Below are 67,490 nucleotides of genomic sequence, written 5' to 3' on the forward strand. Positions count from 1 at the left end.
GCGACGCAAATACCCAGCCGGGGGAACGAGGGAGAGAGACTGAAACCACAGTCGGTGGGTACCACATCGGCAGTGCATGCACTTCCGGTGCAAAGACGGCTGGATCCCGACCGGAAGTAGAATCAACTTCCTCCCTAAGTCCCGCCCTCAGAGCCCGCGGGACTACACTTCCCAGAAAGCCCTGCGCGGGGGCGGAGGCGGCGGGATGATGGCGGAGTCGCTGCCCCTGGAGGTGAGAGGAAGCCGCCTTCAGGCCTGGCTCCGGACAGGCCCCGCCCTCGGGGTCCCGAGCTTTGGGGAAGGCCAGTCAGACAGCTCGCCCGGCGCCTCCCGCCTGGCGGAAACGACCCGCCCGGCGGATCCCGGTACCTGCAAGCTCTGGGTAACGGCTCTGCTTTGGGGCCACCCCGTTCCGTTAGCTTGGGACCATCCTCACCTTCCCCATCGGCCCCAGGAGATGGCTGTTCTGTCACCTCAGCCAGGACAGACCTTTTGCCCATCCCCTTCATTTGAGATGGCCATGGCTTCTCCTTCAGTTCTGGAAGATGTCTGCTCCATCCCATCGTCACTGAAGGTTAACCCATCTTATGCCCATTGGCCCCGTGGGTTGTTCACTCCATTTCCTTCACCACCTCTCCCTGGCAGTGGGAAACAAACCACTTGCTCTCCATCAATTCTGAGAATGATTGCTGAAGTCCTTGAGTGAAGACAGGCCCGTTCGTGATCCCCTAGGCCCTTAGTGATGTCTGCTACTACCTAGTTCACCTATTGGTGCCCTTGTGCCTTCTCCTTAGCGGGTGGCAACACTCCTCTGCTCTCCTGCGCCAGGAGATAAGAGGCTTTGTCTCCAGTGGCTTTGTGGCATGGCCTCTCATCCCTGTACCTTGAGGATCGGCAGCCTCCTCCCGCTGTCTACCAGGACGTTCTTCCTCCGTCCACCAATGCTCCCTCTCCTTAGCAAAACATAGGCCATCTCCCACTTCGATGAATATCTTGCATGACATTCTTTTCTCCTTTGTCCCTAGAGGCTATCCATCCATCCCCATGGGTCCCATGAATGACCAGTCATATTTCTAGTAGACCCTTGCGATGGGATTTGCTCCAGCCTTAGTCTTTCTCCTCTAGTCTTCTAGAGAGGGTACCGTTCTCAGCTTAATGAATCATGCCCCCCACCCCGTGATGACAGCCATGTTTCCCTCTACCTTTTCTCCTGGGGTTAGCTGCTCAACCTAGAAGACAAAATTGGCCACTGTCTTAAAAAAGGCTTTCCTGCCTTCATCTAGAATGGAACTTGGTCATTCTCAATCCCCATCAGTACTCTCTTCCCCAAGCCTCCTCTCCTTTGCCTAGCTTATACTTCCAGACATTCTCCTCTCAATAATTGTCCTCCTTATCTCCCCACCCCTTCCCTAAGCAAACTTCAGGGTGAAAATAGAGGTAGAGGACTGTGACTCTCTGTCCTTAATTCAATCCTCTGAGCACCTCAGAGGTGCTCAGTGTCTGAGAAAGTAAGAACAAACCAAAATGAGTTGCTGAAGTCAAGTTTAGGAAAAACTATGGTCTAGATTTTAAGAAATGTATCTATTTCAGCCAGGCGTGATGGCATACACTTGCAATCCCAGTTCTTGGGAGGCTGAGACAGGAGGATCACAAGTTTGCAGCCAGCCTCAGTTACTTAGTGAGACTCTCTGCAACATGAAGGAGAGAGAGAGAGAGAGAGAGAGAGAGAGAGAGAGAGAGAGAGAGAAGAGGGGGGGAGAGAGAGAGAGAGAGAGAGAGAGAGAGAGAGAGAGGGAGGAAAGGAAGAGAGGAGGGGGGGAGGGAGGGAAAGAGTGAGAAGGAAAGAAAGAGCCAGGCATGGTGGCGCACACTTTGTAATCCCAGCATTTGGGAGGCTGAGACAGGAGGATCATGTTTCGTGGACAGCCTCAGCTACTTAGTGAGGCCCTTTGCAACTCAGTGAGACCCTGTTTCAAAATAAAGAATAAAAAATAGGGATGAGGGTGTCACTCAGCAATAGAATATCCCTGGGTTCTATCCCCAGTACCGCAAAAAAGAAAAAGAAAAAAAAGAAAGAGATAAAGTAAAGAAAGACTATTTTATACATATAAAAACAGTCTTAGAAAAGTCATGTACCTTGCCTGGAGATACACCTAGGAAGTGGTGGAGCTGCGATTTGAATGTATCTGGGTTAATCTGGCCTGAAGTCTGTTTTGTACCTGTCATGTCCTCTGTAAGGACAGAGGAATGTTAGTTCACAGTGCTGCCAGGACCTTCAGGTGGAATGCACTATTGGCATTGAAGGGGAAATGCGCCACCACACCCGGCTCTTTATTCTCTATTTTGAGACAGGGTCTCACTAAGTTTCAGAAGGCCTCACTAAATAACTGAGACTGTCAGTGAACCTGCGATCCTCTTGCCTCAGCCTCCCAAGTACTGGGATTACAAGCCTGCGCTACCATGCCCGGCCTCTCATTTTATTTTTTATTTGGAAACAAGGTCTTGCTAAATTGCTGAGAGCCTCGCTAAGTTACTGAGGCTGTCCTCCAACCTGCAATCCTCCTGTCTCAGCCTCCCAAATACTGAATTACAGGTGTGCACCACCACGCCCGGCTCCCAGGCCCCTTTACATAAAGTCTCCAACCTCACCACTTGTAGCCTCACAGAGCTTAGGCGGAAGGGAGCTCAGAGCCTCCCAGGCTGGGTCTTGCTAGGATCATATCTTAACAGCCAGCTGAGAAAGTGAGTTGGCAGCGGAGAAAATGGGAAAAGAGTGGGGGGTCCCAGATCTGGACTGTGAGAATGGGGGCGGGTAGGGGGGTTCAGAGGATCAAGGAGGAATCTCTGACTTGCGGTGCTCCAGATCTATGCAAGAGGCTGTGCTGTGCTGCTTAATAAACCCATTTAAATTGCACTACAGAGCCGGGCGTGGTGGCGCACGCTTGTAATCCCCGCGCTTGGGAGGCTGGGACAGGAGGATCACAGGTTCTCGGCTAGCCTCAGCTACTTAGTGAGGCCCTCTGTAACTTATGAGACCCTGTTTCAAAATAAAGAATAAAAAATAGGACTGGGGGTATGGCTCGGAAGTAGAAAGTCTCTGGGTTCAATCCCCAGTACCGTGAAAAAAAAAAAAATCACTACAACTTCATTTTTACAGCTCAAACAAGGCTGAGAGGCCAGTCAGTGGAGAAGGGACTTGAACTAGGTTTATCTGGTCCCAATGCCCCAGGCTTGGCCTGCCAAACTGGGCGGGAAGTTTTGATTCTTACCCCAGTTGGTACAAGCCTGCCCTCAGCTGGGCCTCAGGAAAAGGTTTATTCACAGTAAAGATGCCTAGAGGCCTGGCATGGTGGCACACACTTATAATCCGAGCATTCGGGAGGCTGAGACCAGAGGATCAGGGTTCGCAACAGCCTCAGCTGCTTAGTGAGGCCCTTTGCAACTCAGTGAGACCTAGTTTCAAAAAATAAAAAGACCAAAAATTTAGGACTGGGGGTGTAGCTTGGAGGTACACTGCCCCTGGGTTCCATCCCCAGTACCGGAAAAAAAAAAAAATGCCTGGAGGCTGGAGAGGGGATGGGGTGCTCTGCCGCTCCAGACCCAAGGTGAACTAGAAGCCAGGCTCAGGCGCCCTGGGACCCACGTGCGATCCGCTGGAGGAGGCTCCAAAGGCCCCGGCGCTAACAGCCTCCCAACGCCCTGTCTTTTTCCCTCAGATGCTCACATATATTCTGAGCTTCCTGCCTCTGTCAGATCAGAAAGAGGCCTCCCTCGTCAGTCGGGCTTGGTACCATGCAGCCCAGAATGCCCTACGGGAGGTAAGGCGCCCACCTCACCTGGCCCATTCCAGATGCCTGTCACTTGGCTCCCTGCTGAGCTGCTCATGGATCATTAGCCATCATCCATTCCTATATGCTCATGCAATCATATCCACCAGGCTCTGGGAACAGGGTTGGGGTTGTACAGGTGAATAAGACAGAGTCCTCTTAGGAGCTCGTGGTCCAGTGAAGGAGCAAGACAAGTAATAGGCATGGCCATGGCACTGTGTGCTCAGTGCTGAGATGAGAGGGTGCCATAGGGACACCAAGGAGGACATCCAGCTGGGCGTGGTGGCACACACTATAACCCAGTGCTTGAGAAGCTGGGACAGGAGGATTACAAGTGCCCAGCCAGCCTCAGCAACTGAGACCCTCAGCATCCTAGTGAGACCCGGTTTCAAAACAAAAAAATCATAAAAAGGGGATGCTGAGGGTATAGCTCAGAGGTAGAATGTCCTTGTATTCAATCCCCAGTACCACATACACACACACACACACAAAAAAAAAAAAAACACCCACGAATGCCATATAGAGAACTGAGATACACGTGGGAGAAGTAGGAGATGAGATTAGAATGGGCCAGATACGGCTGGCAGAGGTGCCAGCTTGGGCTTTCTCAGTATTGCCATCTCGGCGCCTTTAAGGAATGTCAGGGTAGGCGAGTGATAGTGTGTGACTTGTGTCCTGGAGCTCCGCAGTGCAGAGTTGGCCAGGAGCTGAATGCAGACATCCTGCTAGTGCGAAAGGCAAGCAACGCTAGCTCTTGTTTGAATTACGATTTCTTTGATCATTGGTGAGGTTGGACACTTTTTCTCAGTAGCTGACCATTTGTATTTTCCTCTTCTTTTTTCTTTCATGTTCATTATCCATTTAGCTAGTAGGATCTTCATATTTTTCTTACCCCTTTGTATGAACTTTTTATATTTTAAATAGATTAATTCTTTATATACCTATTGAAATATATTCTAATACATTTGCCTTTTAATTTGGTAGATATTTTTTATTGATGAGCTACAGAAATTAAATTTTTGTGTTGTTGATTCTGAACATCCTTTTTAAAATTTCTTTCATTGTTGTCTAAATTTAAAGATCCCTTGTCCCTTCAGGGATTTGATAAATATATCCTATTTTTCTTGTTTGTTTGTTTGTTTGTTTGTTTCAAAATGATCTTAATTTTTAGAGCAGTTTTAGGTTCATAGCAAAGTCATTTTTTCTGTCTTTTTTAAGTTCTGTTTTAAGTTTGAATGTTTATTGGCGAGATTTCATTTTGTTATTAGATAAGCTAATCTTATTAGCTTTAAAATAGCTCCAACATCATTTATGCCTAATCTTCCACTCCCTTCTTGGGTTGGAACTCTCCTGTCATATATCAAATGTTTATGTGTAAGTAGGATCTTTTGTTGAATTATCTACCGTATTGTTGAACTATGTTTCTAAAAGGATTTGATTTTGAACTTGTTGAAATTTGAAGTGTGAGCTATCTAGATGGTAAGACCAAATTGGTAGTTGAATTTCTGGGTGAAGAATTCAAGAAAAAGGTCTGGGTAATAAATATAGATTTATGTATTATTAAAAAATGGATGGGTGGGAGGCCAAGACGGGAGAATTTCAGATTTATTTTTCTTTTTTGGTATGGCACTGGGGATTGAACCCAAGGACATTCTACCTCTGTGCTATACCCCCAACCCTATTTTTTATTTTTTTTTTTTTCGGGTCTGGGGATGGAACCCAGGGGCATTCGACCTCTGAGCTACACCCCCTGCCCTATTATTTTTATTCTTTATTTTGAAACTGGGTCTCACTGAGTTGCAGAGGGCCTCACTAAGTAGCTGAGGCTGTCCGCAAACCGCGATCCTCCAGTCTCAGCCTCCCAAATGCTGGGATTACAAGTGTGTGCCATCATGCCCAGCTTTATTCTTTATTTTGAAACAAGGCCTCACCAAGTTGCAGAGGGCCTAAGTAGCTGAGGCTGGCTACAAACCTGTGATCCAGTGGTGCCATGCACCACCACGCCTGGCCTGAGAATTTCAGATTCTTGAGCAGCCAGCAATAGCAAGACTCTCTGAAAACCTAGCGAGATCCTGTTTCAAAATATAAAATAAAGCTGGGCGTGGTGGTACATGCCTGTAATCCCAGTACTTGGGAGGCTGAGATAGGATTGCAGACTTGAGGACAACCTCAGCAAGTAGTGAGGCTCTCATCAACCTAGCAAGATCCTATTTCAAATTAAAAATAAAATAGGGCTAGGGGTATAGCTCAGAAGTAAAATACCCCTGGGTTCAAAACCTAGTGTCCTAAAAAAGTACACGCGCGCGCACGTGTGTGTGTGTGTGTGTGTTTGTGTGTGTGTGTGTGTGTGTGTGTGTGTGTGTGTGCAATAAAAATTACTGCGGATGTAGGTCAGAAGTAGGATGCCCCGGGTTCAATCCCCAGTACCACACACACACACACACACACAAAGGGTGGATGGAAGTGAAGCCATAGATCTGAGTGACCTCCCCCAGGGAGAGTAGGAACAGCTAACAGGCCACAGAGAATGTTCCAGGGGACGGCACCAATTTGGAGAGCAGAAAGAAGGCGACATCTACAGAGGGGACTGAGGAGATCCCAGAGAGAAGGGCCCAGAAGTCCAAGACAGGAGGGCATGTAGAGGAGCTGGTGGATGATTAATGGTAAAGCCCAGAAAAATAAAGAGCAGATAGTGTCCATGGTATCTGTTCTCCAAGGAAGCCACCAGGGGCTCTGTCACCATCTGGGGGAAAAGAAAGCCAGACAGTCTGAGGAGCGAATGAGAGAAGTGTAGAGTGACCTCATTTGCCAGAAATTTCCCCATAGAATAAAAGGAATAAATTGCAAGCCAGGCGTGGTGGCACATGCCTGTAATCCTAGGACTCAGGAGGCTAAGACTAGAGGGTTGCAGGTTCAAAGCCAGCCTCTGCAACGTAGGGAGGCTCTCAGCAATCTAGTGAGAGCCTGCTTCCACATAAGAAACAAAATCGAGGCCGGGCGTGGTGGCACACGCTTGTAATCCCCGCGCTTGGGAGGCAGAGACAGGAGGATCACGCAGGTTCGAAGCCAGCCGCGTGCGCTGGCTTAGGAGACCCTGTTTCCAAATAAAAAAAATGTAAAAATAGGTCTGGGAGTGTAGCCCGAAGGTAGAAGGGCTTCCGGGAACCCCAGTACCACCAAAAAAAAAAAAAAAAAAAAAAAAGAAAATCGATCTGGGGTATAGCATGGAGGTAGAATGCCTCTGGATTCAATCCCTAGTACCAAATAAGTAAATTAATTAAATTAAATAAAGAAATTGCACAGAATTGAGAGGTTGAAGTGGGCTTGACAAAAGAATGTCGATTAAGAGAAATCTGAAATGTGATCAATGCTTAAGGGAGAGAGTGCCTAGAGAGAGATGAGTGTTGGGAGGGAAGAAGCCAAGGATGGTGGGTGCCACCTGAGATGGTGGCAAAGGCAGGCTGTAGTGCACAAGGCCCGGTCTTGCACAGAATGGAGAATACACAGCTCTGCCCGAGGAAGCAGAGGAGCGGGGATAGAAGCATGGAGCTGGCTGTGGAGGAAGTTCCCCAGAGGCATCCCCTGCCTCGGTGGCCCCTTGGTGCTGTGAATTCTGAGGCCAAGTTGTCTCCGGAGAGTAGGAAGAAAGGCAGAAGCCAGGGCCGAGGGATTTTTTGTTTTGTTTTGTTGTGGGTCTGGGGATGGAACCCAGGGGCATTCAACCTCTGAGCTACACTCCTTGCCCTATTTTTCATTCTTTATTTTGAAACAGGGTCTCTCTAAGTTGCAGAGGGCCTCACTAAGTAGCCAAGGCTGTCAGCAAACCGTGATCCTCTGGTCTCAACCTCCCAAATGCTGGGATTGCCCGGCATTTTTTTTTCTTTTTTTTTTTTTTTTTGGTGGTACTGGGATTCCTGGAAGCCCTTCTACCTCCAGCCTACACTCCCAGACCTATTTTTACATTTTTATTTGGAAACGGTCTCCTAAGCCAGCACGTGCGGCTGGCTTAGAACCTGCGCGATCCTCCTGTCTCTGCCTCCCAAGCGCGGGAATTACAAGCGTGTGCCACCACGCCTGGCACCGGCATTATGTTTTTAGTCTGAAGACAAAAGGAAGATAAGAATAAGCTGGGCCAGCATGGTGGTGCACGCTTGTAATCCCAGCATTCAGGAGGCTGAGACAGGAGGATCGCTTCACGGCCAGCCTCAGCTACTTAGCGAGGCCCTCCACAACGCAGCGAGACCCCATTTTAAAGTAAAGAATAAAAAATAGGGCTGAAGGTGAAGCTAGGAGGTAGAATGCCCCTGGGTTCCATCTTCAGCACCACAAAAAAAAAAAAAAGGAGGAGGAGGAGGAGGAGGAAGGTAAGAAATAACTAGACAAATTCAAATGTTGTCTGTGCCAAGGACTGTGCTGGTCACTGGGGAGACAGAGGGAGGAAGACGCAGCACTCCAGGGCTCGTAGTGAGGAGGGGATGGGCGTCAGCAAGCAGGGACTGGTGAGCCGGGCGTGGTGGCGCACGCTTGGCATCCCAGTACTTGGGATCACGGGAGGATCACAGGTTCGTGGCCAGCCTCAGCTACTTGGTGAGGCCCTCTGCAACTTGGTGAGACCTTGTTTCAAAAACAAAGAATAAAAATCAGGGCTGGAGGTGTAGCTCATAGGTAGAATGCCCCTGGGTTCAGTCAGAGAAAAGATTCACAAAAGACTCCGTGGAGAAAGGGAGGGAGGGAGAGAGAGAGAGATTTGACAAGTGGACACATAGGAGTAGGTAAGGAGAAACCCCCAAAACAGAAAAAGTAGCTGAACAGAGGGATGGCAGAATGAGACAAAGATCACAAGTGGGAATTCCTGGAGCTGGGTGGAGAAGAGGGGAGGGCACACCTGGGAAATGGGCTGAGGTAGGCCGCCATCTGGCAGAGAAGGGCTGGACGCCACCAGGAAACAGCATCTTCCTACGACGGAGACCTGTCTGAGGGTCTGAAGAGCAGTCACTTTTGCCTTTAGGGAGGGATCACCCTGCAACTAGATCAAGGATGGAATGGAGCCAGGGAAATTGGTGGCCAGGACCTGATGCGGAATCTGCTGGGACATTCCTAGCAGGCGGCAGAGGACTTGACTGAGGAACTAAGGCAGAAATCGTGAGCTTGGACCAGAGGCGCACATTTCAATGTATCAAGGAAGGGATGGAAGAGACTTTGGTTATTATGGATGTTGGGGGTGAAAGTGACCAGTACAGGGTGCTGACAGTTTAAGAAGAGGAACAGGCCAGGGGTGGTGGTGCACACCTGTAATTCCAGTACTTGGAGGCTGAGACAGGGGGGTCACAGGTTTGAGACTAGCCTCAGCAACTTGGTGAGGCCTCAGCAACTTAGTGAGACCCTGTTTATTTTATTATTTATTTATTTATTTATTTATCTATTGGGTCTGGGGATGGAACCCAGGGGCATTTGACCTCCAAGTTACACCCCCTGCCCTATTTTTTATTCTTTATTTTGAAACCGGGTCTCACTGAGTTGCTGAGGGCCTCACTAAGTAACTGAGGTTGTCTGCGAACCACGATCCTCGGGTCTCAGCCTCCCAAATTCTGGGATTACAAGCATGCGCCACCACACCCGGCCAAGTGAGATCCTGTTTAAAAACAAAAAATAATGCCGGGCATGGTGGTGCATGCTTGTAATCCCAGTACTTGGGAGGCTGAGACAGGAGGACCTTAGGTTCAAAATCAGCCTCAGTAACTTAACAAGGCTCTCAGCAACCTAATGAGGCTCTGTTTCCATATAAGATGTAAAATTGGACTGGGCTGTAACGGGGAGGAAGAATGCCTCTGAGTTTATTCCCCCATACCAAAACAAAACAAAACAAGCCAGACGTGGTGGCAAATGCTTATAATCCCAGTACTTGGGAGGCTGAGACAGGAAGGATCACAGATTCACAGCCAGCCTCAGCTAGTTAGTGAGGCCCTCTGCAACTTAGTGAGACCCTGTTTCAAAATAAAAAACAAAAAATAGGTCTGGAGGTATAGCTTGGTGGTAGAATACCCCTGGGTTCAATCGCAAGTGCTGAAAAAAAATAATAAAACTTAGGAGGTGAGACAGGATCTCAAGCTCAAAGCCAGCATCAGCAACTTAGGTCTGGGGATGCAGCTCAGAGGTGGAAGTGTCTGTATTTCATCCCTAGTACCACAAAAATAAAATAATTAAATAAAATAGGGCTAGGGGTATAGGCCTAGGAGTGTCGCTCAGAAGCATAACATCCCTAGGTTCAATCACCAGTACCACAGAAAAAGAAAAAGAGGAGCAAAGTTAGGGGTGAGATGGCAGATTTGGATTTGGCCATGTTGTATTGAGTATTTTAGAGCAAAGCAGTTGGCTCCTAGGGTCTGGTGTTCAGGAAAATGGATTAGAAAGAACATAGAAAGCCGGGCGTGGTGGTGCACACTTGTAATCCCAGCATTGGGGAGGCTGAGACAGGAGGATTGCAGTCCGCGGCCAGCCTCAGCTACTTAGTGAAGCCCTTGCAACTCAGTGAGACCCTGTTTTAAAATAAAGAATAAGCCGGGCATGGTGGCACACGTTTGTAATCCCTGCGCTTGGGAGGCTGAGACAGATCGCACAGGTTCTAAGCCAGCCTCAGCTACTTAGTGAGGCTCTCAGCAATTTAGTAAGACCCCGTTTCCAAATAAAGTATAAAATAGGGCTGGGAGTATAGCCCGGAGGTAGAAAGCCTCAGAGTTCCACTCCCAATACCACCAAAAAATAAAAATAAAAAAATAAAAAATAGCTTGGCCTGGTGGTGCACGCCTGTAATCCCCGTACTTGGGAGGCAGAGACAGGAGGTTTGTGGAGGTTCGAAGTCAGCCTTACTGGCTTAAGAGACCCTGTTTCCAAATAAAAATATAAAAAATAGGTGTCTGGGAGTGTAGCCCGGAGGTAGAAGGGTTTCCAGGAACCCCAGTACCACCAAAATAAAATTAAATAAATAAAATAAGCCGGGCGTGGTGGTGCACGCTTGTAATCCCAGCGCTTGGGAGGCTGAGACAGGAGGATCGCACAGGTTTGAAGCCAGCCTCAGCTACGTAGTGAGGCTCTCAGCAACTTAGTAAGACCCTGTTTCCAAATAAAATATAAAATAGGTGGAGTATAGCCTGGAGGTTAAAAGCCCCTGGGTCCCCCCCCCAGTACCACCAAAATAAATAAATAAATAAAATAAAGAATAAAAGCTAGCACTAGGGCTGGGGGTGTAGCTCAGAGGTAGAATGTCCCTGGGTTCCATCCCTAGTACCACAAAAATAAAAAAATAAAAACTAGGGCTAAGGGTGTAGCTTGGAAGTAGAATGCCTGTGGGTTCCGTCCCCAGTACTGCAAAAAAAAAAAAAAAAGAAAAAAGAAAATAGTTAGATTATCCCATGGGATGAAGTACAGTGTGCCCAGGAGCACATGGAAGAGAAGAAGAGGAGAAAGAGAGAGAGGATGAAGGAGGAGGAGGAGGAGGAGGAGAGAGAGACGCACGTGTATGTAACAAGCCAGGGGAACTGAGTCGTCTAAAGACTGGGTCTCCCATCCAAGCGCTGCCCAAGCCTGACCTGCTTAACTTCCAAGATGAGGCACACTGAGGGCGGTATGGCCATACTGGACTGTGCCTTTCTTCCTTGGGGAGGCTGACGTGCAGGCAGGAGGGAAGACCCTGGCCTCTTTGCAGCGTTCTGTATCCCCAGCACAGACCCCGATCCCGAGGAGGGAGCAGTCTTGCCATCCCTGGCCAGGCAAGGAGAGTGGGCACAGCAGCCAGCCCTAAGGAGAGGCAGCGGAGGGAGAGGCCTCAGGGAGGCCAGCCTTGAAGGAGAGGGCAAAGGGCAGCGCCGGCCCCCTGGGTGTCAGTGAGGTGGAGGAGGAGGCTGGTCAGTGGCTGGGATCTTGGTGTTCACCACTGTTGCGCTGGGGCTGGTCTAGCTCAGTATAAGCTCCAGAGAGGGTGTTGACAAAGACCCATTTGGTGCCTCTGCAAAGCTCAGCCCCATGGGAACACTGGGACGCTAGGCCATGAGCACCTGGGCATCTAGGGTCCCGCCCATACCTCACCACCACCATATTGCAGAGAGCAATCTGCAGAATCCTGTCGGCAGGAGCCACCTTCCAGGGGCCATGCACAAGCAGGCTGGTGAGGCTTTGCTGTGAGACACTGGCCTATCAAGCCAGGCTGGGGCCTGTGTCTCACCAGCCCAGTTAGGATGCTGGACTTGGTGGCTCCTTATCCCCCTGACCTCTTCCCCCGTCCACTCCATCCCAGTTTATCTCAAAAGAGGATGCAGGCAAAAGGAGCACGTGCACCGGACTCTGCCCAGTGCCCTGTGGAGCCAGAGCAGACGACGGCTGGGCTTCTGCCTCCTGCTGCCCTCTCCTGTCAAGGTGCTTTAAGTCCCCCCGCAGAGACCAGTGCCCAGGGCACCAGCCCTGTATTCCTCTGGGCCTTTGGAAGGGAATAGGCACCTCAGCTTTGGATTCCAGCACCAAGCACAGGAAAGCATTCTCTCCGTCAGGAGGCTTTCCAAGCTGTATATTTTCTCAGCAGTCCTGGAGAGGAGCTTCACTAAGTACCACAAAACCCTGGAATCCCATAGTCAAGGAACAGGTATCACTTTAGAAGGTTCAGGGCATTTCCCACATGACTTTGCAATGGCTCATAAGATGCCAGAGTGGGGAAAGGAAGAGACTGGCTGGCCTCCCTGTGGGCGGCTGACTGGAGCTAGAGCGGGTGCACGTGCAGTCCTTCTTTGGACCTCTAGAGGCATCTTCACAGGCTCAGGAAGGTCCAAAGACCAGAACCCAGGAGCCTGGCTTCCTCCTGCTGCTGTACGCCCCACTGAGGTAAATATCCTGACATGCTGCTCCTGGGATCCCGCAGTTCACGCTGAGCTGTCCTCCAGGGCAGGGTAGGCCCCTGGGTCATGGTTTAGAGGATGCCCCCCTCTAACAAGAAAAATACTCGAGAGGGTAGGGTTGCAAGCCTCCTCCCTCCCCCAGTCGCTGAGTCCTTCTGACCAGGTCCTGCCTAGTGTGGGGTGGGCTTTGCTGGCCCAGGCCCTGGGGTGACTGCCAGCCCTCCCTTGGCTGTTTCGTCCACCTTTTCATAGCAGGGCAGGGGAGAGGGCCCAGCATTCCTGACTGCTCAGGCTTCAAGGCAGGGAAAGAGGCTGAGCCATGGCCAGAGCTGCGGCCTGCGGGGCTCTAGGCTCCTCAGCCACGTGTGAGTGGTGGGGCAGCTGCTGCCTGGGGACTAAGCTGTCCCTCCCCAGCCCTAGTTCATTCAGCTTTAGGCTGAGGTCTCCATGCAGTGCTTGGCAGTGGCTGGAGGCATGCTCTTCCTTTGCTTTCTACAGCCTTCCTTCTGCGATCTGTTCATCTCCCTCCCCAGCCTCACACTCTGGGATCTCCCCAGCTCTCCTTATATCTGAGCAAAGGACCTAGGCCCTTGCGAGTCCCGTTAACCCAGGACAAGGGAATCTGTGTTGAGTCTCTCCCCTGAAAGGACGGTGATCTGAAAGGGATCTGGAAGGAGAACCCAGAAGACAAGCCCTCCTTCTTGGGAGAGAGACCAGGAGCTAGTCCGGGTCTCTTATACATATTCCTTCCCCCATGACCTCCATGGTAGCTACTTCAGTGTGAGGAGGAGCCATATTTGGAAATGGGTTCCATGCTTCCTGCCAGAGTCCTATTGATAGGATTTCGCAAGAGCTCATTTTATGTGTTGCTTGGACCATTCTCTTTCCCTTTTGGTGCTGTTCTTAAGGCTTATTTTCACAGTTGCTGACAAGGTAGGTGTTTTGGGGAGCTTGCTTTCCTGTGTCAGGACCATGCTGATACTAGAACAAGATTTCCCCTTGCCTGAGATCTGGGCAAGAGATAGGAAACCGGGGCTAGCATTTGAGAAGCCAGGCCGGCTTCTCCCTCCTCCACAGACCTGTTACACACAAATTGCACCAACTTCCCCTTTGCTCCCTGTGGCAGAAGATCAAGATATGAGCCCGTCTATTCCCACAGCTTAGCCCTGAACTTACCTCCCAGGGTCCATTCCACTCCAGTTATGCGCTGCCCCTTCTTGCTGCTCTGCTTGTCTATGACAGAGCCAGCTCGACCTTCTTGGCACCCCTGGGACCTGCTCTCTTAGACCCCCAGAAATGCAAGGCTTTTTTACCTTGACAGATAGATGCCCTGTCCAGAGTTGTGCTGTGGGGATTCTCTAGGGACCAATTCCCGGCCACCAGTTCACACATACACACAGTTTTTCTTATATATAAAGCCTTTTTTTGTTGTTGATTTTGTACTACGGATTGAACCTAGCACCATTCTACCACTGCCCTTTTAATTTTTTATTTCAAAATAGGGTCTTGCTAAGTTGCTGAGGGAGTGCAGGCATGTGCCACCATGCCTGGCGTGTGTGTGTGTGTGTGTGTGTGTGTGTGTGTGTGTGTGTGTTGGACATAATAATGCACACCTATAATAGCAGCAGCTAAGGAGGCTGAGGCAGGAAGATAGCAAGTGTGAGGCCAGCCTGAGCATCTTAGCAAGAGCTTGTCAAAAAGGAAATTTTAAAATCTGGGGCCAGATGTGGTAGCAGATGCTTGGAATCCTTAGTACTTGGGAGGCTGATCTCAGTTCAAGGATCTCAGGTTCAAGACTAGCCTCAGTAACTTAGCAAGACCCTGTTTTATAGCCGGGAGTGGAGCACACTTGTAATCCCAGCATTTGGGAGGCTGAGACCAGAGGGTCATGGTTCACAGAGAGCCTCAGCTACTTAATGAAACCCTCTTCAACTTAGTGAGACCCTGTTTCAAAATAGAGAATAAAAAATAGGGCAGGGGGTGTAGCTTGGATTTCAAATGCCCCTGGGTTCCATCACCAGACCCACAAAAAAAAAAGACCCTGTTTTTTTAAAATTTTTATACCCCAAGAACAGCTGAAGGCAGGAAGAAAAGCTATTTATATGCCCTGGACCTGAGTGGCACTGGTACTTGGGAGGCTGAGACAGGAAGGCTGCAGGTTCAAGGACAGCCTCAGCAAGTAGTGAGACTCATCAATCTAGTAAGACCCTGTTTCAAAATAAAAATAAAATAGGTCTGGGGGTGTAGCTCAGAGGTAGAATGTCCCTGGATTCAATCTCCAGTAACACACACACAAACAGAGGAGTATCTCAGAGGTAAAGCCCCCAGCTACACCCCCTGCCCTATTTTTTATTCTTTATTTTGAAACAGGATCTCACTAAGTTGCAGAGGGCCTCACTAAGTAGCTGAGGCTGTTCGCGAACCGTGATCCTCTGGTGTCAGCCTCCCGAGTGCTGGGATTACAAGCGTGCGCCACCACGCCCAGCTAGCCCCTGGCTTTTAACCCCCGTACTTTATTTTTATCCCCCCGAGTCTGGGGATAGAACCCAGGGGCATTTGATCTCCGAGCTAAACCCCCTGCCCTCTTTTTTATTCTTTATTTTGAAACCGGGTCTCACTGAGTTGCGGAGGGCCTCACTAAGTAGCTGAGGCTGTCCACGAACCGTCATCCTCCAGGTCTCAACCTCCCAAATGCTGGGATTACAAGCGTGCGCTACCACGCCCGGCTACCCCTGTACTTTAAAAAAAAAAAAAAAAAGGAGAGGGACATGGATGTACCTCAGTGGTGGAGTGGAAAGCACCAGCTTAGCAAGTATGAGGCCCAGAGTTCAATTCCCAGGACCAAATAATTTTTTTTCTTGGAAAACATTCACATTTCTAGACACTCTGAGGCTACTAGGAGACAGGCCTCACTGCCTGTCCCAGACCTCTGGGACCTGGGCCACCGAGGGTTGTGGTGAGGACGCCAGCTTCTCTTCCTGCCTTCAGCTGCTCTTGGGGCTATTTATATGTTCTCTGGAAAGTGGAGGCGGCTGGTTCTTTGGCTAATGACAGCCTCCTGGAGTAGGAGGCGGGGTCCGTGGACCTCAGGGCCTCCTTGCTGAGAGTCCCAGAGTTGGGGCTTGGCACACTTTGTCCTCCCACCGAGGGCCTTCAGTAGGCCTCCTTCCAGGCCATCTCACAGCCTGCTGTGCTGAGCATGCCGACTCCCCACCCTGTGCCTGCCCCTGATGCTCACTCCCTTTGAAGCCCCAGCATGGCTTGTCTTCTCGGCTCCCACTTCCTACCCTCACCCCTCAACCACACACAACACCCCGTCACGGTGTGCCTCACTGCGGAAGGCCTTCCTTACCTGCCCTTAACCTCTGACCAAAGGGCTAACCTCAGGCCTGCTGCTGTCCCTTAGACAAACGTGCGGTACAACATCCCGGTGACCTCTGCCTCCCTCTCGGCCATAGAGAGCTTGGGCCTCAGGGGCATCTCCTGCATCGGCCTGACCAACCTGGATGGCTCGCCGGCCTCGCATCAGGTGCTACAGTCCATAGCCTACCACCTAGGCCCCCACCTGAAGAGCTTGTGCCTGGGTGGGGGGAGCCCCACAGAGGCCTCCTTCGTGACCCTGATCCTGGGATGCCCAGCCCTGCGCACCCTCGACCTCAGTGGCTGCAACAGCCTCTTCGCGTCGGGCACACTGCTAACTCAGCCTGAGACGGCGCAACGTGTCCGGCAGACGCTGAATGGCCTCTGTGAGCTCAACTTGGCTGGCCTGCGGGACCTGTCCGACCTCAGCTTCAACCAGCTCAGCAGCTGTGTCCCCAGCCTGGAGCGTCTTTCCCTGGCCTACTGCCACCTCACCTTTGAGCTGGGCCCAGCCCGGGGCTCCATTGGCCCCCAGGACTCCTCTCCCTCCCACCTGTCCTTCCACAACCTGCTGCGATTCGTGAGGGAGCGAGCTGGCAGGCTGCGTGCCCTGGACCTGAGTGGCACTGGCTTGCCTCCCGAGGCCCTACAGTCCCTGGGCCAGGTGGCCGGGCTGCAGCTGCAGGAGCTGAGCCTGCACAGCTGCCGGGACCTGTCCACAGAGGCGGTGGCCACACTGTGCCGCCAGCAACCAGGCCTCACTTCCCTGGACCTCAGTGGCTGCTCGGAACTGACCGATGGGGCGCTCCTGGCCGTGAGCCGGGGCCTGCGGCACCTGCGGCACCTGCGCCTGGGGAAGCTGCAGCGGCTGACAGATGCGGGCTGTGCCGCCCTGGGGGGCCTGCGGCAACTGCAGAGCTTGGACATGGCTGAGTGCTGCCTGGTGAGCGGGCAGGAACTAGCCCACGCCCTGGGCTCGGTGTGCAGAGCTCCACCCCCACTGGCTTCCCTCAGGCTGGCCCACTGCTCTTCGCTGAAGGTGAGCACGCCTTGCCCTCCCTTCCTCTTGGTGGGGCTGGAGGAGCTAGGTCTGTGGCCCCAGGGAGGGACCACCCAGTGTGTGTCCAAGGATAGTAGTCAAAACTGAACAGGTAGGCCACAGTCTGGAGCCTAAACTTGATGGTGCTGGCAGGCCACCCCGGAGCCCCCCATTTTGGGCCAAGATGTCTAAGACACCAAAGGTGCCCAGCCCAGATGTGGCCCAACACCCGACATGTCCAGTGAGTGGCTGCTGCGGTCTGGAGAAGGGCCGTGGTGGAAGAGAACGGCAAGGAAGGGGCTCTGAAGACAGCCCTGGGGTAGGGCCTCTGGGAGGGACTGTGAAGTGGGGACAGCAGGGTCGCTTCTTGGCTAAAGCCAGGCCCTTCGTGGGGCTTCGCCCTGTCCCTTGGGGTGGTCACCCTGTCTGAGAATGGCAGCCAGTGCCTGTTTAGCAGATTAGTCCTCCAGTCTATCAGTGTGACAAGGGCACTCCTAACCTAAAGCCACTCCCTGTCTTGTTCCATGCAAATGCCTCTCCCTCACCTACTCCATCTTCCCTCAGCCAGCAGCCTTTCTTAGTTGCTCTCTCAGGCCCTGTTCCTCTGCTTCCGCAGCTCCCTCTGCATCTTTCTACAGATCAGCCTCCTCTGCTCTGCTGCTCCTGTCCGACCTCCCCTAGCAGGTGGCAGCTCTGCCCCCACCACATCCTCACTGTTCTAGTTTGAGTTTTAGAGGCAGCTTATCTGATTGGCTCAGCTCAGGTCCACTCTGTTCCAACGGGCTGTGGTCAGAGAGTTGCCTCAGCCTACCCTTCAGCAGGGGCTGGGAGCACAGGCAGGGCAGCTGCTTTAGAAATTTCCACCTGCAAGCTGGGCGTGGTGATGCACGTTTGTAATCCCAGTACTTGGGAGGCTGAGACAGGAGAAGCACAGGTTCGCAGCCAGCCTCAGCTACATAGTGAGACCCTCCGAAACTTAGTGAGACTGTTTAAAAAAAAATAGGGCTGGGGGTATAGCTCAGAGGTAGAATGCCTCTGGGTCAATCCCCAATTACACATGCACACGCGCATACGTGCACACACACATACGCGCACACACACACACACACTTTCCGTCTGTCTTTTCTGCCCCAGCAAGGTCTTTGTCCTTAAGCAACCTCCTCCTTCCTCGGGCCCTCTAGTAGCTCCCCATTGTCATGAGGCAGACCCCTGCCAGGCTGGCGGCACATGCACAAGCCACTGTCCCATCCTTTCCTCCCTGGTTGCCTCCTAGGATGCCTCAGTGCTCTCCGTGATCCCAGTGCTGGGCCCAAGCCTCAGGGTGCTGGACTTATCTTCCTGCGTGGCCCTTACCAACCGGACTGTGCAGGCCATCTGTGCCTACCACACCCACCTCTCAGTCCTGCGCCTGGCCTGGTGCAAAGAGCTCCGTGACTGGGGGCTTCTGGGGCTGGAGGAACCAAGTGAGGAGGCGCCTCTGGGTTCCCAGGTGTGGGCTCGAGGTCAGGAAGGGTGGGGTGGCCGGGCTCTGTAGGAGCATTTAAGGACAAACCTAGGGAGAACCTGAGAAGCAGGGGTTTCTTCCCACAGCTATGCCCAGAGCTGGAGGATCTGGCCACAGCCCCCAAGGACACTTCTCCCAAGCCACAGGGCCCCTCTCTGCTCACGCTGCAGGCCCTGCAGGAGCTGGACCTCACAGCCTGCAGCAAGCTGACTGATGCCAGTTTGGCCAAGGTGTGGATAGGCTGAGGACCCTGGGGGCTGGAGCCAGGGGCCTGCGCCAATCCACATTGTTGGGGGGAGGGATATTTGAGGCACTTTAATATTTGAAATAAGTGAATCAACCCACAGTTTGCTTGGAAAAAAGTTCCTTGGAGATCCTTTCTCATGGCTCTGGTCCCTCCCTTGATAGGGGCAGGGAACTGGCAGGCCCCCGGGCTCTGGGCCCCGTATTCCATCCACCCCTCTCCCCCATCCTCGCAGGTGCTCCAGTTCCCCCAGCTGAGGCAGCTGTCGCTGAGCCTGCTGCCGGCGCTCACAGACGCGGGTTTGGTGGCTGTGGCCAGGGGCTGCCCCAGCCTGGAGCACTTGGCGCTGAGTCACTGCAGCGGCCTCAGCGACGAGGGCTGGGCCGGGGCAGCCGGGTCCTGGCCAAGGCTGCGGCACCTCAACCTGTCCAGCTGCAGTCTGCTCACAGAGCAGTGAGTGTACCTGACGACTCAGCAGAGGAAGCTAGGGTGGAGGGCTGAGCTGGGCCCACCGGGGCCAGCCTCATCTGGTGGCCTCCCCGCAGGACACTGGACACAATCAGACAGGCATGCAAGCAGCTCCGAGTGCTAGATGTGGCCATGTGTCCTGGTATCGACATAGCCGCCATCAGGCGCTTCCAAGCCCAGCTGCCACAGGTGACCTGTGTCCAGTCCCGCTTCGTGGGAGGGGCTGACCTGACCCTAACGCTCTGAGGCAGGTTAGTAAGCGGCCCTGCCGCTCTGCTTTCTTCAGCCCCAAAGCCCTGGCCCAGACCCCTGGACCTGGAGCTCACCCAGGGCCTCTTACCTCCCTCTACTGTGACCACGGGTGGGACCAATCCAGGGCAGCCCACGGGACATCCTGGCCCACAGGCAGGCAGGAACCGCTTTCCAGCCACATGTCACTACCGCAGGCCCCTGGGAATGCCAGCTGCATGTTGCTGTCACAGGGTCCCGCTGTCCTGGCCAAGCCCACAGGCAGCTGGGCCTGGTGCGGAGCACAGAGCCTGCACCTCCTCCAGCCCACTTCTTGGGCCCTGGGCCTGAGTTCCACCTGCTCTCTAGGGGCGCGCTTCCAGGCCCCACGGGCATCAAGCTTCGCCAGCCAAGCCACCAAGTTCACTGTAAACCCAAACAAGATTAAAAGTTCCAGGTTATACTCCTTGTCTGAAGTCCTCAGACTAAAGGGCCCCTCTGCTCATCTGTTCCCCCAAGCCCCACAGGCGCCACCACAGCCCCCAAACCCCGCAGGTGCCCCCACAATGGCCTTGGGGCCGGGCCACGATGGTCTGACTTGACCAGGCCCTACCTTCTTCCCCACCTGGTGGAGACTCAAAGGCCTGAGGCCTTTCCCAGCACCCTTTTCCCTGGACGCACCCTGCAGCGAAGGCCCAGGGTGGCAGGTGTTGCTGAGATGGTGGTGGCATGGACTGAGAAGGGAGACCTGACAGTATTTGGAGACTACACCTGGAGCCCAGGAGCAGACTGTTGTAGTGTGGTGGGCAGTCTCTGGACCCAGGTGTGGGCATCCTGGAGGCTCAAGGATCAGAAGTGTAGCTGGGGTGGGGTAGTGCTGCAGAGTTCTCCAGAGGAGGTGCCGTTTCATCAGTTCTCAAGGTAAAAGTTCTCAGTTTCTCAGGTAAATGTTGATGGTTAGTTAACTCTATCAAACGTGCTGTCTAGAGAACATGTCAGGCCTCTGGCCCTGTCCTCCTCACACTGCGTGAGGCGGCTTTGAGAGGGAAAAACTGGAGTGACATGGAGAAGGGAGTCGGGGTGCTGGCAGCTTTCGGCCTGACCTGGGGCCCAATGGGCTTCTGCGTCCCTCCTTGCCTCAGTGGCTTAGAGTCTGTGACTACAGCTCCCAAGCCTGACCTCTCGATGCACCCAGCACCCTGTACTACTGCCCCTAGGGGCTCTGGCCTGTATCACTCACACGCTTCATTCATGAATGGCCCCGCTTCATTCACACGCCTGAGCTAGATGTAATCCGAATGCAGGGCTCCCGGCACAGATCCCCTGGTCCAGATCCCCCATGTGCTCCCACCGTCCAGAGATGCCCTGGGGAATCTGGAGCCTGTCCTTCAGCAGGCCCAGCCTTCCACCTGCTCCTTCCCTCTCCCCGGAACCTCCAGGCCCAGCAAAGGACTGGGGGTAGGGGTGGCCAGGGTTGAGAACTGAGGTGGGACTGTCGGGAGCGTCTGGAAGCATGGCTCCCTGACTGGTTCCTTTTAATGCTCCCCAGGACGGCACCCATGTGGGGCACTGCCTCCTGCTCCGCTGCTCCCTCAGCTGGCTGGCACTGCAGCCTCTCCCTTGGCTGGAGTTCCCAGATCGCAGGCTGCGTACTCTGTAGGCACAGCACTGAGGGAGTCTGCAGCTTAGTCTGGAAGAAAGGCAAGAGCCTCAGCCTGTCCCCAGCCCCGCAGAACACCAGTCCCCAGAGCGGCTGTTCAGGTTTTCAGTCCTGCCTGATGCTTCATCGCATTCACCAGCTAGGCCAGCAGACAGGACGGGGTGACTCTCTGTCCCTGTTTGTCACAGGCTTGGCCCACGGGTTCAGAGCTGGCTTGACACATACCTAAGGGCCAAGCAGACTTTATTTCTGCGGAACCTCCACCAGTCAAGGCACCTGTGCTGCCCCCCCCTCCACCCCTTGTGGGGTGCAGTGCAGCAGCTGTAGGCTAGGCCAGACCGTCAGGGTTCAGTGATACTGCAGTCGTAGCAGAAGTTGAAGTTGGTGGGGGGCGGGGGCACAGGTGGTGGCCGCTCAGGGATCGGCACATTCTCCAGTTCCAACAACCGCAGCTTGGTCTCCATGGTCAGCAGCTGCTCCAGGTCCAGCCGAGTCTGCTCGCTGCTCATGGGGCCGCCTAGCAGGGCGCTCAGCCCATCTGTCCACAGGTGGAACTGGGGGTGGATGGGGCCAGATTCATGAGGCCCGCCTGTCTGCTCCCCCTGCCCCTCTGCCCAACTCAGCCTGGCCAGGTACTCACATCCCGTTTGGAGGGGGCAATGAAGTTGAGATATGCCTCTTCCTCTCCATGGTCATAGCTGATGGAGAAAGCCAACTCATAGAGGTCCTAGGGAAGCAGAAAGCAGGGACGCTGAGCGGAGGGCAGGGCGGGCAGAAGCAGGCGGGCCAGCGTGCGAGCCAGCTGCTCCCGCACCACCTGCATGACCTGGGGCCACCCCGTGGTCAGCATGGGGCCTGCGCCCTGGCCCCACCACACACACCTTGTTCTGCTTCCCGGAGCCCTTCTCCCGAACATGGGGGCAGTCCTTGCCTGTCAGGAGTGCCCTGATGTCGGCCACAGGAACTGTAAGAAGACTGGGCTGACTGCTGGGGTCCCAGGAAACCACAGGGCATTGGTGCTTGGGGAGCGAGGGTGTCGAAGCCCCGGCCCTGCCTGCCTTACGCTGCTCAGGCAGGTTCTCCGGGGTGGGCGAGTCAGCGCCATCCTCCACATCCCCATACTGCAGCACCTTGTGGTTAGGGGACAGGCAGCAGAACCACAGCTTGTCTGTGTGGAGAAGGGGGACGAGGAAGGATGTGAGGGTTCCTGTCCCCAACCCTGCCACCCTCCACACCCCTCAGCACCCTCAGAGACCCTGGCGCCTCCGGCTGCTAATCTTGCGGAAGAGCGTCCCCTCGCAGAGGCGGAGCAAACGCTGCTGCCGGATCAGGCCCATGAGCTCTGGCTTCAGCTTCTCCCGCAGCTCCCTGGGTGGGGTAGATGGGGAGATATGGACCAGGGCTGACCTGGGCACCTGGGAAGGCGGGAGCTAGAACTGGCCCCTCCCCACCCACTCACAGTATGGGAGGGGCCAGCGTGCCCTCCTGGTGCAGACGCTCCGTCTGCCGCAGCCGCAGCACCTCCCCGTAGGTGAGCGCGTTCACCTTGGATCGGAAGAGCTCCAGGGACGAGGGCTTCAGGGCCAGCGTGCGAGCCAGCTGCTCCCGTACCACCTGCATGACCTGGGGCCACCCCGCGGTCAGCCTGGGGCCTGCGCCCTGGCTCCTCCCCAGAACAGCCCCGCCCTGCTCCCACCTTGTCAAAATCCTCCTGTGTCGCCCGCATCTCTTTCCAGGTCTTATTTAGCAGCTGAATGGACACGCAGAAGAGCTCATGGAAGGTCTGGTCTTGGCCGAAGAACATGGGCGAGAAGTCCTGGGCCGTCTCGGAGCCTGGAGCGGGGGGGCAGGAGGGGCTCAGGGAGAAAGCGTGTGCCACCCTGGCCCTCTCTGCCCTTCCGTCCCTCGTCCCCAGTCCCACTCACAAGGCTCCCCGATACGGAGCAGCTCGCACAGCAGGACCGTCAGCTGGATGCTGCTCTGGGCAAAGGGGCACTCGTGCTTGTCCTCCCGGCTGCTATTCTCCAGCACGAACTGGGGTGTTGGGAGCAGAGGAGGGGCAGGGTCTCGGCTAGGCCCCCAGGGGCCCTGCAGAGTGGGCTGCTGCCAACCTCCTGCCCCACCCCGTCACTGACCCGGCTGTATGCGTTAGGCGCATGTCTGGCGAAGTAGAGCATGTTGTCCAGGGCCAGCAGGCCGGGGGGCACTCGCTCCAGGTCTTGCGCTGGGTTGCTGTTCTAGGGGTGGGAACACAGGCCGCTCAGAGGGCCACAGCCCTGGAACAACCACCACCCACATGAAGGCCTGGTGGGGACACAGGTAAGGGTCACTCACAGAGAAGCCCAGTTTGCGGAACTCTCGGGCACAGAGGGAACGGCGGCGGTCGGCACTTAGCCCAGCGCTTAGGGACTCCCCCTCTGGCTCAAAGGCAGCATGGCGCAGGGCCTGTAGCTGCTCCCGCTGCTCCTGAGGTTACCGTTGGGTGTGAATATCATAGATCCAAGGCTGAGTTCCAGGCTACTCCCAGGCAGTGCCCCCCAAAGATGTGCACCTGGCTGTAGGGGTCGAGAGGCGTCCGCATGCGCGGCTCCAGCAGCCCCAGCGTGAGGGCCTGTAGCACATACAAGTGATGAGCCATCTCGTCCCCCAGGGGCGCTGCGCTGTGGATGATGTTCTGGAGGACAGCCAGGTGGTGTGAGATGCGCTCACTGATCACGGGAGCGGCAGGTGCAGCGGGGTCCCCGGCCCCGTCCTTCCTACCTTGTAGATGAACTGGCGAAGGTTTTTCTGACAGAGGTAGTCAAGCATGTGCTGACGGGGTGGGAAGGAGGCGTAGATGATTCAGCCCAGGGCAGAGCTCCATGCCCACCAGCTGCTGCCCCCATCCAGCCACTCCATGGATACTCACTCTCCGTTCAGCGGGGCTGGCCCCCTGCAGCAAGGCTGTCAGCAGTGCCATGGCCTTGGTTTGCAGCTGCTGGTTCATCCTATGGCGAGGGGGATGGGGAAGGCTCAGCTGAGCCTCCAGAGCCCGGCTTTCTCCCCATCTCTACCCCCCAGAGGCTTACACCTGGAGGTGCACCAGCAGCCGGTCCAGTGGCACCTCACTCTTGACCAGCTGGCCCAGGGCAGGGCTGCTCAAGGTCACACTCTCCAACAGCCGGAGGGCCAGAGGCTGCACAGCGGCATCCATCAGATTCATGTTCACGTAGCATACTACCTGCAAGAGGGGTATGGGGCCATCACTGTCCCGGGAGGCCAGATCCCAGCGCTGCCTCCGCCCCACCCACTGCCCCTAGTAAAGCCTGTCCACCTTCCTGACAAAAGGGATGCTGAGCGTCTCCCAGGATACCACGCCATGCTCCATGAGCTCCAAGAAGGCCCTCAGTGCAAGGGTCAGCACTTCCCCTAGGCTAGAGGGACATCTGGGATTAGGCAGAACCAGACCAGGACCCTCAAGCCCCATCATGTCCCCCAGCCCACCAGTCCTGGGCTTACTCGTCCCCATCCTCAATGATGGTGCCTAGTCTCTGGAGTCCATCACGATTAATGACCTCCCGGGCAAAGGTTATGTCTGAGGCCAGCAGGACCAAGTGCCTCAGGGCTTCCCGGCGCCCATCGTGACTCGCACTCTGCAGCCTACCCAGCAGCTGCTCGGCCTGGAGGTCCTGGCAGGCGGAGCACAGCAGAGGTAAGGCCTGGAAGTGCGGGGACCCAGGTGTCCACTAGGTGGGGCGCTGCTGGGCTGGGGCCAGTGCTTCCAACCCTGGGGCAGGGCCCCACAGACCAAAAAGGGGTGCAACAGACAGGCAGGCAGGGGAGGCGGGGCAGGGCATTACTGGGGCAGTGCTGAGGCACAGGATGCTGCCGTTCTTGATCTCCCCACGGTTCTGGAGTGAAGAGCAGAAACGAGAGCAACGTCAAGGAGGCCTCTGGGGACTGTCATTTGGGCGTCAGGGCGGGAGGACCTGGAGGCTGGTAAAAGCGCCCACACATGTGGGGAGGGGACTCACAGTCTCAGTGATGTATCTCCGGTGCCCGTCGGCAAACTGCAGGGCATAGCGCTCGGAGTGAGGCAGGCTCCACCTGCGGGGGCGGAGCTCAGGAGGCAGGTAGGGACCTCCTCCCGCCTGCCCCCCACCCTGGCGCCCCGCACTCACGCGTCGCACACCTCCTTCAACACGGCTGCCAGGGGCTTCGCCTGAAAGTGAAGCTGTCACTCACGGGCGGGAGCGGGGAGGAGTTGGGGGAGGGGCAGGGGGAGGTAGGCTGCCGCGAGGGAAAGGGGCGACCAGAGGTGGGCGGATGGAAGCCAAACAGCAGGGTGACCTGGTCCAGTTGGATGAGCTGCGGGATGGCGTCGCGCATCTGGACGGCGATCTTCACCACGTTCCGCGGGGGGGCCATGGTCTCACTGGGCCGGGAGCACCTGCGCTTCAACAGGCCGTGCCACTCCTGCCCAGGGCACACCTGGCTGGGGTCCCGGAGCCGAGGACGGCGCCCCTCCCCCACGACCTGGCCCCGCGGCCTCACCTAAGGTCCAGTCAGGCTTCCGATCCCCGCGGTTGGCCTTCCCACCGGGAGCAGGGGCTAGTTCCGGGTTGGAGTCCGGGGGCAGGAGGGTAGGACGGCGCCAGGCTCGGCCCGCCCTGCCCCCCAGGCGGCCCCGCCCCGCGCCAAGGTGCGGCAGGAGGAGCGGGGAGGGCAGGCTGGAGGCCGCCCCACCTCCCATTCGAGCAAGGTGACCCACCCAGTCCCGGGGAGGGGCCCCAAAGAATCAGATCATAGATAGCCTTAGGCATTGTCTTTATTCATGTGGACACTGTACAAATATTACAATTTCCTTTTGCTGCAAAAAGTATAAAAATAATCTTTATATAGGAATCCATCGTTACTGTAAATCTTTCTAAATCTCTGCAAATGGCTCTAAATGAGGGTAAATAAGTGGAGATGAAGGGGCTATGGGGCATCAGGAGGATGGGCCAATACCCACGGACGGACCTGCCCAGGATCCTAACTAGAGACCTCACTTCCTTCTTGTGAGCAACCCCCACCACCTGCGGGTTCCCAGGGCTCAGGGCCCAGCAAAGGGGGCGCACACGAGAGGTCCAGGAGAAGCTGTAGGGTGGGGGGAGGAGGTGGTGGCGGTGGCTGGCACGTGCTCAGCTCCAGTCACCCTCCCCTCCTGGGGAGGAGGGCAGCAGGCAGTGGGCTGGGCAAGCTGCCCTACAGGGGGCGATGGTGGGTCTGAGCCTGGGATGGGGAGCCTCCAGGTAAGAAGAGGCAAACACTTTGGCTCCGTGGAGGAGGGGGCTCAGCCCCTTTCCCCTGCTCTGCTAGCAGCCTACAAGCGCCAGTGCAGGAGTGGGAGGTGTGGCCAAACTGCGGTGGGGAGCTGGAGAAGCCAGGCTCTGTGGCTCTCAAGCTGAGGAGTGGGTGGGGGATCCCCAGGCAGCCCCCAGCGCAGTCTGGGTCCCAGCCATACAGGGCATGCCCCTGTCAGTCAGAGGTTGAGAACAGGCACATCAAAGAGATCACAGACACCTTCGCTCTCATCCAGGTTGTAGATGTAGTCGTGGTCTCCAGGGGGTGGAGAAAGCCGGAGTAGGGGGGCAAACACTGCAGAGAGCACTAGGCTGAGGTCCCGGGCCGAGGCCCCCCCAGCCGCCACCCCACCCCCCGGCCCAAGCCACCCACCTTCTGAGGACATCAGCTCCTCCAGCAGCTCTGAGCTCATGCACTCTGGGAACAGACAGAACTCAGTTACATTCTGGCTCCCACTTCTCAACCCACCAAAGTCTATGAAGGGCACCCCTCCCATCAGGTAACCTTTGCCCTGATACCAAGCACAGCCATAGGTCCTCTTTTCCCATAGGAGGGAAAGAAAGAAAAAAATCTGTGGCCCTCAGTGAACCATGTTCCCGAGCCCAAATACCAGGAAGAAATGCAGCCTACCTCGTGTGGGGTCAAAGATTTCCGACAGCTCTTTGGGGAGCTCCAGAACTGAAATACAAGAAAGCCACACTGAAGGTAGAGGTAGGTAGAGGCAAAGCCTGGTTCCATTAGACCCCCAACTTTCCCTCACCACTCACCTAGGGCTCCATATACGGACCCTGCCCCAGGCCAGGCTGGCAGTCTGTTGGGTCTCCTGCTAGACCTGAATCCTCAGTGTTGAGCCAGGGTACCCGAGACCCCTGCAGGTGACTGGCACAGCCTGTCCATCTCAGGCCTACAGCAGGTCAACAGACCCCCACCCCGACTGGAGGATGCCCCATTCACTCCCACCTCTGTAAGCACCTGTTCTATGCCTGGGTCAGAGGCCACACCTGGCAGAGGTGGAGGTACCTACTTTTATAGGGGATAGCGCTACAAGGTGATGACCCCACTCCAAAGCTGAGAGCATACATATAGGAAATACAAGAAAATGAAACTAAAAGCTGCATGTAGTGACCCACACCTGTAATCTCAGTACTTGGGAGCCAGTCTCAGCAACATAGTGAGACCCTGCCTCAAAATCAAAATGGGAAAATAGTCTGGGGTGTAGCTCAGAGGTAGAATGCCCGAGTTCAATCCCCAGAAACACACACACACACACACACACAGAAAAAAAGTAAAGAAAAAGAAAATGAAACCAGAGAGGACCATGAGGTTTAAGAGTTTGATTCTTTATTTTTGATGGTACTAGAGACTGAATCCAGGGAAAATCTAACTCTGAGCTAAAGGCCCAGCTCTCTTTATTTTTTCATTTTGAAGCAGGGTGTCACTAGGCTGCTCAGTCTTGCTATACTGCCGAGGCTGTCCTTGAACTTGCGATCCTGTCTAAGCCTCCCAAGTACTGGAATTACAAGTGTGTACTACCACACCTAGCTGGATCCCACTCTCACCCCAGGTGGACTTTTAGGAAGCAACTGAAGATATATATATTTTTTGGTTCTGGGGATGAATCCAGGGCCTCATGCATGCTTAGTACACTATTTATTTTTCTTGGTGGTACTGGGGATGGAACCCAGGGGCCCTCTACCTCTGGGCTACACTCCCAGACCTATTTTATATTTTATTTGGAGACAGGGTCTCAAGCCAGCTGAGGCTGGCTTCGAACTTGCACAATCCTCCTGTCTCAGCCTCCCAAGTGCAGGGATTACAACTGTGCGCCACCACACCCGACTTAGTACACACTTTATGAAGATACCTTTTTTTCCCTTTCTATACTGAAAATTGAGCCCAAGGTTTTTCTACCTTCAAACTATATCCCCAGCCCTTTTTAGGTCTCACTAAGTTGTGGAAGGCCTCAATAAGTAGCTGAAGCTGGCCACAAACCCAGATCCTCCTGTCTCAGCCTCCCAAGTACTGGGATTACAAGCATGAGCCACCATGCCCGGCATTTATTTATTTATTTATTTATTTATTTATTTATTTATTTATTTATTTTTGCAGGTCTGGGGATGGAACCCAGGGGCATTTGACCTCCGAGCTACACCCCTGCCCTATTTTTTTTATTCTTTATTTTGAAACCGGGTCTCACTGAGTTGCAGAGGGCCTCACTAAGTAGCTGAGGCTGTCCGCGAACCGTGATCCTCCAGGTCTCAGCCTCCCGAATGCTGGGATTACAAGCGTGCGCCACCACGCCCGGCTTTATTTATTTATTTATTTATTTATTTATTTATTTATTTATTTGTAGGTCTGGGGATGGAACCCAGGGGCATTCGACTTCCAAGCTACACCCTCTGCCCTATTTTTTATTCTTTATTTTGAAACCAGGTTTCACTGAGTTGCAGAGGGCCTCATTAAGTAGCTGAGGCTGTCTACGAACCGTAATCCTCCGGTCTCAGCCTCCCGAATGCTAGGATTACAAGCGTGCGCCACCACGCCTGGCTTTTATTTTTTATTTTGAAAAAGGGTTTCACTAAGTTGCTGAGACTGGCCTCAAACCTGCAATCCTCATCTCAGCCTCCCAAGTACAGGGATTATATGCACGCACCACCACGCCTGGCTATTAAGACACTTTTTGTTTTTTTGCAGTAGTGGGATGGAACCCAGGGACATTCTACCTTTGAGCTACACCCCCAGCCCTATTTTTTTTATTCTTTTATTTTGAAACAGAGTCTCACTAAGTTGCAGAGAGCCTCACTATGTAACTGAGGCTGGCCTCATATTGCGATACTCCTGTCTCAGCCTCCCAAATGCTGGGATCAAAAGCGTGTGCCACCACGCCTGGCTCGATACTTTTATTATTTTTTTTTTATATTTTTTTGGCGGTACTGGGGATGGAACCCAGGGACATTCTACCTCCAAGCAACACCCCCAGCCTTATTTTTTTATTCTTTATTTTGAAACAGGGTCTTACTGAGTTGCAAAGGGCCTCACTAAGTAGCTGAGGCTGTTCGTGAACCACAATCCTCCTGTCTCAGCCTCCCAAATGCTGGGATTACAAGGGTGCGCCACCATGCCCAGCTAAAGATACTTTTATAAACAGAAATGCCACAGTCATGCTTACATTTCATTAAGATTCCGTCAGTAAAGAATAGGATGCCAACAAACCTACCAAGACATGAGAGTAGAGTAGGGATTTTTTAATTTTTTATTTGGTAATGAGGAGTGAACCCAGGGGGATTCTACCTCTGAGATACATCTCCAGCTATTTTATTTTTATTTATTTTTAAATTATTTATTTATCTTATTTATTAAATTAATTTTTTTTTTTTTTTTGCGGAACTGGGGATGGAACACAGGGGCATTCTACCTCCAAGCAACATCTCCAGCCCTATTTTTTTTTTTTTTTTTTTATTCTTTTATTTTGAAACAGGGTCTCACTGAGTCTCAGAGGGCCTCACTAAGTAGCTGAGGCTGGCTTCGAACCTGCACAATCCTGTCTCAGCCTCCCAAATACTGATATTATAAGCTTGTGCCACCACGCCCGGCTATTTATTTATTTATTATTATTATTATTTTTTATTTTTATGGTACTGGGGATGGAACCCAGGGGCATTCTACCTCCGAGCTACACCCCCAACCCTATTTTTCTTTTTCTTTATTTTGAAACAGGATCTCACTGAGTTGCAAAGGACCTCACTAAGTAGCTGAGGTTGGCCGAAAATCTGGATCCTCCTGTCTCACCCTCCCGAATGCTAGAATTACAAGCATGCGCCACCAAGCCCAGCTTTTACTTTTATTTTGAAACAGGGTCTAAGTTGATGAGAGTCTCACTACCTGCTGAGGCTGTGATCCTCCTGTCTCAGCCTCCCAAGTACTGGGATTACAAGAATGCACCACCATGCCCAGCTAAAGATTATTTTTTCAATGCATCCAGACAGGAGACAGGGAAGGTGAGGTGGGGACACAGAGGAGCAAACACCAATTAGTGAGGTGAGAGTGGCGCTCCAAAAGGTGACAGGCAGGACTTAAAAAGGACCAGGAGTTCTGCCAGCCCAGTAAGGAAGCAAAAGGCATCAGAACTGACTGAGAGGCCAGATACCCTTCCCTGGCTGGCAAAGAGCTCTGGTATCAGGCAGGGGTTCAGAGAGGAGATGGGTTGTGTCCGACCTAGTACTGGGCTGAGGTTAGACTCCCTGGTGCTCAAGGGGGCAGGTACTCACCACCTGTGGGGTCCACCTTGATGGGCTCAAAGGAGGTAGAAGGGTTGGGTCCAGATGAACTGCTAGTGCTGCTGCTGTCTAGCAGGGCCGAAGACTGCAGTGGCCGAGTGTCCAGTGCTGATGGGCCCCCCAGTGGGAGTGAGCTCAGCTCGCCACTGTCCTTGTTCTCAGTTCCAGAGCCGCCACTCACTGAAACCACATCCCCCAAACCCAGTCACGCAGGGGTAGGAAGTAGGGTGTGTGTGTGTGTGTGTGTGTGTGTGTGTGTGTGTGTGTGTGTGTGTGTTACTGGGAATTGAACCCAGAGGCATTCTACCTCTGAGCTACACCCCCAAACGGTTTTATTTTTATTATTATTATTTTCTGTGGTACTGGGATTCAACCCACAGGCATTCTACCTCTGAGCTACACCCTAGTCCTAGTTTATTCTTTTGAAACGGGGTCTCAGTAAGTTGTGGAGGGCCTCATGAAATTGCTGAGGGTAGCTATGAAACTGCAACCCTCCTGTCTCAACCTCCCAAGTACTGAGGTTACTGGCGTATGCCACCACGCCCAGCTGGGGCATTACACCTCTGAACTACACCTCTAGCCCTATTTTATTTTTTATTTTGAAACAGAATCTCATTAAGTTAATATGGGCCTAAGTTGCTGACGCTGGCCTTGAACCTGCGATCCTCTTGTTTCAGCCTTTCAAGTACTAGGATTACAAGCGTGTACCACCAAACCCAGTGGAATAGGTTATTGAAAATGGCTGGGCTAGCCTGGTGTGGTAGCGCAGGCTTATAATCCTGGTACTTGGGAGGCTGAGACAGGATAGCAGGTCCATGCCCAGCCTCAGCTACTTAGTAAGGCTCTCTGCAACTTAGTAAGACCCTGTTCCCAAATACAAAATAAATAAATAAATAAATAAATAAATAAATAAATAAATAAGGTTGGGGGTGTAACTTGGAAGTAGAATACTCCTGGGTTTAACTCCCAGCACCACACATATACACACACAAAAAAATGGCTGGGGTAGAACCCAGGGCCAGGATGATTATGGTCTTGCTTCCCAGCTTCAAGGAGAATTAAGTACCACCAGTTGTCTGGAAGAGATAATCTGGAATTGAGTCACTTAAAGAGACAAGGGTACAAGGGGGACCCATGGAAAACATGGCCCAAGAGGGGTTGCCAAGGAAGGTGAGCTGCTGGCAGATTTGAGGAAAACTGACACCACTAATGCCCCTTCACACAACTCAAGGCTTCCCTGTTTTTTATTTTTTTGTGGTACTGGGGATCAAACCCCGGGGCATCCTATCTTTGAGCTATACTCCCAGCCCTATTTTTTATTCTTTTTTTTTTAACTGGGGATAGAATTCAGAGGCATTCTACCTCCGAGCTACACACCCAGCCCTATTTTTTTATTCTTTATTTTGAAACCAGGCCTCACTGAGTTGCAAAGGGCCTAAGTAGCTGAGGCTGGCCGCGAACCAGTATCCTCAGTCTCAGCCTCCCAAATGCTGGGATTACAAGTGTGCGCCACCATACCCGGCCTATTTTTTATTCTTTATTTTGAAATGGTATCCCACTAAGTTGCAGAGTGCCTCACTATGTAGCTGAGGATCCTCCTGTCTCAACCTCCCAAATACTTGTATTACAAACATGTGCCATCACACCCAGCTATCTTCCCTGTTTTAAAGGGCTCACTCAGCCCGACATGGTAGCACGAGCCTGTAATCCCAGTACTCGGGAGGCTGAGGAAGGATGAACACAGATTCAAGGATGAATGCAGCCTCAGTAAGTAGTGAGACTCGATCCCCAGTACCACAAAAAGCAAAATAAAAGCTGGGCTTGGTAAGGCATGCTTGTAATCCCAGCATTTGGGAGGCTGAGACAGGAGGATCAGGGTTTGCAGACAGCCTCAGCTGCTTAGGCCCTTTGTACAAAAAATAAAGAGACTTAAAACAACAACAACAACAACAACAACAGGACTGGGGGTGTAGCTTGGAGGTACAATGCCCCTGGGTTCCAACCCCATTATCACAAAAATAAATAAATAAATAATAGCTCACTCTCAGAGCCAGGCTTGGTGGTGAATGCCTGTAATCCCAGCTACTTAGGAGGGGGGTAAGAGGCTTGCAAGTTTAACGATAGCCTCTGCAACTCAGTGAGTCCCTGTCTCAAAATAAGAATTAGAAAGGGCCAAGGATGCTGCTCAATGGTAGAGTACCCTTGGGTTTCATCCCTAGTACTGAAAAAAAAAAAGTCTAGTTGGGGTCCAGGGAAGGGCCAAGCCTGGCAGGCTCTGCCCAGCTGCCCATCATGCCTCACCTGTGATCTCAGCTGCTGAGCCAACCACCCCTGGGACTTCAGTGCTTCCAGGAACAGGGGTAGGGGTGGTCAGCTGGGGACTGCTTGGACGTGAGGCTTCCTGGGGCTGGGCTAAGGCAGGCTTGGGCAGAGGTGGAGGGGTCGAAACAGCAGGTGGGCTCTGGAGCAGATCCTCGGGCGGTGGCACAGGCACAGCCACAGGTGGTGAACTCAGTGCCTCCTTGTTCACCAGCAGCACCTCGATGGGGCCACTCACACTCTTCAAATGAATCTGGTACTTTTTCTGCCCATTGAGACCCTAGTGGGTGGTCGGGAACAGGTAGAATTGCAAGCAGGCTGGCTCCTGACCCCGGGCCAGGGCCACAGTGTCCTCCCACCCAGGCTGCCCAGCCTCCTAGATAACCCCAAACCCCAGCCTCCCCCTACCTGCCCCACCCGGGACTTATCAGGATCCACAGCCAGTACCCGCCCTCAGCTGACACTGCCTGCTTGGGCTGAGCACCCACCTCTGGGATGGGCACTTCCAGACTGGTGCCTGATGGAGCCCGGATGGCCAGGAGAGTGTCTCCTAGAACAACAAGGAGAATGGGTCAGGTCAAGGGCCTCAGTCCAAGCTGGGAATGGAGCTTCGTGCCCCTTTCAAACAAGGCAGGAAGCCATGGTTTCTGAAGAGCAAGACAGTAGGGCTCTGCCATTCCCATAGTGGCTGGGACAGAGCAAAAGCCCCCTCTCCCCTCTCCCCAGGCTCAGTAACCAGGAAATCTGGGTTCAAACATTTCTAAAGAGAAAAATCACTAGCCATGAGCACTTCACTCCTCAACTGACAATGCTGATCCCTGGAAATGGATGTTCTGGCCAAGACCAATGTCTTTTTTCCAGAACCAGTCTGGGGAATATAAGATGGAAAAGAAACAGCTCCTGTATCCACAATGCAAATGAATTGATTACAATTTGGAAGTGCACACCACTGTCCCTTGCATACAAGCACGCGGAATATGTCCACAAGCTCGTGGACACACAAACACACATATACTCTCGTGCCTCTATCATGTCCAAGAAGCCAAACCCAGAGGATAATGCTGACAAGGGCTTGAATTCTTGAATCTCTTAGGATTGTTGCCCTCACAGAATCTCCATGACCCTCAGACTGAGGACTTACCCCACATGGTTCCTCTCTGGGCAAGCCACAGGAGCCCTCCTATGAAATGGAACTCTCCTTGGGCACTGAGCCTGATGCTCAGGGCTGCAACTTGGCCCTGCCCCACCCTCATTTCCCCCTACCCAGGCTCTGCTCACCAGCAAAGCATCTGCAGATGTCCTCATGAGTCACGTAGGCCAAGGTGTGGGGGTTAAGGAGAACGGCTGATGCCCTGACTATGGTGTCAGGTGGCAGACGACAGAGAAGACCCAACTCTTTAGCAGAGGTCTAACACACAAGCCCTCAGACTAAGTTCTGGGGCCTGGAATCCATGTATCAGGGATCTTGGACTAAGACTGGAAGGGGAGGGGCATTGAGGAAGGACCCTGAAGCTGGGACCTGGCCAGGGGCTGAAGGACCATCCTCCCAAGAGGGACAGGGTCCAGGGCACCACAGGGCAAACCCAGCTGGACCAGCAGGCCCTTTGCCCACTCCCCCAAAGCAGGGCCACCAGGAGGATATCAACTGTTCTGCACATCCTCTGTGACGTTGCGGATGCTCTGCTGCACCCACATCTTGTGCTGGTCAAGTTCTTGCTCCCGCTGCTGCAGTTCCTCAATTTCTGCCTTCAGTTCAATCAGCTTGTCAGCAATCTCCCGGGTATTGCAGCCAGGCCCCACACCCCTGAGCACAGGGGGTGAGAGTGAGAGAGACAGTGGAAAACTCCAAGTCCCATAGCCCCTGCTCGCTCTGCACCCTCCACCCCAGGCCCTGGACACTTCTGGGTAGGAAACTACACTGGCCTCCCAGACAGCCCCACTCACTTCCACTGGATGCTGTTCTTGGATTTTTTCTCGATCAGCCCGATACCTTCCAACACATTGGTAATGTCGTAAATCCTCCGCTTCTGGCGAACAGCTAGGGTGTCAGCTGCCTGGCAGACAAAACAGGGTGGAGAATGCTCAGCCGCCTCAGGTGTACCCCCAGGGACCGCAGCTGTGGTCTGGGATGGTCTGGGAAGGGTGTGCGGGGTCTCAACCTGCTCTAGTGCCTGGAAAGCACTAGAGCAGCTCAGGACCACAGGGTGGGAGAGACCTGGCACAGCTCTGAGCTGACTGACGTACTGCTGCTCTTTCCCCATATTGGCCAGGGAGGGCCACGAGGGACTGCACCTGCAGCCCAGAACACGGCATATACGTGACACTTATGGCCTCGGCCGAATGAATGAAACAGACTCCGGCCTCCCTCCTATGAGGAAGCACACGGGTGGCGGCCGGCTCTTGGAGGACTTGGCGGGACCTCCCTGGGGGTTCCCGCCACCGGCCCGGGCCAGGCTCACCGTCCCCCTGTCGCCCCATAGCCCGGGCCGCACCAGCTTGAGGTCAAGCACGCCGTCCTTGGCCTCCTGAAGAAGCGACACGAACTTGGTGGTGAGAAGACCCAGGCTCTTCTCGTGCCGGCTTGGTGTGCCAGGGGGCGGCGGCGCCTGTGGCCCGGCCTCCGCCATCGCGCCTGCCCGCCGCCTCCCCTCAGCCAGGCCAGGCCAGGCCGGCGCCGCCGCCACTTCCGCTTCCGTTCCTCGCCGCTGGGCGGCCGGAGCTGGCGTCGCTGCTTCCGCTTCCGCCGAGCGCCCTCCCAGGGAACTGGTACAATTTCCGTCTGCGAGCAGGGACGTAAAACTTCAGGGACCATCACCAAATGTCCAACTGCCAGCTGGGCGTGGTGGCGCACGCCTGTATTCTCTCTGCATTCGGGAGGCTGAGACCGGAGGATCGTGGTTCGCGGACAGCCTCAGCTACTACTTAGTGAGGCCTTCCGTAACTTAGTGAGACCCTGTTTCAAAATAAAGAATAAAGCCGGGCGTGGTGGCGCACGCTTGTAATCCCCGCACTTGGGAGGCTGAGACAGGAGGATCACGCAGGTTCGAAGCCAGCCTCAGCTACTTAGTGAGGCTCTCAGCAACTTAAGTGAGACCCTGTTTCCAAATAAAATATAAAATGGGTCTGGGAGTATAGCCCGGAGGTAGAAAGCCTCTGGGCTCCACCTCCAGTACCACCAAAAAATAAAAAAGAAAGAAAGAATAAAAAATAGGGTAGGGGGTGTAGCTCAGAGGTCGAATGCCACTGGGTTCTACCCCCAGACCCGCAAGTAAATAAATAAATAAATAAATAAATAAATAAATAAATAAATAAAATGTCCAACTGCCAACAGAGTCAAAAATAACCCCTGAGAGCCCAGAAGGATGGACAGATTAGGAAGGGATGTGGAGGAGGTCAGTGAGCAGCCCTGACAGCGGCGAATAGGAACCTCCGAAATCGTCCTTGCCAACCTGCCCCCAAACCACCAACAGGAGAGGAGACCACACTGTGTGATTATCTCAGCTTGGCTCCCTGAGACTTGCTCCTAAAGGCTTTCTAGGAGTCATCTACCTTACTCCATGGTCCCAGCATCCTCTCTCTCTGGTCTCCACACTACAGTGCTCAAACTCTATGGAAATCTTTTTTTTTTTTTTTTTTTTTGGTACTGGGGATGGAGCTCAGGGGCATTCTACGTCCGAGCAACACCCCCAGCCCTAGTTTTTAATTCTTTATTTTGAAACAGGCTCTCACTGAGTTGCAAAGGGCCTAAACTGAGGCTGTTCGTGAACGGCAATCCTCCTGTCTCAGCCTCCCAAATGCTGGGATTACAAACGTGCGCTCCCATGCCCAGCATAAATAACACTCTTGGACCAGTTTCTAGCATGTAGGAAGGATTATGTATTTGCTGATGTCATTTTATTATTATTATTATTATTATTATTATTATATCTCTCTGTGTGTGTGTGTGTGTGTGTGTGTGTGTGTGTGTGTGTGTGTGTGTTTGCTACTGGGGATTGAACCCAGGGGGCATTCTACCTCCAAGCTACATCCAAATCCTGATTTTATTCTTTTATTTTGAAACAGTGTCTCACTAAATTGCAGAAGGCTGGTCTGGAACCTGCAATCCTCTCAAGTACTGGGATTACAAACTGGGATTACAAACATGTGCCACCACTCCCGGTTTTCATTTTATTAATTTTTTTTTGTTTTTTATTTTTGGTGGTACTGGGGTTCCTGGAAACGATTCTACCTCTAGGCTACACTCCCAGATCTATTTTTTATTTGGAAACAGGGTCTGTTAAGCCAGCGCGATCCTCCTGTCTCTGCCTCCCAAGCACGGGGATTACAAGCGTGCGCCACCACGCCCGGCTCATTGTATTATTTTTAACATTGCCATTACTTATTGCTATTTGTTGTTTCTCTGGGAAACAGCCTTTGAGGCAGGGATTTTCCTGCAGCTCGTCTATTGAGGACCCACACGTGTAAGGAAGACAAGCAGAACAGAACAGCTGTAGTCATAACAGAGACCTCGGGCCATCCCACTAGCTCTGAAATTAGGGTAGCCGTCCTAAGGCATCCCAGCCAGGCAAAGGCACCCCCAGCCTTTGTACACCAATACTGACGCAGAGTCTCAGCTTCTGACACTCCTGGCAGCTAGGGGCTGTGTCCTGAAGGGTAGATGATGTGGCACACCTGTGTAAACTTCGTTATTTCTACCCTTAGTCCCTTCTGTGGCGCCCTATATTTCTCAGGATCAGCACCACCACCAGGAGCCCATCCTGCCACCACCCACCGTGCCCCCACGTCACAACAGCCTGCATCCTCTCCTCGCAGCGCTCCACACGCCCCTCCGCGTGCCCGTAGGTGCCGTTTTCATAGTGTGATAAGGTCTGCATTCACATCCGCACACTTCGCTCTTCACCCCAGGTTGAAGCCACATCTACCCTTCTGGGGCTGAGCGCTAAGAAGTCCCGGGTGGGCCGCTGAAGACTTGGTGGTCACGCGGCCTACACCCCGCCCCCACCCCTTGGGAAGTGGCGCCCAGCGCTCCCCACTTCAATACAGATGCTCTTTCCTGTTGGGAATAAAGTGCCAGAGACTCAGCTTCCTTCCTTTCTGCTTTGGGGAGGGAGGGGCTTTGGGCTGGGAAGTGGGAGAAAGGCTTCCTTGGGGAGAGGAATTCTGCTGCTGTGTGCCAGAGTGGCTGGAGTCACCCAGGCCCTGTGAGCAGCTGAGGGCGTGCCCAGCTCTGCCAGGGCGAGAGTGCCACTCTCAAGGCCAAGTTGTTTGTGGAGGAGGGAGAACAGGAAGCCTGGTCAAGTCTGGTAAGTTCTGTATCAAACTGCCCTGGGCATCTCAGAGCAAAACCGGGGTCTTGCAGATATCAAGGGAGGCCTGGTTCTACCCTGCCTTGCTTGGTATCTGCAGAGGCACAACCTAGAAACCCAGCAGGCAAAGGCCTCCCAGGTGCCTCCCCCATCACACCCACCTCCCTCTCGCTTCCTGAACCTCCCTCCTCCTTCTCAGAGGGGACTCAACAGACGCAGAGCCCAAAGGAGTAGTCACTCTGCCTACTCCACCAGGCCCTCGCCCCCACGCCACCACCACCACCACCACCTCAGCTCCTGCTCCTCCAGGCCCACCATGGACTCAGCAGGCGAGGACAAAATGAAACCTGCGCTTCCCAGTGGTATGAGCCCTCCTGGGTGGGCTGGGGGAAGGGCAATGGCCAGAAAGATGGGAATGTGGGGTGGGTCCTTCCTGCCAGGTCCGGCTGGATCTCTGTAGGACAGTAAGGAGCACACCATCCCGAGGACAGGCTGAAGCCAATAGGTTTGATAGCCGTAGGTCTTCCCCGACTGGCGCAGCTGCCCAGGCTCTTCCTGCCCAGGACCTGAATGGCCGGAGCAGGAGAGAGCAGAGCAGCTGGCCCGGGGTGCAGCTCTCAAGTGGGCCTCAGGCATCTTCTACCGGCCAGAGCAGCTGGCCAGGCTGGACCAGTACCGCAGCCGTGAGGTGCAGCGAACCTGCTCCCTGGAAGCACGCATCAAGGTCGCCTGGGGCAGGGGGCAGCTGGGCTGGGGTGGGCTTCGGGGCTGGACAGGCCTCACTGGTGACCTTTCTTCACAGTCAGTGGTGCAGTCCTACCTGGAAGGTGTGCAGACTGGTGTGTGGCAGCTATCCCAGGCCCTCGAGGCTGTGCAGGGAACCCGTGAGGCCCTAGGCCAGGCCCATGGGTTGCTCCAAATCATGGCTCAGGCCTCTCAGACCCTCCAGCCCCTGCGGGAGCGGGTTGCTCAGCATAAGCAACTGCAGGTCCTATCTCAGTTGCTGCCCCGGCTGCAGGCAGGTGAGTGAGCAGGGTCCCTGGACCTCAACTTTTAACAGATACTCATCTCTGATCATGGGCTGGGGTGCTAGATGGGGGACTGCACGGAGGGACACACTAGGGGCCTCCTGGAGAGTAACCCAATCTTCAAATGGCATACGAATCGGTGCAAAATCAGCTCATCCTGGGAGTTCAAAGCATGAAGTGTGTAAGGATGGATAACCATCCAGTCAAGTGTTTCTCGTCAGCCTAGTTGTTAATATATTAAAATAATTCCCTTGTGGGGTGTATTCATTTCGAGTCACCCCCCCCCATGCCATTTTGGCATGGGGCTGTATTTCTATTTTCTGTTTTTCTATCTTTCTAATAAACTTCTTTAAAAAAAAAATTCCCTTGTGGGATGGTGGGATGAATAGCCACTAATACGGTTCTCCAGTTCCTTCTAACTTTCCTCTAGCAATGGGACTTCCTCTAGTTCTGCTTGCTCAAGGGTTGATACCTGGCCCACCAGGCCTCTAGAACTTTACCTGGATTCTTTCAGATCAACCAATGCTGGATTGTGCTGGTGATTAAATATTTTATACGAGCCAGGCGTGGTGGCGCACGCTTGTAATCCCAGCATTCGGGAGGCTGAGACCTGGAGGATGGCGGTTCGCGGACAGCCTCAGCTACTTAGTGAGGCCCTCTGCAACTCAGTGAGACCCGGTTTCAAAACCTAAAGAATAAAAAATAGGGTAGGGGGTGTAGCTCGGAGGTCAAATGCCCCTGGGTTCCATCCCAGACCTGAAAAATAAATAAATAAATAATTTTTTTGTGGTACTGGGGGTGGAACCCAGGGGTCTTCTACCTCCAGGCTACACTCCCAGACCTATTTTATATTTTATTTGGAAACAAGGTCTCTTAAGCCAGCTGAGGCTGGCTTTGAACCTGCGTGATCCTCTTGTCTCAGCCTCCCAAGCACAGGGATTACAAGCATGCGCCACCACGCCTGGCTAATAATAAATATTTTATACATCACCTAGGGCCTCAGTATCCCATGCTATACCCATCGCACAGGTAGGAAGGCTGAGACCCAAAGCTGTTTTCTCTCCCTCATTAGTGCCGGCTGCAGTGGCCCACACTCAGACCCTGATTGATACCCAACGGTTCTTGGAGGCATATGTGAACTTGCGGGATCTGGAGCAGCTGCAAGAGGAGACGTGGGCCCCCCTGGGGGGCCTGGAGTTGCCAGTCTTCCAGGGCCTAGGCCTTCTGGCTGAGGCGCTGGGCCAGGCCGTGGAGGCAGCTGCAGGAGATGCTGGGCGACTGGCACGGGAGGATCCAGCTCTTCTGGTGGCTGCTGTTCGAGTGGCAGAGGTGGAGGCTGGGCGCACGACATCCCTGGGACAGGCCCCCCGAGACTGGCAGCAGCGTTGTCTGCGAGCATTACAGGCAAGCCTGGAGCAGGCCCATTTTTCAACAACTGTGCTTCCTGAGCCAGGTGCCCTAGCAGGTTGGCTGGAGACTCTGCAGATGGCCCTGCCTGCTGAGTTGGCCACAGCTGAGGCGCTAATAGCACCCTGCTTCCCACCACACTACAAAGTGGTCCAGCTCTGGGCCCACACCCTGCACAGCGGCCTGCGTCGCAGCCTGCAGCAACTCCTCATGGGGCCGGAGCTGGAAGCTGCCGATGCCTTCGCCCTGCTGCACTGGGCACAGCACGTCTACCTGGGGTCAGTGTCCGTGGCTCAGCGAGAAGTGGGAGGATAAGAGGCAGGATGCTCGGTGTGACACTGGGCCACCTATCTCCAGGCAGGACATGATGGGGAGCCTACAGTTGGGGCCAGAGGCTGACGTTTCCCAGCTGGAGCCCCTCCTGACCTTGGAGAATATTGAGCAGCTGGAGGAAACCTTCGTGGCCAAAGTCCAGGTGAGGGGTGAGGGCACCAGACAGAGACACTCTTTTTTTCCCCCAGGTCTAGGGATAGAACCCAGAGGCATTTGACCTCTGAGCTACACCCCCTGCCCAATTTTTTATTCTTTATTTTGAAACAGGGTCTCACTGAGTTGTGGAGGACCTCACTAAGTAGATGAGGCTGCCTGCGAACCGTGATCCTCCGGTCACAGCCTCCCAAATGCTGGGATTATAGCGTGTGCTACCGTCCCCGGCTCACAGACACACTCTCTCTCTCTCTCTCTCTCTCTCTCTCTCTCTCTCTCTCTGCCATACTGGAGATGGAATTTAGGGGCATCCTATCTACTAGCTACACCCCTATTTTGGTTTTTATTATTTATATAGTACTGGGGATGGAACCCAGGGGCATTCTACCTCTGAGCTACACCCCCAGCCCTATTTTTTAGTTTTTAAAATTTTATTATGAAACAGGGTCTCAGTGAGTTGCAAAGGGCCTCAATAAGTAGCTGAGGTTGTCCGCAAACCTCAATCCTCCTTTCTCAGCCTTCCTGATGCTGGGATTACAAGCATGGGCCACCACGCCCAGCCACTCTTCTCTTTAGGCATGGCTTTTGTAGAGTTCTACTGCCTGTCTCCCCCTCTCCCAGGCAAGTGTGGCCCAGTGGCTGCAGAAGGCACTGGATGGGGAAGTAGCTGAGTGGGGCCGGGAGCAGGAGCCTAACACAGACCCATCCGGCTTCTACCACTCACCAATGCCGGCCATCGTACTGCAGGTGGGTAGGAAGTGGCCAGGCAGGTGGGCAGCCCTCAGTGGGAAAGGGGAGGGCAGGGATATGGGTTTTGCTGATGGCTGCCCATCTGCCTGCAGATCCTGGCTGAGAATATCCGTGTGACCAGCCCGGTTAGTGAGTCACTGCATCAGCGGGTGCATGGCATGGCGGTGTCAGAACTCAGCACATTCCTGAGGAGGTATGCTGAGCACAGACCCACTCCCAATCCTTAGCCCTACGTCAGGGACAACCAAAGAGGGTCTGAGTGAATAGGACACACTTGTGGGAGAGAACAACTTCAAACTAGAACCTGGAAGTGGGGCAGGAGTCCTGGGGCCGGGCTTGTGGGGCAGCAGTGTAGTAGCAAGTCCAGGAGCCACCTCTGTCATTGCAGCTTCAGCAATGCCCTGATCCGATTCTCCCGAGACCACCTCCGAGGGGAAGCCACGGCTCCTCACTACGTACCCTACCTACTGGCGGCCTTCAACCACCAATCAGCACTGAGGTAGCAGACGGTGCCCAAGAAAAACTGCCTTCACCAAGCCCCTGCTGAGTTCCTGTTCTGTATGGACTCCCCCACCCGCACACACAACTTTGGGCCCACATAGCTCAGGGGTCCCAGGCCTCGTTCTGCAGATTACTAGCTGTCCGACCTTGGGCACGTTACCTTATTTCTCGGAGTCTCTGTTCTCATTAGTTATTATGTGGGTAGGAATGGAATGGTCCGAGAAGTATCTACCAGCATCTCACATACACTGCCATCATGCATCCCTTCAGCAAGTCTTTATCAAGACCCTACTCTGTGCCTGGCAATGTCTGCAGTTACAGCCGTGGACAACCACAACCAAAACTCCTTTCTTCTTGGGTGTTATGTTCTCTGCGGTGGGAGCAGGGCGGACAGACAAGTCAATGAGGATTTTTACTGCCCACCGACTGGGGTTAGCTCCCTTCCCTTATGGAAGAAACACAAAGTGGAAGAATGGCTTGCCGTGGGCTGCGTGTCCCTTAAAGCAGCTGAGCGTGGCCTCTTTTTTTTTTTTTTTTTTTTTGTCCTGAGACCTTTCAGAGGCGCAGGGATCACCCCCACCCCACCCCTCCCCGCCCGCTCCCTCCGGCCACACACTTGAGCCACAAGGTGGCGCCCGAGTGGCCGAACCCCAGGGAGCCGTTCAGGCCTTGGCCTTGGTCCTGAAGTGGTGTTCTTTGGTCCGTCCAGCTCCTCAGTGTCCATCCTGATGCCCGAGGGAGCGGCTTCTGGGGTCTTGGCTCCGGTAGAAGCCGCCCTAGAGGAGTTGCAGAGGCGAATATGCCGCTTGGTATTAGAAGCACTGCAGGTGGAGCTCCAGGTGAGGCGTCCTTCCGGGCGGGATGAGGGTGGGAAGTGGAGGTGAGACGCCCGCGTGTGGGTCCCTGCGGGAACTGCCGGGTCGGGGTCAGATCTCTCTTCCGCAGCCCTTGTTTGCGGCTCTGCCTTCGCGCCGGTGGATGTCGAGCTCTGAGTTGCTGGAGTGTGTGTGCGAGCAGACGTCACGCTTCTGCCGGGATTTCTGGCGCGTGCGGAAACCTGCGGCTCAGGTGCAGGGCTGGAAAGGTCTGGGAGGGGGCGGCGCAGCTGGGCAAGCAGGAGCGGACGCCGCTGATCACCTTCCCCTCAGCTGCTGCTGGCCGAGGCGGAGCGCACCGTGGTGTTGCAGTACCTGCGCGCGCTGATGCAGGGCCGCCTGGTGTGCCGGGGCTCCGACGAGAGGACTCGGGCGGCCGAGCGCCTGCGGCACGATGCCGCCCAGCTGAAGGAGCTTTTTCTTGGTTTGGTGAGAGCGCGTTGGACGGGCAGACGGGCGGCAGTTCCAGTGGTTGTGTGGGGGCCACGGGCTGGTTCGAAACCCTACCTCGACGTGCCCAGGGCCTGGAGGAGAGCGCGCACTGCGCGCCCGTGCTGCTCGCCCTGAGCGAGCTGCTGAGCCTGCGCGACCTCACGCTGCTTGGGTTGGAGGTGGCTGGCCTGAAGCAACAATTTCCCGACGTGAGGTGCGGGGTGGTGGGCAGGGAGGGAGGAGGACCCCGGGAGGGGAAGGACGGGGCTCACGCACCTCGACGTTGTCCCTGCAGCGAGGAACACATCTCTGCCCTCTTGGACCTGCGCGGGGACGTGTCCCGAGAGCAGCGCCAGGCCGCACTCAGCTCCCTGCAGGCCGGCCAGCCGCCCTCGCCCCTCACAGGTCGCCGTGCACTCTTCAGCCTGGTGCCGGCGCCTACGCCCTCGCTCACCTCCTGCCTCCCCTCGGGGCCCTGCTCCTGATGTCCATCCACCTGCGGAATAAAGCCACGGCCTCGTACGCCTGAATCTCTGCGTGTTGGGGAAGGGGAGAGCTTACATTAAAAGTGTCCTGAAGGTTAAGGGTTCCATGCCCAGTAACATACCTAACGTGCCAGGCTGCAGTCCTGGTAGACGGTCAGCTGGCCACCTGTCGAACATCTGCTCCAGCCGGTCACCGTGGCACAGTCCTGTAAGCCCGGTACGTGGGAGACTGAGAGGAGGATCACAGGTTCAAGGTCAGCTTCAGCGACTTAGCGTGTCCCTCCGAAACTTAGTGAGACCCTGTTTCAAAAATAAAAAAAATAAGCCGGGCATGATGGCTCACGCTTGTAATCTCCGAGCTTGGGAGGCTGAGACAGGAGGATCGCACAGGTTCGAACCCAGCCTCAGCTATTTAGTGAGGTTCTCACCAACTTAGTGAGACCCTGTTTCCAAATAAAATATAAAAAATAGGTCTGGGAGGATAGCCTGGAGGTAGAAAGCCCCTGGGTTCCATCCGCAGTACCACCAAAAACAAAAATAAAATAGGGCTGGGGAAGCTCAGAGGTAGAATGCCTCTGGGTCTGATCCCCAGTACCAACACACACAAAAAAGAGACATCTGCCTTCGTATGTTTACTGAGTTCTGGAGTCCTGCAGACTATGGTCCCATGTTATTCACACCCAGACAATGAACAAGCATCGCCACCGCCCTTACTCTAGACAGACGCCAAGTCAGAGCGAAGCCCCCTCCCAACTTCAGAAGGGGACGGGCCTAGAAGGCGCCCCGCCCTGGGGCGTGGCCTGTGAGTGGCACCGCCCCCAAGCCCTGGCGGGCCGCGCCCACAGTGGTCTTCTGTGCGCCGCTGCCGCTGCAGCAGAGACTGACGTGTTTCGCGCGCCTTCGTGTGAACGTGCGCGTGCCGGAGTGCGTGCGTCACCGTTCGTTCCCGCGGGCTGGGCTGTCGGCGAACGGCATTGGGGAACGGGAGCCGCAGACGGCAAGAAGAGGAGCTAACAGGTGGGGGCGCGGCGCGCGGACCGACCGAACACCCACCACACTCTAAAGGATGGGACAAGGCAGGCGAGGAGACTCCTCTTACCGAGAAGCCTCTCACTCCATTGTCTCCTGACCCCGCCCTCCATTGGGCACGCCCTTCACCCCACCTCCCGCCGCCTATTGGCTGAAGGTCACGCCCCTCTTGGATCTCTTGGTCCTTATTGGCTCTTTCAGAGCCTCTTCTGAGGCTTTCTCATTGGCGCAAGGTCACACCCTCTCATTTGGCCCCGCCTTCAGTAGTCGGAGGCTCCTCCCCTCCCCAGCCTTCATTCATTCTGCATCTAGTCCTGAGTGCTGGAATATGAGGGTTAATCTGATCTCTCTCTGCGCTCCGGGTGTTAAAAAGATGGTAGGAAGATGTGGGCCTAGGTTCCAACAGTGACAGCCTAGGGCGGTAAAGAAGCCATCCAGTCACTGGGACCCTCTAGACTCTGCCGGGACGGCTTCACAGAGGAGGTGAGGCCTAAACCGTGCCCTGAAAAATGGTTGAGTTTGCCCCACGGAGACATTGCGAGGGCATTCTTGGCGGAAGGACCTGAGTCGTCAAAAGAAACAGGCTTATTCTGGTCACTGCGAGGAGGTAGGTCGAATGAAAGACTGGCCCAGGTAGCATCCTGAAGATCAGTGAGGAGTTTAGGAAAGTATAAAGTCAGTTTAGGGGAGCGTAGCCTGAGACCCAAAATCTTTTTCAAGGCAGGGTGGAGGAGGGTGACAGGGGAGAAGATCAGTTCTAGATGGGGACACAAAGGGCTGAGTGGGAATGAGGCAAAGTCTGGAATGAGGACTCGAGTTCATTTATGGAGCAACTGCTCTGGGTTCTGGAGATACAGCTGTGAACACTGGAAAAGAGAAAACATAATTATCAATATTCCATACAAACATAAAGCTTACTGCAGTACACTTTATTTACTTATGGTACCGAGGGTTGAATGTAGGGGGGCATTCTACCTCTGAGCCACGCCCCTAGCTCTTTTATTATTTATTTAATGTGTGTGGGGGGGTACTGAGTATGGAACCCAGAAACATTCTACCTTAGGATTATACCCCTAGCCTTTTTTTTTTTTTTTTTTCAGTATTAGGAATGGAACCCAGGGGCATTTTACCTTTATGCTACACCCCCATCCCTATTTTTTTAAATTCTTTTTTTATTTTGTGTTTTGCGATACTGGGGATGGAACCCGGGGTTTCTACCTCCAAGCAACACTCTCAGCCCTATTTTTATTATTTATTTTGAAACAGGGTCTCACTGAGTTGCAAAGGGCCTCACTAAGTAGCTGAGGCTGGATGTGAACCATCATCCTCCTGTCTCAGCCTCCCAGATGCTGGGATTACAAGCGTGCATGCACCACGACGCCTGGCTTTTATTCTTTCTTTCTTTCTCTATTTATTTATTTATTTATTTATTTATTTATTTATGTTACTGGGGGTGGAACCCAGGGGCTTTTCTACCTTTTCTACCTCCAGGCTATACTCCCAGACATATTTTATACTATTTGGAAACAGGGTGTCACTAAGTTGCTGAGAGCCTCACTAAGTAGCTGAGGCTGGCTTCAGACCTGTGTGATCCTCCTGTCACAGCTTCCCAAACTCTGTTATTAGAGGCGTGCGCCACCACGCCCAGCTTTTATTCCTTATTTTGAAACAGGGTCTAAGTTGCAGAGGGCCTAAGTAGCTGAGACTGTGAACTATGATCCTCCTGTGTCAGCCTCCTAAATGCTGGGATTACAAGTGTGCTGCACCACGCCAGGTTTCAGTCTGATTTTATTTCTTATTTGGAAACAAGGTCTCACTAGGTTGATGTCTCAGTACTTGCTAAGGTCCCCGAACCTGTGACCCTTCTGTCTTAGCCTCCCAAGTACTAGGATTACAGGTGTGTGCTACCATGCTCGGCCTTTTTTATTTTAAAATGGGGGTCTTTCTAAGTTGAGGCTGGCTATGAACCTGTGATCCTCGTGTCTCAGCCTCCAGAGTACTGGGATTACAGACATGCACCACCATGCCCAGCTCCTTTTTTTTTTTAAGGTACTGGGTATTGAACACAGGGGCATTCTACCTCTGAACTATACCCCCAGCCCTATTTTACTTACTTATTTGTGTGTATGTGGTACTAGGGATTGAGCCTACGGGTATTTTACTACCAGGCTACACCCCCAGTCCTATTTTTAATTTTTTTTTCAGTTCTAGGGATTTAACCCAAGGGCATTCTACCTCCAAGCTACACCCCCAGTTCTTTTTTTGTGTGTGTGGGTCTGGGGGTGGAACCCAGGGGAATTTGACCTCCCAAGTTACACCCCCAGCCCTATTTTTTATTCTTTATTTTGAAACAGGGTCTCACTGAGTTGCAAATGGCCTCACTAAATTGCTGAGGCTATCCACCAACTGCGATCCTCCTATCTCAGCTTCCCAAATGCTGGGATTACAAGTGTGCGCCACCATGCCTGGCTATGCTGTTTGTTTGTTTGTTTGTTTATTTATTTTCATGGTGTTGATGATGGAACCCAAGGATCTTCTACCTCTGGACTACATGCCCAGACCTGTTTTTTTGTTGTTGTTGTTTTCATTTTTTGGTGGTACTGGGGTTCCTGGAAGCCCTTCTACCTCCGGGCTATATAATTTTTTAAAATTTGGAAACAGGGTCTCTTAAGCCAGCGAGGCTGGCTTTGAACCTGCACAATCCTCCTGTCTCCACCTCCCAAGTGCAGGGATTACAAGCGTGCACCACCACGCCCAGCCTGTTTTATTTTTTATTTGGAAACGATTTCACTAAGTTGCTTAGGCTGAGGGAATAGCTACCCAGACTCCGGCAGCAGACCTTGAGTCCAACAAGGGCAGCATGGGGCACAGGGCCTGCAGCTGCTCTGGCCGTACCCCTCATGCCGATCTCCACATGCCCTTCTGTCTCCTTAGAGTCCAACAGTGGGAAGTTAGAGAGACCCGACTGGATGTGAACCCCAGGACAGAATGGTGCTGGACTCGGGGGCTCAGGTGTATCAGCGGGCACCCCCCAGCCCGCATGCCAGTCCCCTGTCCCTCCGCCATAGGCCAAAGCCCTCAGACCGAAATGGGCCACCCCTGTACCCCTGGCCCCAGTCCCTGTCAGTGCCCTTGGCTCTGGCAGTCCCCTCAACACTGCAGCCCCAGCCCAAGCAGCAGCCCTTCTCAAAGCTGCGGCCAGGCCACCGTGGCCATATGCGTCGAAGCGAGAGCACCTGCACTGTAAATAGCACTGGCTGGCGGGGGCATGGCACCCAGGGACGGGCCCCACCTGAGAAGAGACGAGACGCAGGTGAGGGCGCCCTGCGCTCTGCGGCCTCTCTGCCTCACATTGCTAAGACTCGGAGAGATGTAGGCAGTAGTACCAGCAAGAGTCCCTGCATGCTGGTAGCCCTGCGGCCCTCGAACATGGACCGTGAGCGGGACAAGTTCTTCCAGTCCCATTACACCTACAATCCACAGTTTGAGTACCAGGAGCCGTTGCCCACGAGTGTGCTGGAGAAGTACTGTGAGGCCTCCGGACAGTTCATCCATCAGGTCAGTCCAGCCCGCCCGCCTCACCCTGGCCCCGACCACTCAAGGGGCCTGCCTGGCCTGACCCGCCACTGTGGCCCTTATGCAGGCAGTTGGCATCATTGAGGCTGTCCTGGAGAAGTTTGGCACATATGAACGCTTTGAGGCTGCCACTGGGGGCCAGCTGCTGACCAAGTGCCAGATTTGGTCCATTGTGCGCAAATACATGCAGAAGGAGGGCTGCGTCGGCGAGGTGAGCTGGGCCCTCCTCAGCACACCCCAAAGCAAGATGCCTCGCAAGGGGTCCTAGGCCCAGCCCACAGCTGGCCAGCTGCACCCCAGGCCGACTTCTGCCCTGGCCCCAGGGGTGTGGGAGCTGGCCCTGAACAGAAGTGGCAGAGGGTGTGTGCGAGCCCTGGCTGCTGGGGCCATCGCTGGGCCCTCCTGTGTGGTGGCTGGTAGCGGGGCTCAGAGCACTGCCCCCTGCAGGTTGTGGTCCAGCTGAGTGAGGACCTGCTGTCACAGGCCGTGATGATGGTGGAGAACAGCCGGCCCACACTGGCCATCAACCTGACTGGAGCCCGCCAGTACTGGTTGGAGGGCATGCTGAGGCACGAGATAGGTCAGGCTGGGTGGTGGGCAGGTGGGAGGGTCGGGGTGAGGGCTCAGTGCGGGGCCCCAGTAACCCCTCCTCTGTTTCTCCCCCTTCCCTTGGAGGAGGACAGGCCCTTTCCATTCGTGCCCAGCTGCCTGCCCCCCTCACTCACAGAGGTAGGCCAGAAAATGCCTGCCCGCCCTCCGGGCTCACCCTCATCTCTGCTCCTTCCGGGTATCTTTTCCTCTCTCCAGTTCCTCTCTGATTTCACTGTAGTGGGGGCAAGGTTGCTGTGGCTCCAACAAGATAGAGGAGAACCCTGAGGGCCCCACCAGCCCAGCCAACTCGCAGGCCCTCCGGGGTGGGTGGACGGCCAGATCCGAGAAGCAGAATCCTGGAGGACAGGAGTCCTGTCTAGGAGGAAGTGCCCGGCTGTGAAGGAGGGCGCAGCACACGCATCACTGCACCTTTGTCTGTTCTTCCTTGTCAAGAACCCTGTTGTTCTGGGCAAGAGATGGTTTTGCTGAGGGCATCAGTGTTGACTATCAAAATGCTCTGAAAGGGCGCGTGGGATGTTGGGGTGGGGTGGGGTGTGCTCCTTATCTCTGGGAGGTATGTCTCTAGGGGGACATATGACTCAGGGCAGAGGGGACAGAGAAACGGACAATGAGAGAACAGAGCCCTGGATGGGTGGAGTGGGGGTCACGCCTGCCGGTCTGTAGGAGGCCTTGGTGAGGGGTAGGTGAGTATGCTTTTGTCTGGGGCCAGGGAAGCCTCCGTGTGAGAGCCTGAGTGTGGGGTCCTGAAACAAGGGCTGCCGCTGCCTGCAGGTGGCCTGCCCAGCGCCGCCTCCCCCTCGCCCTCTCCGCAGGCACCCACTACCTGCGGGGTGTAAACAACTCGCGCCAGCCCTGGCACAGCGCCGAGGGCCGACTGCAGTACGGGCTGCGGCCAGCCAACCCCACCGAGGAGGGCCTGGCCAGCCTGCACAGCGTGCTGTTCCGCAAGCAGCCGTTCCTGTGGCGCGCGGCCCTGCTCTACTACACCATCCACCGCGCGGCGCGCATGTCCTTCCGCCAGCTCTTCCAGGACCTGGCGCGCTACGTGCAGGACGCTGACGTGCGCTGGGAGTACTGCGTGCGCGCCAAGCGCGGCCAGACAGACACCTCCAAGCCAGGTGGGCACGCGCTTGTGTCGCGCTTGTCGCGTGGGGAGCGCCCTGGACTCGGGCAAGGGGAGGGCTCATCGGCTCCTGCGCTCACAGGCTGCTTCAGCAAGGACCAGGTGTACCTGGACGGCATCGTGCGCATTCTGAGGCACCGCCAGACCATCGATTTCCCGCTGCTGACCTCGCTGGGCAAGGTGAGGGACTTGGCCCCAGAGGCCCCGCCTGCTTTCCCCCTTCCGGTGTATTCCTTGTGCCTCTGGTTCGTGCTCACCTGAGACCTGGGTGCCAGACCTCTCTGGTGGGAGGGACCAGGTAGAGGTGAACAGAGGGGAGAATGAGAAGTCTGGGTCCGGTGTGGTGGCTCATGCCCATAATCCTAGTACTTGGGAGGCTGAGACAGGAGGATCTCAGGTTTGAAATCAAGCCTCAGCAGTTTAGTGAGGTCCTCAACAACCTAGCGAGATCTTGTTTCCAAATTAACAAACAAACAAACAAAAATCAGGGCAGAGGGTGTAGCTCAAATGTAAAATGCCTCCATGTACAATCTCTAACTCCAAAATAATAATTTAAAAAAGTACATAGGGCTGGGGATGTAGCCTGGATCTGGGTTCAATCCCCAGTCAAAAAAGAAAGAACTGTGGAAAGAAAAGAGACCCAGGACTGAGCCTAGAGATAGATAACATGGGTGTGAATGGAGGGAGGAGGAAGGGGTCCTGGGACCAGCTGTCTAAAAGCCAGGCAGCTCTGCCCATCCCTGAGACTCAGCTTCCTTCTTGCAGGTCTCCTACGAAGATGTGGACCACCTGCGGCCACATGGCGTGCTGGATAACACCCGAGTGCCCCACTTCATGCAGGACCTGGGACGCTACCGGCAGCAGCTGGAGCACATCATGGCCACCAACCGGCTGGATGAAGCAGAGCTGGGCCGCCTGCTGCCTGACTGACATTGGTTGAAGACTACCGGCAGAAGCCCTGGACAGAGGCCTCCAGATGGGCCCCCAGAACAGGAGCTGTCTGCTCTGTGCTTCTCTAGCCTAGTGTTTCTTGGGGGCATTGGGAGGCCAGGAGCATCCTGGGAGGAAAAGCAGCAACATCAGAAGGTGTTTGTCCCTTGCTAACCTTCCTGGTGCCTGTGGGGCGGCAGCAGCAGCCTGGCAGGCATACTGTTGAACAGAGGGGAGGCCTGGGGACAGGGGGAGCTGAGCAGCAGTGGGGATGTGGGTTGGTCTGGGAGTAGAAACTTGCTCTTGCATGAGATGGCTCTGGGCGTCTCCGTCCACTCCCTCCCCACCCGGCCCCTTGGTGCTCCTTCAGCATTCTTGCTGTCTACCTCTCGCTGGGTCCTGGTGGGGCTGGGGTCCCTTCCCCTGGGGTGATTGTTTGAGCCTGGGGTCCTGGCTTTCACACAGGCTCAGAGGACGTGGAGGTCCTGGTAGTCCAGACCCAGCCGGGCTGGGGTTTGCTTTCCAGCCTTTTGCCTCTTTCGCTGGCCATGTATTTATCTCATACTTACGTGCTCTGCTTCCTGGGGCTGCGAGGCAGCAGCTCTTGAAGGTGCAGTGGGGGGACAGGACGCTTCTGGGAGGTACTGAGTGTTCCTTCCTACTCTCACTACACACACACAGACACGCGCACACTGGGCTTCAGGCTTGGGTCCAGCCCCACTTGCCCCTAGTCCACCCTCCACCGCCCCTGCTCTCCTGCCCGCTCACACCCTCTCAGCTGTGCCTGGAGAGGCTGGCATGGCCTGGGGGCAGCCACACGCAAGCCTGGAGGGCAGGTCCTTCGGGTCTGTTATCCCAAGTACTGAGTCCCCCCAGGACTAGGAGAGGCACCGAGCTGGTCATTGCTTCATTTCACTTCAGACTCAGCTGTACGACATTGACCCAGTCCCATTCCTACCCTGGGCCTTAGTTCCCCATCTGTAAAACTTGGAAACATGGCTGGAAAGTTCTCATTCATTTAGCCAACAAATAGGTATAGAGCGCTTTGCGTGTGCCACTTACTGGTTCAAACCCTCGCTGAGCTCACAGTGCAGAAGGGACGAGATGATTAAATCAACTAAAATGATGTGTATGGCTGCTGTCTACTTCTAATCCTTCCCAGGTCCCCTCTCTTTTTGGGTATGTGGTGCTGGCAATTGAACCCAGAGGCACTACCTCCAAAATACACACCTCAGCTAGTTTATTACTTATTTGGAATAGCAGTCTCTTTAGATTGCTGAGATCCTCACCAAAGTGCTGACGCTGGCTTCAAACCTGAGATCCTCCCTTCTCAGCCTCCCCAGTGCTGGGATTACAGGTGTGCGCCACCATGCCCCCTCCAAAGCTCGGGCCCTCATCCTACCAGGGGTGTGGGTCTGATATCCCTAAAGGTGCGGCTTGGACTGTTGGGCGGGTAATGGGGCTGTGAACTGGGCAGTGGGGCCTAGGGTTCCTCAAATCACTCAGAGGTGTGTACCCACCCTCAATGCCTAGACAAACAGCCAGATCATGGAGAAAGCCCAGGTCCCGAGTTTATTCACTTTCAGCAAACTGGACAAAGTTTTGGTGACTTGGGACCCAGCTCCGGTCATTCCTATCCAGGTCCCCTGGTGCTCTGTCGATAATGGCAGGCCAGCCTCGGACCTTCAGGAATCTACAGATGAAGGGTTTGGAGGTCAATGGGATGGGGGGGGGGGTTCTGCCCTCCACTTCCCAAGTCACATCCTCTGCCAAACCCCCCCATAGGGCAGCCTCACACCTTCGGACTGCTCCCCTTCCTGGAAGTCGGGCTCGGGCTCGGGCTCGGGCTCCGGCTCAGGCTCAGGCTCCGGTTCCAGTTCAGGCTCGGGCTCGGGCTCAGGCTCTGGCTCTGGCTCTGGCTCTGCCTCCGGCTCCTGTTCTGGATCCATGTGGGGGTCCAGCCCTGGCTCAGCCCCTTCAGAGGCCTCAGCTTCCAGCTCTGGCTCCTCTGGAGTCCTGGGTTGCACCGCTTCGGAGCCCTCGGGCCCCCCAGCCTCCTCGTGGTGATCTGAAGCTGTGGGCAGCCCGGGACACGCGTGTCCCGAACTAGGTGCCTCCGGTGTCCACTGGCCTGGACAAGGAGGGTCGTAGCTGCGGTCCCGGTAACCTGGGCGGAAGTGGGAGTGGCTTGGGCTCAACTTACCCTCTGTGGTTACCTCTGCACACATCCACTTCTAGGGTAGATCGCGACTCCGCCCTCATTGGGCCTCAGCTGCCGGCCTGTCCCCGCTGGCTTGGCCCCGCCCTTGTGCTCACCAGGGACCACGTGCTGCCAGTCCCAGGCGGGGTCCAGCGAGCGCGCGGTATGCTGGGCACAGCGCAGCAGCTCCTGACAGGCGGCCTCGCCCTTGCTCTGCACCAGCAGCAGCAGGCGGCGCACCCTGCGCTCCGCGTCGGGCAGTGCATCCAACGCCTCGTACTCGGGCCCGGTGAGCACGCCCCGCGCCACCAGCGCATCCAGGAGCAGCCCTGAGTCCGCCTGCAGGCTCTCCACCAGGCGTTTCCGCTCGCGGTCTATGGTCTCCGAAGGCCTCTCCTGTGTGTTGCCCATCGTGGGGACTGTACAGAAATGATAGAGAAGTAGTGGGGGCCAGGGCCCCCCTCCCCCGACTCCAGTGAACAGCGTGGCTGTGGTCCAAGTTCACCTCACCTCAGCACAGCACAGAACCTGGAGACCTGTCAATGCCCAGAACTCCTTTTCTGGCTGGCAGTTTCTGTCCCCTTTCCTGCTAAGGCTCCTCCAGTCTCTAAACATCTGCGGTGACTCACCCCAACCAGTGCCCGCTCCTGAGCCCCAGCCTCCCGCAGATCTCAGGGTGTTTATCCAAACCAACCTCCTTCCCTTTCCCAAACCTGCGTAATTTCCACCTCAATAGACAGAAACCCCTAGGATTGAGCCAGGCTTAGCGGCCCATTCCTGAAATCCCAGTACTTGGGAGGCTGAGACAAGAGAATTACAAGTTTCAGACCATCCTCAGCAACTTAGCAAGACCCTGTTTCAGCCCAGAAATAAAAAGGGCTGTGAATGTAGCCTGGAGGCAGAAGACCCCTGGGTTCAATCCCAGTACAAAAAAAAAAAAAAAAAAAAGGAAAAGAAACTTTTGCAGTTATTGTCTTTTCTTTGTGTGTGTGTGTGATACTGAGAATTGAACCAGAGGCGTGATACTGAGAATTGAACCAGAGGCATTCTGCTTCTGAGCTCCCCCAGCTTTTATTTTATTTTTTATTTTGAAACAAGGTCTCACTGCGTTACAGAGAGCCTCTCCAAGTTGCTGAGTTTGACTTCAAACCTGTGATCCTCCTATCTCAGCCTCCCAAGTACTGGGATTGCAGGTGTGCACCACCACGCCTGGCTCCTAGTAATGTCCTTTCCAGTCTGCCAAATATTTCTCTCCCCATCCTCACTTCTCCGTCTAGCCTTGTACCTCCTGCCTGGACCCAGCAGCGCCTTGGATCAGAGCTCTTTCCTCCAACCCCTCTGCACCCAGAGCACAAAGTGCTGAGCGCCTCCCTGTGTGCTCACTTACTCCCCCCTCAGGTACCCTCAGGTACTCCCTCAGCAAGTAGTGAGACTCTGCTTCCAAATAAAAAATAAAATAGGGCTGGGGGTATAACTCAGAGGTAGAATGCCCCTGGGTTCAATCCCAAGTGCCAAAGAAATAAGGAGGAGGAGGAGGAGGAAAAAAAGAAGAAGAAGAGGAAGAAACTGCAGGCCCTGGAATGCTCCTACCCTCCCTCCTCCATTCCCCACCTTATCCCACCCCCACCTTGTGTGTGTGTGTGTGTGTGTGTGTGTGTGTGTGTGTGTGTTACAAGTGGCTGAGGTTGGCCTCGAACCTGTGATACTCCTGTCTAAACCTCCCAAGTATGCCGCACTATACCCAGATTCCCGCCTTGCCATAGTTTATTCAGCATCCTTCCTGGTCTCTCTTCCATTTAATGTCCCTCCTCTACCTCTTTCCTGGACCATTGGGTCCTAGTGCCCGTCCTACCTCCCAGGTCTCAGTCATCCCTAGTGGCTAGCTGTGCCTCCCCTGGTGATTTCATAACCTCGCCTCCTCTCCATCCCCTCACATCAAAGTGCTAGCATGCCCTCCAGCCCACAGAGCAGGGACCAGACCCCTGTCCTTCCATCTCCTTTCCTGTCCCATCTGTGAGTTTCTACTCTACTCTCAGTGAGTTTCTGTCAACCAACCCCAGGATCACCTGTCCTGCAACTGTCCCTCTGAACGGCTCTCACTCCTGTTCCACCACCTCACATACTGACTCGACAACTCTCTGAGAGAGGATTTATTGCTCCCATTTTACAGACAGGAGACAGCTTAGAACAGCCAAGTAGAACTGAAATCTGACTTGCTGGGGCTGAACTCTGACAGGGTCCACTGTCTGGCGGAATGTCAGGCCTCACCTCCTGGCTCCACCACTCCTCAGAGAGAGTCCCACTGTCTGGTCTGGCTGTCCTAGCCACCTCCCACTACTCTGCATTGCCAGATTCTTCCCTACTTCCCTCCGCCACTGGGTCCTGGGGATACTCGCCAGGTCCCTGACACTAGGCCTTTGCGATGCTGCGGCCTAGACCTGGACACCTTCCCTCCCTCCACTCCGTGGACCCAGTCTCCTAGGCTCAAACGTTCCCTTGTCAGCCCGGTGCCTGAGTGATTGGGGCAGGTGGCTCCTTCTGTGCACTCCAGGGAACAGCACAGACCTCAGCACTGACATCGGTGCTGTGGACCCGGGGACCCTCTGCTCCTTTACCGAGGCTCCCACCACCGTCCCCATCACAGGGCAAGGAAGGGACCAGCGCCTACTCTGGCCAGAAACAGAGAGGAAGAAGGCAGACTGGATAGGCCTCTTCCTCGCAGCTCCATAAGCTGTTTTCATGTTAGCCGCCCGGTGACCCCAAGCCCTGCCCTTTGTCCTTTGCGGGGAGCAGAGACCCCGGCTCTGGGCCCTCTCTTTGAAGCTCTCAAAGTTATACTGCTACCAGTTTTTCAAGGGACAGGCCTAGATGCTTCCTAAAGCGCCAGGCGGTGAAGCCGGGAGGGGGATCCCGCCCCTCCCGGGCTCGCTGCAGAGTGAGGGTCCCCGAGCGGCGCGAGCCTTCCGCATGCGCGACCGCAAGGGTCCGCTGACCTCCCTCCACCCGGTCCTGCCCAAGGGCGGGGCCCGCAGACCTGTGAGCGGCCGGGCGAGGCGCCGGTGCTGCCCAATCTGCTTCCCTTCCCTCCCGTGCCGGGTGGAGTGGGGCTCGCGGTCCGGCCCGTTTGGGGCGGCCCCACTCGCGGGTGGAGCCGCGGCGGGGCGGGAGATGACGGTGCAGAAAGGGCCGGCGGGTGCGGACCGGTGCCCTGCGGCGGGGGCGGAGCGGCCGGGGCTGCCGGGAACCCAGCGTGGGGAGGGCCCAGGGGGGGCATTCCTCCCGGCTGCGGGCTGGGGACGCACCCGAGTCCCCCCCCGCCCCCCCCACCCCGCGACCCGGGCAAGAGTCAGGGAGGGGACAGTTCGGCCGCAGCGCACGCGCGCGGTGTCCAGCGCCCGCTCTGGGCCTGCCAGCTCCCGGGCTTTTCATCTGTCCTCTTGTCGACCCCTCTCCTCTGCCTGTCACAGATGAATTTCAGAGAAGGGAACCGACTTGTCCCGGAAAAAAACGCATGGAGGAGCTGGCTGTGATCCAGAAAGGACCCCCCCCCCCACCCCTCTTTCCAGAAGGTCACAGCGGCCATACTTCAAACTGGATCCAGTCCCAAGCAGGTTCCCCAGCTCCACCCCGCAGGAGTCCTTCCATGAAAGCCTTAGGATGCTTCTACTAATGCAGAGTTGGTCCCCCCCCCCCCCATGAGTCCTGTGCTCCCTGGTGGATAAAGAAAAGAGACCAAAACACAGAAAAAATGCGATTTATGTGCGTGGATGGGGGACTTGCTGGGGGTAAATGGAGAGAGGTGCAGACTAGTGGGGGCTTGGCTCACCCCCCCAGGGGGTGCCAGGAGGTCGAAGGAGGTGTGCTGCTGCAGACTGGATCCTCATCCAGGTGGCTTTAGAGGTTCTTGGGTTTCAGGGGGAGGGACTGGTCCCTGGGCCCAGGTAGGAGGTCCCGCTCTCAGGGGTGCTGTAAATGGTTAAGGCCCCAGGCACTGCAAGGGCTTGGCCTCCCAAATCCGTCTGGGCTTCCAGCAGGAGTGGGGCCCCAAGGGTGGGATCCTTCCCTAGGAGGAATGAGGCTGTGCTCAGCTGAAAGGAACCATTCTCCTTCTTTGCTGAGAGCCTCATTGAGTTGCTGAGGCTGCCTTCAAGCCTGTGATCCTTCTGCCTCAACCTCTCAAGTACTGGGATTACAAGTGTGCACCACCATGCCCGGCCAGGATGACCCAGTTGTGAGAGGGTGGGTGGCTCCAGAAAGCTCTACAGGGCAGGCTGAACCCCGGGACTTCCCTGCAAAACCAAGCTGCCCACCATCCTACCAGTCATGATAGTTCAGCCTCCTTCGAAAGTCCCAAGTCCCCACAGCCATTACCTGGACCTGGAGAATTCAGTCCCTTGACTACCAGCTCAGCCTCACCCCTCTCTGGAACCAAGGGCTGCATCTGCATGGGAGAACCCCAGGAAGGAGCTGGGGAGGGAGCCCAGTAGCTGAGGAGAACTGGACACTCAACTGGGGGCAATCCCCAGACACGTTCTTGGCTCCCAGAGAACAGTTACGGACCAAAGGTTGGGGCCTCCCACCCTCCATCTTACCAGGGACAGCTCCATGTCCAAGTCCATCAGGGTCCATTCTCGCCCTTGGAGGCTGGGGCCCAACACCTGGGAAAAGCTCCGGGTCAGAGGTGCCCCCTGGGGTTGCACAGACAGCTATACCCCACTGGTTCTTATGCCCCTGCCCCAACCAAGGAGATACTCACATCCAAGGGTGTGGCGGGCTCCACACCTTCAGGGGGAGGTAGCATTGAAGGCAGCAGATTCTCTGGGTTCCTATGACCCTGCTCCAGGCTCAGAGCCCCCCTGTGAACAAGGAACTTCTGTTGGCCTGAAGTGCCCGCCCCCTATTGGGTTCCCAAGCCCCCAACCCCCAAAGGGGCATAGAGAAAGTGCCTCTGCTTCCTACCTGGAACTGGGATCTTGGGAGATGGCCCCTCCCTCTGCCACTGTAAATACCAGTGGTCTTAAACTACAGTGCACATTATAGTCACCCCAGGGAATGCATGTAAAATGCAGATTCCTGAGTCCTACCACAGAGTTGCTGAGTGACCTGACTGGTCACTAGGCGGAGGATTCTGACGCAGGTGCTCCTTGGAGCACACTCTGAGAAATCAGGTCAGTGTCACAGAGTCAAGTGATCACTGGGTCCACCTCAGCCACGGGGGCAGACAAGGCAGGAGAGTGTCAAGGGCCAGTGAGTGCTGGTCTACTGAAAGAGTGGCCCAAGTGATCACCAGCAAGAATGAGCTCTGCTTACCTGTCAGGTGCCTCCCTGGGGCCCCGTGGTTCAGGCTGTTGGGCACTCCCGGGCCCCTCGGGGCTGAAGCTCCCTTTCCCTTCCAGGATGGCCTGTACCACAGCCACAGGCAGCGGTGGGGGGGCTGTCACGCAGAAGTCACACTCGTTTGGGGCCAGGGCCAGCCTGGCCTCGCCATCCCCCCCTGGACTGGCCGGCTCTTCTTTGAGCAGTGCCAGGCCCTTCTCCCTGCACCGGAGAGAAGCTTCAACCAGACCCTGGCACTGACCTCTCCCTCTACCCCCACAGCCATCTGGGCTGCCGGGCCCTCCCTGACAGGCTCCCCAGAGGGCAGCCCCTCTCCCCTTACCTCCTGCTGCCCCTGGAGGGAGAAAGCCTGGGTCCTTCCGGGGATGGAGAGTCCTCTGGGACGTCCGAGATGATGGGGCCTCTGGCCCTGTGAGGGCTGAGGCCCAAAGTAGGCTCTGGGAGGGGCTGTAAGTAGAAAGCTAGGCCCAGCCTTTGACCTCTATCCGTAGGACAGCCAGACCCCACCCTGCACCCACCTGGACCAGGTCTAAGGGGCAGGGTTTGAGGGGGGAGGCTCAGTCCATGCTGGGGAGCCTGAGTCTGGTTGGTGGGAGGGTTGACTTCCCACCTCCTTTTTTAAGAATAGGAGAAAAAATCAGGTACCCCATAATCCCAACTGTGCCCTAGGGAAACCCTAGGGGGAAAAGAAAAACCTACCGACTGGATAAAGTAGGGGTCCTGCGGGAGAGCACCAGGAAGGGGGCAGGCGTTGAATTTGGCAGGTGTTGGGCAAGGGCTCCCCTCGTCCAGCATCAGGGACCTATACCAATGGCGGTGTGCAGGCAGAGGGGGAGGTTCAGCCCCCATGCCCCTCGGCCCACACTTCCCTCCCTTCCTCCCTCAGGCCCCAGCAGCCAAGTCAGCAGAGCTGAGGCCTGTTGCCAGGGCATTGGTCACATGCTGGAGTGGAAGGGGCTCCCCCCAGAGATGGGGGCCCTTTGGGGTAGAGAGGGGCAGGAGGGAGCATGGTTGAGCTCCAAAGGGGGAAGGGAAGGGAATGCTGGGGGGATTTGGGGATAAGGTCCTGGAACAGGGGGATCTGGGAGCAGGGGCATGGGGGTGTGGAGTTGAAGGGGGAGGGGGACATCTGGGATGGGGTGAGGAAGCTGGTCTGAGAAATGAGGATTCTTGGGGAAGGGGTTCCTGGAGGGGCAGAGATCCCTGCCGGCCTCAGGGAGGTCTTGGAGTGAGCATCCCCATCTCACTCACAGCTTTCTCTTGGTTCCCGCACTGCTGGGCCCCGCCTGAAGTGGCCCGAAGAGGCACTGGATGAGCTGAAGGAAAGCAAGGTTGTACTTGGGCTCCGGACAGGACACGCCCCCACCCGAGCCGGCGGTTCCAGGTGGGTCTGAGGAGGCGGCGCCGGAGGACTGGGTGGCGGCGGCCCGGGAGTGGGAGGGCGAAACCAGGTAGGGGAGAGGAGCACCTTGCCAATGACCCGGTGCTGCTGACCGTGGCTCTGCCGCAGCGTCACCACTTCTCGCCACAAAATCTCGTTCTGCCTGGGGAGAGGGAGGAAGGGTGCTGAGGCATCTGCGAGTTCGCCCGTCACCTCCCCACGCACAGAAAGGCGAGGCCGGGCCCGCGTGACCACCCCGACGGCAATCCCTTCTACAGAGACTGGAGTGCCCCAGCTGCGCCGCGGCTGGAAGGGGGTGCCGAGGCCCAGGAGAGGGAGAGGCTGCCCAGACCCCCTGGCGGCCGTGCCCTCGCCCCCAGAACCTCCCGGCCGGCCCCCGCACTGCCTGAGCTCTCGCAGCCGCGCCTCGGTGCTCTCCTGCGCCCCCCGCAGAGCCTGCACCTCGCCCAGCAGCCGGCCCAGGTCTTCCGGGCGCCAGCGACCGTCGTCGCCACGCAGCGCGGGCACCTGCAGGCGGGAGGCACCGTCGGGACAGGGTCTCCTGCACAGGGCCCGCTCGGGCTCCCTCGGAGCTGGATGCTGCCGCCCCCACCTTGCGCCGCACGCGCTCCAGGAGCTGCTCGCGGCCGCGCACGAAGCTCGGGTGCTGGAACTCGACGTGGTCCCGCTCGGGCCTGAGCAGGCCACCCTGCTCGATGCTCACCACCTTCCGAAAACCATCTGGGGAGGGGCGTGGGGCGTGAGTCTCTCCGTCCTGAGCACCGAGGCTCCCACGCCGCTCCCCGCCCGGCCAGAGGGACTCACACATGTTGAGCTGGCGCACGAAGCTCGCCATGTTGCTGTGCTTGAAATACTGTGGCAGCACCTCCTTGGCGAAGCGGCTCTGATCACTCACGAGGAAGCTGGTCCCACTCTACCGAGAATGCCGCCCGCCCGCCGTGCGGGTAGAGACCAGACTCGGTGAGAGGCGCCGGCGCGCGCGCACTCACGCTGGGGGCCCAGCCCGACGCTCGTGGGAACCTGGGACCAGACCAGGCCGGAGCCGGGGTCCAGCCCGGGTGGCCACCGTGAGCCCCTACCCCTAGCACGACCCACACTCGGTCCTCAGAGAGGACGAGCCGAGCCCAACCGGGGTTCCACCTCGGACCGGTCCCAGACTCAGCTGGAGCCACGACGTGACTAACTGGCCAGAGCCAGACCTCCCTTCTCCAGTTTTCCGACCTGTCGATGGGGCGGGGGAGAACTAAATGGCTTAGAAGATCGCTCTGGCTCTGGGTCTCCAGGAGGATCCTGAACCCTTCTTCAGCCCCAGAGGAAGCAGCCTCCTCCTCTTACACATCCCCTTCAACAAGAGCTACCTGGACGGCGGAATCGAGGGACCCAGAGCCCAGTCCCAGGCAGGGGTTGGGTGGGCGTGGGTGTTCACTGTCGTGGAGGGACCCCGGGGACCACTGGGGCAGTCGCGGGGCCCCAGCCCTCACCGGGCTCCAGCGGATCAGGTGGTCGGTGCCTGGGTCGCCCACCAGCGCCCATAGCTTGCCGAGGAAGGCAGGCACGGGGCTGGGGCCCGGCTCGGTGGGCAGCGCGGCGGGCGCTTCCTGCATGGCGCAGTCTCGGCCCGGCTCAGCGCTCCGGCCCGGCCGCTGCGGGCTGGTCAAAGCGGTGAAAGTGCTGCGTTTGCCGCCTGCCCCGCCCCGCTCCACTCCGCCCCCGGGCGCCGGGTCAGGCGGGGGCCACGTGCGAACCCGCGGGGCGGGGCTCGGACCGCGGCCGAGGCACCGGCGAACAGAAAGGGCTGGCTCCGTCTGATGTGTGGGGAGGGAAACTTGGGTGCGAGTCCCATCCTTCTCAGCCCCTTGATTTCTTTGGGAGGAGTGACCCCTGCGAAGCCTGCGGTGGCCTTGGGCACAGAGAAGCCCCGGGAAGGGCCGGCAGGTAGGATGGGTAGTGAGGAAGCTGGTCTTCTCCCGCTGAACCCTGGGTCGCTGCCATTCCAAAGGTGCGGAGAGCCCCGCCCTGACCCCTGAAGCCACATCGGGAGGACCGGCGTGGAGGACCCTTCCACTTCTGCACGCTCGGCTTTCCCGGCCCTGCCCTCCCTCTGAGCCGAGCCAGCCTTTCGCGGGACTCAGAGATACTGCAGGATTTGTTTATTTCACTCACCCCTAAAGCCTGGCCCGCGCCCTCCCCCACCCCGCCCCGGCCGCAGAGCAGGCGCAGAGTTCGCAGAGCCCGGTGCGGTCAGGGTTGGCGTCTGCAGAGTCTGAGAGCACGGAGCCGACTCAGGGCGCCCCGACTGTCCGGCCGCCACCCCCCAGGTCCCAGTCCCCGAGAGGCGCGGGAGGCACCGACATCCCGAAGCCCAGGGCTGACATTTGTGGCGCGCCTGGGCAACCCCCCCCTGGCGGCTCCGAGGCCCCCGGTCGGCCGGCGGAGGGGAGGGCTTGTCCAATCACTGCGCGGGCGTGGGCCGCCAGGGATGCGGCTCGCGCTGTAGTTTGAGCGTGTAGCTGCGCAGGCGCGGGCAGTGCGCGCGGAAGGCGCGGGGCACCGAGGGGCTCACCACGCAGAAGCAGTGCACCTCGCGCAGGCCGGCGCAGCGCGCGGCCAGCTCTTCCAGCGCGGCGTCCAGCTCGGGCGCGGCGGAGGCGCGCACCTCGAGCGCGCGCAGGGTGGTGGCAAAGTGGCGCGCGGCGAAGCGCAGCGGGCCCACGGCGTCGCCGGAGAGGTTGAGACGCAGCGCAGCCACGGGGACGGCTGGCTGCAGGACTCCGGCCACGCTCGCGTCTGGCAGCGCGGGCTCCAGCTCCAGCTCCACGACCAGCCCAGGGTGTCGACAGCGCAACGCCACCCAGGCGTCGTTGGGTATGGGGGGCGCCCGTGCATCTTCAGGGCGTGCGCAACGCAGGGCTAGGAGCTCGAAGGGCGCGCGATCCGGCGCGGCCAGCGCAAGGAGGGCCGCGCGCGACACACTGGCCAGGTGCAGGCCGAGGGCGCGCAGGCGCGGGCAGGCCTGCAGCAGCTCGAGTATTGAGCCGGGCCCCACGCTGTCCACCAGCGTATGATTGTCCAGGAAAAGGCTGCGGAGCTCCGGGCAGCCACGGGCCAACTGCAGCACCAGCGCGTCATCCAGGGTGAAAGGCAAGCGCCGCAGGTCGAGGTGGCGAAGCTCCCGGGCCGCGCCGCAGACGGTGCGCACGGCGTCCAGGATGTCGCGGCCCGCGTCAAAGAGCGGCTTCTCTCCGCGGCACTCCAGGCGCAAGCCTCGAAGCCCAGGGGCACAGCCCGCCAGCGCCCTCAGCAGCTGGGTGGCCGTCTGGCGGCTGGCCTTTCTCGACGGTTCGTATCCCAGTCGTAGGTTGTGAATGTGGTCCAGGTACGCGGACAGATATGGGAGCAGCATGCCTTCCACTTCACAGTCGCAACTGGGGTTAGAGCGGTGCGGAAAAGGCATTGGCAGCGGCACTGCGATCCGGGGGGCACCTCTACCCACCTGCCAGCTTGGGTGCCGGCTGTCCTCCCTCCTGCCGGTGCACACACCTCTGCCTCCGGACCATGCCTTTGCCCCAGGCAGCGCTGCAGGTAGAAGGCAACTCCCATCCCTTTAGAACACTTCAGAGCATCTGCCCCAAGTCGGAAGCCTCGCTTAAAGAGCTAATGATATGTTAGGAGTGAGGCTTTCTCAGCTTACCTGCCTGCCTGCTTGCCTTCCCTCCCTCCTTCCTTCCTTTCTCTCTCCTCTCTTCCGTGTGTGTGTGTGTGTGTGTGTGTGTGTGTGTGTGTGTGTGTGTGGTGGGGATGGAACCCAGGGGCGTTCTACCTCTGGGCTACATCCCCAGCCCTGTTTTTATTTTGAAACAGGGTCTCCTAGGTTGATGAGAGTCTCACAACTTGCGGAGCCTGTTCTCAAACCTTCAATCCTCCTGTCTCAGCCTCCGAAGTACTGGCATTATAAGCCTGTGCCACCGAGCCGCCTGTCATGCCGCTCTTGAGCTGAGTGACCTGCCAGAGTGATTCCCCCCCCCTTGTGCAATGGAGATAATATACTATATGCCACATGAGGTTTTCTGTGTGTGTGTGTGTGTGTGTGTGTGTGTGTGTGTGTGTTACTGGGGATTGAGCCCGGGGGCATTCTACCTCTGAGTGACACCCCCAGCCCTGTTTTATTTTATTTTTGTGGTACTGGTACTGGGGGTGGAACCCAGGGACTTTTCTACCTCCAGACTATATCTTTATTTTTATTTATTTATTTTTTTTTTTGCGGGTCTGGGGATGGAACCCAGGGGCATTCTACCTCTGAGCTACACCCCCTGTCCTCTTTTTTAATCTTTATTTTAAAACCGGGTCTCACTGAGTTGCAGAGGGCCTCACTAAGTAGCTGAGGCTGTTCACAAACCTTGATCCTCTGGCCTCAGCCTCCTGAATGCAGGGGTTACAAGCATGCGCCACCACACCTGGGTACCTCCAGACTATACTCCCAGACCTATTTTATATTTATTTACTTACTTACTTAATTTATGGTGGTACTGGGGTTCCTGGAAACCCTTCTACCTCTGGGCTACATTCCCAGACCTATTTTTATACTTTTTTATTTGGAAACAGGGTCTCTTAAGCCAGCGCGGCTGGTTTTGAACCTGTGTGATCCTCCAGTCTCCGTCTCCCAAGCGTGGGGATTACAAGTGTGCACCACCACGCTTTTTTTTTATTTATTTATTTATTTATTTATTTATTTATTTATTTACTTATTTGTGGGTCTGGGGATGGAACCCAGAGGAATTTGACCTCCGAGCTACACCCCCTGCCCATTTTTTATTCTTTATTTTGAAATAGGGTCTCACTGAGTTGCGGAGGGCCTCACTAAGTAGCTGAGGCTGTCCACAAACTGCGATCCTCTGGTCTCAGCCTTCCGAATGCTGTGATTACAAGCATGTGCCACCACATGCTTGTATTTTCATTTTAAAACAAGGTCTCAAAGCCAGGCTTGGTGGTGCACACCTGTAATCCCAGTACTTGGGAGGCTGAGACGGGGGATCGCAGGTTCAAGGACAGCTTCAGCAAGTAGTGAGACACTTATTAACCCAGTGTGACCCTGTTCCAAAATAAAAAATAAAATAGTAGCCGGGCATGGTGGCACATGCTTGTAATCCCCATGCTTGGGAGGCTGAGACAGGAGGATCGCACAGGTTTGAAGCCAGCCTCAGCTACTTAGTGAGGCTTTCAGCAACTTAGTGAGACCTTGTTTCCAAATAAAATATAAAATAGGTCTGGGAGTATAGGCTGGAGGTAGGAAGCCTCTGGGTTCCATCCCCAGTACCACAAAAATAAAATAAAATAAAATAAAATAAAATAGGGCTGGGGGGTGTAGCTCAGAGGTAGATGCCTCCAGATTAAATCGCATGTACCACACATGCTCACACTCAAAGAGAAAAGAAACAAGGTCTCCCTAGGTTGATGAGTCTTGCTACTTGCTGAGGCCAACCTTGAACCTGCAATCCTCCTGTTAAGCCTCCCAAGTACTGAGATTACAAGCCTGTACTACCACACCTGGCCCATGAAGTTTTCTTGAGGATTAAATCAGTTAATATATGTAGGACACTTAGAACAACAGTTGGTACACAGCAAGTGGTCAATAAATGTGAGTAAACCGGGCGTGATAGTGCACCCTTGTATTCCAGCATTCGGGAGGCTGAGACTGGAGGATCACGGTTCGTGGCCAGCCTCAGCTACTTAGTGAGGCCCTTTGCAACTCAGTGAGACCCTGTTTCAAAATAAAGAATAAAAAAAAAAAATAGGGCCGGGGGTGTAACTCAGAGGTAGAAAGCCCCTGGGTTTCATCCTCAGTACCGCAAAAAAAGTAAAAAAAATAAAAAATAGGGCTGGGGGTATAGCTTGGAGGGAGAATGCTCCCAGGCTCGATCTTCAGTACTGCGACAATAAATAAATAAATAAATAAATAAATAAATAAATAAATAAATATGTTAGTGATGATGGCAGTTTCATGGGAGTTGATACATTTTCCTACCCTCCCACTTCACAGAGAAAGTGTGGAGGTAAGTGGGCAGCAGAGGCGCCAGCTCACCTGATGTCCGTGTTGTGCCACACAGCACTGCTGGTGGCAGCCGTGGCCCAGGCCCTGCAGACCCCCGCGGCAGCAGCTCGGTCCCTGAGGGGCAGATGTCTGAAGACGAGAGCCAGTACCTCCTCGGGCAGCTGTTCTCCGGGCTCAGCCATGGTCACCCTGTGGGGGGTGTGGGAGCTTTCTGGCCCCCCATACCTTGATCCTAGAGAGAGAGAGAGAGGGTGGTCCCTGGGCCGGGGAAAGTGTTGAGGAAACAGAGGAGCTTATGTGTGGAAGTGCTTGTGGTCTGCGGGTTGCTACATAATCTGCAGAACCCAGGACAAAATGGAAATGCAGGTGAGGGGCGGCAGAGCATGCCTGTAACCCTAGCTATTTAGGAGGTTGAAACGGGAGGACTGCAGGTTTGCATCTAGCCTCAGCAACTTTGTGAGGTCCTCCGCAACTTAGTGCGAACCTGTTTCGAAATAAAAAAATAGAGCTGGGCGTGGTGGTGCAGGACTTGTAATCCCGGTACTTGGGAAGCTGAGACAGGAGGATTGCAGGTTGAAAGTCAGCTGCAGCAACTTGGCAAGGCTCTTAGCAACCTAGTGAGGCCCTGTTTCCAAATAAGATATAAAATTGGACTGGAGGTAGAATGTCTCTGGGCTAAATTCCCAGTACCAATAAATAAGTAGATAAATACAGTCGGGCATGGTGGTGCACACTTGTAATCTTAGTGCTTAGAGTGAGTCTCTCTACAACATAGTGAGACTGTTTCAAAATAAAAGAATAAGCCGGGCATGGTGGTGTATGCTTGTAA

General features: G+C 55.4%; 8 protein-coding genes across 11 annotated transcripts; 3 read left to right on the forward strand and 5 right to left on the reverse strand.

The window, feature by feature from the left end:
* Window positions 1-208: 208 nt before the first annotated feature.
* On the forward strand, window positions 209-19,570 carry LOC308268257 (uncharacterized protein; the record flags this gene model as incomplete). 2 transcript variants are annotated; one of them, XM_080703382.1, is made up of 7 exons in its annotated part: window positions 209-232; window positions 3,717-3,818; window positions 16,116-17,108; window positions 18,382-18,597; window positions 18,699-18,842; window positions 19,092-19,309; window positions 19,402-19,570. In XM_080703382.1, 7 exons carry the CDS (start codon window positions 209-211, stop codon window positions 19,568-19,570), a joined length of 1,866 nt encoding a protein of 621 aa, XP_080559508.1. The 2 variants fall into 2 exon arrangements, with proteins under 2 accessions (XP_080559508.1, XP_080559509.1); XM_080703383.1 differs by lacking the exons at window positions 18,382-18,597; window positions 18,699-18,842.
* A 1,983-nt stretch (window positions 19,571-21,553) lies between these two features.
* On the reverse strand, window positions 21,554-25,628 carry ELMO3 (engulfment and cell motility 3; the record flags this gene model as incomplete). Its single annotated transcript, XM_080704052.1, has 20 exons — window positions 25,542-25,628; window positions 25,373-25,413; window positions 25,226-25,298; window positions 25,052-25,102; window positions 24,711-24,880; window positions 24,526-24,625; window positions 24,281-24,432; window positions 24,121-24,199; window positions 23,973-24,023; window positions 23,764-23,886; window positions 23,547-23,678; window positions 23,348-23,449; window positions 23,138-23,246; window positions 22,909-23,045; window positions 22,672-22,835; window positions 22,468-22,580; window positions 22,276-22,380; window positions 22,094-22,176; window positions 21,853-21,939; window positions 21,554-21,766 (listed from the first exon to the last, which is right to left on the reverse strand). Exons 1-20 carry the CDS (start codon window positions 25,617-25,619, stop codon window positions 21,554-21,556), a joined length of 2,163 nt encoding a protein of 720 aa, XP_080560178.1. The 5' UTR covers window positions 25,620-25,628.
* A 1,087-nt stretch (window positions 25,629-26,715) lies between these two features.
* On the reverse strand, window positions 26,716-35,945 carry E2F4 (E2F transcription factor 4; the record flags this gene model as incomplete). Its single annotated transcript, XM_080702611.1, has 10 exons — window positions 35,626-35,945; window positions 35,078-35,187; window positions 34,780-34,937; window positions 34,412-34,477; window positions 33,622-33,683; window positions 33,116-33,413; window positions 30,806-30,994; window positions 27,168-27,215; window positions 26,910-26,954; window positions 26,716-26,831 (listed from the first exon to the last, which is right to left on the reverse strand). The coding sequence occupies exons 1-10, from the start codon at window positions 35,758-35,760 to the stop codon at window positions 26,716-26,718; spliced, it is 1,227 nt and encodes a 408-aa protein (XP_080558737.1). The 5' UTR covers window positions 35,761-35,945.
* Window positions 35,946-38,755: 2,810 nt separating this feature from the next.
* Window positions 38,756-44,403, forward strand: EXOC3L1 (exocyst complex component 3 like 1; the record flags this gene model as incomplete). The annotated part of the gene is made up of 12 exons (XM_080704378.1): window positions 38,756-38,801; window positions 38,988-39,461; window positions 40,540-41,156; window positions 41,236-41,349; window positions 41,982-42,107; window positions 42,203-42,303; window positions 42,499-42,609; window positions 43,321-43,450; window positions 43,557-43,679; window positions 43,760-43,915; window positions 44,008-44,132; window positions 44,214-44,403. The coding sequence occupies 12 exons, from the start codon at window positions 38,756-38,758 to the stop codon at window positions 44,401-44,403; spliced, it is 2,313 nt and encodes a 770-aa protein (XP_080560504.1).
* A 3,993-nt stretch (window positions 44,404-48,396) lies between these two features.
* MATCAP1 (microtubule associated tyrosine carboxypeptidase 1) lies at window positions 48,397-51,673 on the forward strand (the record flags this gene model as incomplete). 2 transcript variants are annotated; one of them, XM_080702060.1, is made up of 6 exons in its annotated part: window positions 48,397-48,990; window positions 49,076-49,219; window positions 49,456-49,588; window positions 50,433-50,738; window positions 50,826-50,923; window positions 51,509-51,673. In XM_080702060.1, the coding sequence occupies 6 exons, from the start codon at window positions 48,421-48,423 to the stop codon at window positions 51,671-51,673; spliced, it is 1,416 nt and encodes a 471-aa protein (XP_080558186.1). The 2 variants fall into 2 exon arrangements, with proteins under 2 accessions (XP_080558186.1, XP_080558185.1); XM_080702059.1 differs by lacking the exon at window positions 51,509-51,673 and having other exon boundaries at window positions 48,421-48,990; window positions 50,836-50,876.
* Window positions 51,674-53,274: 1,601 nt separating this feature from the next.
* Window positions 53,275-54,284, reverse strand: NOL3 (nucleolar protein 3; the record flags this gene model as incomplete). The annotated part of the gene is made up of 3 exons (XM_080702168.1): window positions 53,275-53,366; window positions 53,472-53,840; window positions 53,990-54,284. 3 exons carry the CDS (start codon window positions 54,282-54,284, stop codon window positions 53,359-53,361), a joined length of 672 nt encoding a protein of 223 aa, XP_080558294.1. The 3' UTR covers window positions 53,275-53,358.
* A 3,500-nt stretch (window positions 54,285-57,784) lies between these two features.
* HSF4 (heat shock transcription factor 4) lies at window positions 57,785-62,216 on the reverse strand (the record flags this gene model as incomplete). 2 transcript variants are annotated; one of them, XM_080702340.1, is made up of 13 exons in its annotated part: window positions 57,785-57,936; window positions 58,245-58,314; window positions 58,466-58,531; window positions 58,630-58,729; window positions 59,184-59,411; window positions 59,533-59,657; window positions 59,910-60,012; window positions 60,462-60,526; window positions 60,679-60,754; window positions 60,995-61,119; window positions 61,205-61,332; window positions 61,417-61,525; window positions 62,094-62,216. In XM_080702340.1, the coding sequence occupies 13 exons, from the start codon at window positions 62,214-62,216 to the stop codon at window positions 57,785-57,787; spliced, it is 1,470 nt and encodes a 489-aa protein (XP_080558466.1). The 2 variants fall into 2 exon arrangements, with proteins under 2 accessions (XP_080558466.1, XP_080558467.1); XM_080702341.1 differs by having other exon boundaries at window positions 59,184-59,307; window positions 59,533-59,671.
* Window positions 62,217-63,064: 848 nt separating this feature from the next.
* FBXL8 (F-box and leucine rich repeat protein 8) lies at window positions 63,065-66,843 on the reverse strand (the record flags this gene model as incomplete). Its single annotated transcript, XM_080703497.1, has 2 exons — window positions 63,065-64,037; window positions 66,692-66,843. 2 exons carry the CDS (start codon window positions 66,841-66,843, stop codon window positions 63,065-63,067), a joined length of 1,125 nt encoding a protein of 374 aa, XP_080559623.1.
* Window positions 66,844-67,490: the final 647 nt, after the last annotated feature.

Source organism: Muscardinus avellanarius, assembly GCF_963383645.1.
Source record: "Muscardinus avellanarius genome assembly, chromosome: 10".
NCBI lineage: Eukaryota > Metazoa > Chordata > Mammalia > Rodentia > Gliridae > Muscardinus > Muscardinus avellanarius.